Here is a 72,089-nt window from a genome sequence, read left to right as displayed (position 1 = left end):
AAATTTAAAAAATATCTCTATATTAGATGAGATTGATAATGAACTTAATCAGCTACAAAAAGATTTGACTGCTAAAATGAATGGGGAACAATTTGACAAGTTCCTCTTCAGTGTGAACCAGGATTTAGAAAAATGGGAGCAGCAAATCAGTACAGCAAAATTAAAAAAACTGCAGAGAGATTTACAGGATTATGATCAGAAAAAAGTTTATCGCTGGCAAAATAGAGTTCCCGGTAAAAATAAATATCCTGTATCTCGAAGTCCTTCGGTATCTTCTGCATCCTCTGTTTCCAGCGCAGCTACCCCAAGTTATGAGACCGAACGATTTAATCCCAAACGGATGAAAACTAGGTTTGGGGCAAGAGACAGAAGTACCTCTTGGCAGAATTCAAAGAGGAGGAATGATCACCCTAAGGTAATCAATCTGTCTTCTCGTATATTATCGCATGAACAGGTTGATTTGCTGGATAAAGGTTTATCCTTTTCCCCTCCGCAACCTTTAGATACATTCACGGCCATAAAGGACGTTCCTCTCTTTGCAAGAAAGGTAATCTTGAAGAGATTCCATGAAAAAAAGAATTTGGGGTTACCGCTGGAAACGGAGGAGGAGAAGGAGGCCACTGCAATTCTTGAATCATTGGCTGAGGAAAACCATGAATCTAAAGTGGTGAGTTCATTCCCTTCTTATTTGTTTAATAAATCAAAAAAATTTCCCAGCATTAACACCTGTCCATCCGTTGATGTCTTTGTGAAATTGGTCACAAGAGATATTGAAAAAATAAAAAATGACTTTTACCCTAGTCCTAGCTGTAAAAAAGAAAGAGATATTATCAAAGAAATGCAAAGTTGGGACGATGTGATATTTAAAAGGGCCGATAAAGGGGGCAATTTAGTTATTTGGCCTTGTGATATGTATGTTCGACAGGCCCATAAATTGCTTATGGATTCTAATTGTTATCAGAAACTAACGCATATTCCATTAGTGCAATATCAAAGGGAGCTAGTTGATATCATGATGGAAGCTTGGGAAGAAGGATTAATCCCAAAAAAATTGCTAGAAACCATTGAAAATTTAAAACCCAAGCTACCTGCATTTTATCTCATCCCCAAAGTCCATAAAAATGTATCAGATCCCCCTGGCCGCCCCATAGTCTCGGGTAATGAGGGCTTGAGTGAATTAGTTTGTCAAATTATTGACCACTATTTAAAACCAATTGTTAATTCACTACCCTCTCATATCCTTGACACTACTGCGGCCTTAAGGCGATTGGATCAATTAAACCTTGGTGATGATATGATCCTTGTTACGGCGGATGTTGAGGCTTTATACACCTCCATCCGCCATACACAGGGTCTAAAAGCCATTGCATGGTTTCTTGACAATAGCAATTTGGATTCTTCAATGTCAGGGCTCATTTTGAATCTTCTAGAATTCATCCTAACACATAACTGTTTTGTTTTTGATCATCAGGTGTACCTCCAACTACAGGGTACGGCAATGGGGGCGGCTTGTGCTCCTTCCTACGCCAATTTATTTTTGGGCTTTTGGGAGAGAGAAATTTTTCAGAGCTCCCCCATTGCCGGTATAGAAAAAATCCATGATTGGATAAGGTACATCGATGATGTTATGTTTGTTTGGGATGGTTCGATTGATGAACTCCATGAGTTAATGACGACATTAAACAAAAATGATTTAAATATCCATTTAACATATACATTTGGAAGAAAAGTCAATTTTTTGGATATAGACATCACAGTACAGGATGATGGATCTATCCTCACTGATATCTATCGCAAATCAACAGCGACTAATTCGATTCTTCATGCTGAATCGTCTCATGTAAAATCGACTATTCGGTCGATTCCGGTAAGTCAGTATCTTAGGGCAAAGAGAATATGCTCCACGGAACAAGCCTTTCAAAAACAGTCCAAGGATTTATATTCTAGGTTCCGAGAAAGGGCCTATGGTCATAGGCAAATAAGATATGCTTACAAGAGAGCACAAAATATGTCACGCAATCAACTTCTGTACAAAGAGAAAGAAGCTCGGGATGTAGACTGTAAAACAGTTAGGTTGATTACACCTTTTAATGAACAGTGGAAGCAATTCTCCAATGTTATTTACAATCATTGGGAGATCTTATTAACTGATCCAATTTTAAATAAGACTTTATCAAACAAGCCATGCATTACTGCTAAAAGGTCTAAAAATTTATCGGACCTATTAGTCCATAGTCACTTTTCATCAAAGAAAGAACACAGAGGTTTTTTGGGTGATATTCAGGGCTTTTTTCCATGCAGGAAATGCAAAGCTTGTACTAATACCATAAAAGGAAAAGAATTTCAAAATGTGGATCAAACTAAAACATTTACTATTAGAAAGTGCTTGACTTGCTCCTCGAGGGGACTTATTTACTTGGCAAAATGCCCTTGCAATAAGATATATATTGGGATGACAACGAGAGAGCTGCGAATACGAATACGAGAACATATTCGAGATATCGAGAAGTCCAAAGAATCTGAGGAGGGAGAACAATTAAAAACCTTACCCCGACATTTTAAAAAATGTCATAATTCGGACACGAGTGGCCTTCGGATAATGGCCATCGATCAGGTATCTTTGGGAATGAGGGGAGGAAATTTGTTTAAAAAATTGTCGCAAATTGAAAGTATGTGGATCTATCGACTTAATTCGATGGTCCCTGGAGGTTTGAACGAGAGCCATGGGTTCGGGTCCTTTCTTTAAAGTACTTGGGTAATTTTAGTCTAGGTGTTTTTATTTTCTTTTTTATTTTTTAAATTGCTAATTTCCATTTCTATATTTTTATTACAGTAATTTTTCTAATGCCTATTTCCGGTGTTTGCGACCTTACAGATGAATCCCCATTATTTGGAGAGAGAGAAGAATGAATTTCTTACCTGGATTTCTTCCAAAGGGGAAATTGTTTCGGACTAATTGTCATGTCACTTTTTGCACTTTTTTATTGGTGTAAAATATTGCCCACGCAAATAATAACTAAACTTGATATATATTTTTTCATATTTTTTTGTGTTTCAAATATTATGTATGTATGTACAACATCAGTATATTATTTCACTACATTATTATGTTTATATTTTGTAATATGACGTTATGAGGTATAATTTTTTATATCTCTATAGTCTCCTTTTTCATTGTTTATGATTAGCTTGTAAATCAGCTGTTCGTGGCCGATATAGTAGCGACTCACTATTATGATTTATTTTGTTTCACTCACATATTCACACAGTCCGTTTATTTTTAGACTATTGGCATCTGTAATGTGTAGCTATTTAAGGCGGTCTGGTGCGCATGCCCAGAGTTGGCTCTGTCAGGGATCTCTCGGTGCGCCCGACGGGAATTGTGGGCGACTTAGGTTGCTAAGCGGCACCTGGTTGCTTGCGTTCCATGAGCGCTGAGAGAGTGTCCCAGGTTTATGACGGCTCCGAATCTGCGCATGCGCCGCTACACGACCTGGCCTTGATTGCCAATTAGCATTTATGACATCATTTCCTATAAATATTAACACCGAGGCCGCTATTGGCCACGCCTCCTGAGGAAGAAGCGGTGAAACGCGCGTTGGGGCGGCAGGTCTGGGGAATCCTCCATTACATGTTACTTGTAAGTACAGTGCACCCGCATATTCATATGCATTTTCATTTGGGCCACAGTCTTAGTACTGGTAGTATTACATCGCTGTGTATTTATAAATGGGCAAGTTTAGACTGTTTTACCCAGTTTGTATGGGATATTTTTGTACCAGCACTGGAGGACGGTTTGAGATGTCATTATTAATATATTAATTAGCTCCTTATTTTGCATGAGCATTTCAGGCACTTTTAATAAAGCCCTATTATGTATTAAATTAACGTATAGTGGAGAATCTGTACTTTATATATATTAATATTGAAAATATTTAAGGATGCTTGTAGTTGATATTATTATTTTCAGCCAGCTCTTTATTGTTCATAGTGTCTATTTCAGGATTAACCCCTTGGTACCCTGCATAGTGGGAAACTCTGTCTAATATGTATTTTTAATGTATTCTAATAAAATTCTTTCTATATTTTTCCTAAATACTCGTTGTTTTTCTCGGCTACTAATTAGCTAGAAGAATCTTGCATCTTAGCTTGAATAAATTGTAGTTATCTGGATTCTTTTCTGAGTCATGTAACGACCGACTGGAGTACACTATGACGCGGTCTTTCCCGTCCTGCTGTAACAGGGCAGTAGAGGGAAACAGGAGATGTGGAACCTGGGCCCCTGAACTGCCCCTCAGGCTAAGGAGGGCCCTGACTTTCCTTAACTTGAGGGTACACTTAATGGTAGTGAGGCCCAAGTACCCGACCCGTCCCTATCTCCTGTTTAGCCCTGAGCTAAACCCCAACCCCCTCTTCAGGAGGTGAGACAGAGAATAAAGTGAACAGCATCGCAAACAAAAGGAAAGATAAAGCAGACACCACTTTGTTAAAGCAACTAAAAAACAAAACTTAGCTATGTCTGCTGCCAATGCTCCAAGCAGCAGAGAAAGGCTCCTGAACTCAACTTTCAGCAGTAACACCACTGCTCCCGATCGCTCCTCTCTTCAGCAGCAACATGACTGCTCCAGATAAGCTGAACCCCCTCTGCACTAAGTATTTCCAGTCTTTACCAAGGCTGGTGAGCAAATGGCTAGTATTACCAACAGTGATCAGGAGCACTTGATGACCTTTTATAGGAAGAAGGTGGGGTGGTCACCACCTGCTGGCTAATTAAACATGTAGTAACACCAGCGGCCACTGGAGGGGACTCAGCAGCCGACGAACTACAGTAGTAGTAACACCAGCGGCCACTGGGGGCAAAAACCCTTCAGCAGACTAACTAAAGTTGTAGTAACACCAGCGGCCACCGGGGCAAAAACTGACATTAAAGCCCGATGGCCTGAAAGGGAAAAAAAGTTATATATGAGGATCCAGATCTGACATCGATCCAAAAATGGATCGTGACACCTGCATCTGCGAAAGCACTGTTTCGAGCCCATGTAGACTCCCATCGGTATGCAAGATGATCGACTATGTGTAGTCAGCATAGGCCAGCACAGGGGCCTCCGTCAAAACTTTCTTCAGAGCTAGGAATGCTTCTTCCTGATGCTCTCCCGACTGTATCTTCCTGTTTTCTGCACAAGAGGGTACTCCACTCATCAACTCCAGAAGTGGATTTGCGATGCGGGTAAAGTCTTTTACGAAGCGCTGGAAGTATCCCGTGAGTCCCAGGAATGCATGCACATCGTTCACGGTCATTGGGGTCGGCCACTCTTGTACTGCGGCGATATTCTCCTGAGAGGGCCTCACTCCTTCAGTGGAGACAACGCGCCCCAAGTATTCAATCTGGGTACAAAAAAGGTGACACTTTTGGGGTTTCACTTTCAACCCGTACTTCTGTAGCCGACGCAGAACCTGCTCCAGTCTCTGCAGATGTTCATCAAAGGTGTGGGCAAAGACGATGATATTGTCCAGGTAAATCAAACTGGCTTCAAAGTTCAGATCTCCCAGACATCTCTTCATGAGGCGTTGAAACATTCCTGGGGCATTGGCTGGACCAAAGGGCATACGGTCGAACTCATGTAATCCCATCGGAAGGATGAAAGTGGTCTTGGCTCGATCTTGTTCGGACATTGGTAGTTGCCAGTAACTGCTGGCCAGATCTAGTGTGGAAAAGTACCGGTTATTCCCTAACGCTGACAGGGACTCCACTATCTTCGGCAATGGATACGAGTCTCGCATCGTACAAGCGTTAAGCTGGCGGTAGTCCACACAGAAGAGTAAGGACCCATCCTTCTTCCGCACCAAGACTATAGGGGCAGCCCACAGGCTCTGACTCTCACGAATCACTCCATTCTTCAACATCTGTGACAGCATCCCCTTTACTTCCAGATACATCTGTGGGGGTATCTGGCGATACCGTTCCTGGATTGGTGTCGCATCCCCGGTGGCTATCTCGTGGGTGATGGCCGTGGTGCACCCAAAGTCATCTTCGTTTTTGGCAAACACTTCCTGGTATTTTACTAACAAGGCTGCCACCCGGGGAACCTGCTGAGGGGTCAGTTCTGAGAGCTCTGCCCGCATGTGTTCCAGTATCTGTTGCCCTTCCTGCAGCAATCTGGGGTCTGGGGCTGCCTCTGCCTTGACAGTCACCAGCCACGGATCTTCTGGCTTTGCAGTCAGCTGTACTGTCTCAGATGGAACCAGCTTGTCTGACGTGCCCAGGATGTGGGCAACTTCACTCCTGGGGGGTAATGTTACATCGGTCTCCTCCACATTTACACAGCGTACGAGGACAGTGCCATCCCGCACAGTAGCCAAGGTCCATGCGACCAATATTTCAGATGACAGCTGGTTGGCTTTTGCTGGGTTCAACTTGTACCTCCACCCCCTCCAGGGGAACACCAGCTCAGACAGGCAAGGGGAGCACGGTCTGTCCAGGGGGCAACACTCAATTGACAGAGGTGGGTGCGATGACTTTGCAGAGTTATTTCCCATCACTGTATTTTTCCCAGACCTGGACTGTCCGTATCAGCTGCTGAAAGACCCTTCTCTGAGGGGTTTGGTCGCTCCATTGTTGCAAGAACTGTTCTGGGGACTCGTTGAAAAGAAGGCTCCCGAGATCTTTAAGCACATTCATGCCCAAGGTCACGGTACAGTCCTTAGCTGCTTCTCCATCCACCAGCAATACTCCTCTTCTCCCCACATCTTTACTGCAGACCTCTATGTTCATCGATACCACCCCGGCGTCCGGGATGGGTAAGTGGTTGGCCGCCATAAGTTTGATCACTGGGCCCCATTCTGGCCGTAGTGCCTCTGTGAAGTGACAGCGGAAATATCCTTCAGGCATGGTGGTCACTTGTGAGCCGGTGTCTACCAGGCACCACAGTGCTCTTCCATCGATTTCGGCCCAGACCACGGGGCACGTGGAAACAAGGCTGGTGAAACTTCTGCTACTCCTCCTATTTTCACGCTCCGGGCGGCATCCCTTGGGCTCGGAGACACCTGGTTTAATGGATGGCGCAGGGATGATCAGCTCCGCGGGGGACACCACCGGGCAACGTGGCCGGGTTCTCCACAGGTATAACACGTAGGTGACCTTCTCCTCTGTGTAGCACCAGTCTCAAGTCAGGGGGCAACTTCTCTGTCACGTACCAAAGAGCCGGACTCTACTGCCAGAGTTCTTTTTGACGCCACCATTTCTTCACGGACCTGTCTAATTTCCTTCTTCAGGTCTTCCACCCATTGAGGGATAGTGACCGTGGTGGAAGTTACCTCCCCGCTCCGTACCATCCCCACTGGCACTGTCACTCCCTGCTCTTGCTCTCGCACGCGTGTCTCACTGCCGACTTCAGAGAAGGTCATATCTGGCTTTGCCCGCATGCGCTCTCGCAGGGCCTGTTTCATCAACACATCATGCAAACCCGTCACCAGCTGGTCTTGGAGCACAACGTCAATTGACCCTACTCCTACACCATCCTTCCATATGATGGTGGTATGGAGCTCTTGCAGGGCATTCATAAATTGCGTCACGGTTTCCCCCTCTCTTTGCACCTGGTGAAACAGTCACATGCGCAGTTCCCCTACATCAGTGGGATCCCTATGCATCTCCTCAAGTATATGTAGAACTTTGTCCAGGGTATCTCTCACCTGGGGGAGCCTAAGCATAACAGTCCCATGCCTCTCCCTCCATGGCCATCACCGCAATCTCTGCCTCTAGAGCTGGTGTCATGGGATGCATCCGCATCATTCCCTGGATGCGCTCCGTCCAAATCCACAACATCATATTGCTCCCAGAAAACTTTGACAAATTATTCAACATAGCTCCCAGGAAAATGCTAGACCTGGGGCCCTCCCCCAACTGCCTGGTCTGCCCCTTCCGCACTACTGTGTGACATCCTGCCGACTATGCCAAATGTAATAACGTGGAGGTGCTGAGTATGTCACCACGGAACAGAGACAGACCAAATGTTAAAGGGTTTATTTACAGGGGTCAGAATCTCTTCGCAGGGAGAAAACAGTGGGGTTAAACTGGCAAGGTAATAGTGATTTAACGGTATATGAAAACTAGTCTAAGTTATCAAATAGACTAACAGAACAACGGTAATTAACGGGTATTCTTGCAACTTATCAGTCTGATGAAATCTTGATTTAAGGGTCGTCTTCTGCAACGTAGCCACCATCAGCAGTGGCACATGTAGTCTCTCTAGTCTCTGTAATCTCTGTTAGCTGGTAACCGGGGCCTCAGGGGTTAAAGCAGAAGGCAGGGGGGACACTAGGCAAATGGGGTCTCACCTGCTCTGAGTCTCTGCTTTCAAACTAACAGTCTCTCTGCAGGAAAGATGTTCAGTCCCTTGTTAAGTCTCTCAGCTTTAATCAGGACTCTGTACTGTCACCGCAGGCAGCGAGGCTGTGTGTGCGGGTCACCGTCTCTGCATGGTCAGGAGGATGTACTCCTCTAGTCAATGGGGACTCCACGTCCACGTACTCACAGACAGCAGTATCTATGTCACGTCCTCCTATCTTAGCCCTCTGACCAGGAGTCCTCTCTCTTCTGTTGTGCACGGCTGCGACCTGCTCTCTCTGCTGCACACGTTTATCTGACCCCCGTGCACTCTGCTTTCGTGCCCTCAGCCTGCACTGCTTCCTGTCTAGCGCCCCTTCACATGCCCCACTGTTTCTGACAGACACCTGATGCATGCAAAACACAAGCCGCGGAGACACCATCACATGTTTCTCAACGCAAGCAATGAATAGCCAGGTCTTTCCCCGGGAAGGAACAACCACGGGAAGGGCAGTTTCCAATGAAGGAAACCACCTATGCCAAAACATGGCATCCATCCACACACAGCTGTTTCGGGGTATTGCCCCTCATCAGTGTGGAGTAGGAAACTGGCCTGTAGGAGCAATGCCTAGTAGAAGACTGTGAAAAATGAGGATGAATGAACTCATGGCTATCAATATCCAACACTGCGGAGACACCATCACATGTTTCTCATCGCAATGATTCTAGAACAATGCCCCCATCCTTTATGGGAAATATGTAAAAACATGCAAAACACAAGCCGCGGAGACACCATCACATGTTTCACAATGCAAGCAATGACTAGCCAGGTCTTTCCCCGGGAAGGATCAACCATGGGAAGGGCAGTCTCCAATGAAGGAAACCACCTATGCCAAAACATGGTATCCATCCACAAACGGCTGTTTCGGGGTATTGCCCCTCATCAGTGTGGAGTAGGAAACTGGCCAGTAGGAGCAATGCCTAGTGGAAGACTGTCAAAAATAATGATGAATGAACTCATGGTGATCAACATCCAACACTGCGGAGTCACCATCACATGTTTCTCAATGCAGTGATTCTAGAGCAATGCCCCCATCCCTCATGGGAAATATGTAAAGTCTTCTACCCCATCCTTAGGAAGAGATACTGCTGAAGGGAGAGTGTAGGAGAGGATAGGATTAATTGCACTTCCTTTCTGCTGCAGCCTTCAACTTATATCAAAAACCCTTCTCAGAGACAATAATATTCTTTTTGCTCTTAATCCTAGAAATTGTTCTAAGCAGGGAGATATTATACACCATTTATACTGAGCCAGTTGTGCGTCAGACGCATACAGCTAGACTTGGTTGGGTGCAATCGCATCGCTATTTTGCTCCTGCAGTGTAACAAGTCCCTTTTAGGTGGGTAAATCTTCCTGCTATAGTAATCCTGCAATAAGGATATATCATACTGTATGTAATTTAAAATGGGCAATAGAGATGAGCGACTTTGCCTTTTTACGGGTCAAGTCAGGTTTCATGAAACCCGACTTTCTCAAAAGTCGCGTCGAACGAAATCGGCCGATTTTTGTGAAAAGTCAAAGGCCGACTGAAACACGAAAACCAATGTAAGTCAATGGGGAAGAAAAGTCGGCAGTGAGTGGAGGACAGGAAACACACCTACAGTGCCCATTTTAATGCCAAAAACATCAATTCTTATTCCTTAAGCTTGTCAACCTAAATTTACTTAATAATAATAGTTAGGCATTGAAAACTGGGGGTAATTTGGCTAAAGTTGTGCGGGGGGTAGGGCTGGCTCCATGTTTTCGTGTGCCCTGGGCCAAAGAGTGTCAGTGCACCCCTTTAACACATACCACAACTCAAGATGCTCCGATACGGCACAGAAATATAGGTATAGTACAATGACAAATACTTCAATTCTTTCATCACATGACTGATATCCATTTTAAATTCTCCAATAGCTCCAAAAACAGACAGCATATTCCTCCATACAGTATTATGGCCACTGCATAGTGCACCATACAGAGTAATGAGGCCCATATATTTCTCCATACAGAATCATTGGTCCCATATAATGTTCGATACAGTATATGATGAGCTCCACATAATGCTACAGTATATGTTGGTCCCCATGGATGAAGCTCCACTGTCTTATGGGCCCAAATAATGCTCCATATATAATACTAGCTGAAGAGCCCGGCGCTGCATAAGGGCATAGTAACTAACTGTGGTTAGTTATAACAAATTATAATTATCCTCCATCCCATAGTCCCGTGCCCATATACCCATCATACATATCCTCCATCCCATAGTCGAGTGCCCATATACCCATCACACATCCTCCATCCCATAATCCCATATACCCATCATACATATTCGCCATCCCATAGTCGAGTGCCCATATACCCATCACACATCCTTCATCTCATAGTCCCATGCCCATATACCCATCATACATATCCTCCATCCCATAGTCCCATGCCCATATACCCATCATACATATCCTCCATCCCATAGTCCAGTGCCCATATACATATCTGCCATCCCATAGTCCCGTGCCCATATACCCGTCATACATATCCTCCATCCCATAGTCCAGTGCCCATATACCCATCACACATCCTCCATCCCATAGTCCCGTGCCCATATACATATCTGCCATCCCATAGTCCCGTGCCCATATACCCGTCATACATATCTTCCATCCCATAGTCCAGTGCCCATATACCCATCACACATCCTCCATCCCATAGTCCCGTGCCCATATACATATCTGCCATCCCATAGTCCCGTGCCCATATACCCATCATACATATCCTCCATCCCATAGTTCAGTGCCCATATACCCATCACACATCCTCCATCCCATAGTCAACCATTATGACATCATAATGAGCGGCGGGGCTTGCAACCTATGATGAATCAGTGTTGCCATGGCAACCATTATGACATCATAATGAGGGGCGGGGCTTGATACGCACACACTGTTTCCCCATTATGTAGATAGGGGCATTATGACATCATAATGAGGGGCGGGGCTTGACACGCACACACTTTTTCCCCATTATGTAGATAGGGGCAAAATTGTTTGGTGAATTGGAACACGCAGGGTTAAAATTTCACCTCACAACATAGCCTAGGACGCTCTCGGGGTCCAGACGTGTGACTGTGCCAAATTTTGTGGCTGTAGCTGCGACGGTGCGGATGCCAATCCCGGACATACACACACAAATACATACATACATACATACACACTTTGAGCTTTATATATTAGATATAATGGGCCCCATTTCTAATGCTCCAGTGCATAATGGGACCTGTAAATACTGCTCCAGTGTCTGATGTCCACCTTTGGAATGCTCCTGTGTACGGTGGGCCTCATATATCATTCTCCAGAGTATAGTGCTCCCCAAAAATAGCTGTCCCAACATTGAAAACAAATAAGTCTCGTCGCTAGGGAATCCCTGAACTCCTCGTCGTCCTCATCTTCCATCTCACTGCACTTGGACTGTTTAGGCAGAGGACATACAGACGTGATGTCATCGCGCTCTCTGACCAGAATGTCACTGTCAGGAAACGCGAAAGACGTCACGGCGGTGGAGCAGGGAGAGGCAAATATTTCAACTTTGCAAGTGCTGTGATCCTAAGCAAGCAGGGGGGGCCCACTCATTATTGACGGCACTGGCACAGGGCCCCTCATAGTACGCCAGTGTGTCTGATGGCGGGTGTGCACCCCCACCATCAGAGACACTTGATTGCACTATGAGGGACCCTGTGCCAGTGCAGGCGCTCAAGAGTCAGGCCACCCACCTGTCCAGGGCAACGGCACTCGCACGGTTGCGTGCGCTAGGTGGTGACCCCAGCCATGGGGGGAGGAGGCAGCCAAGTTAGGCAGGTTTACAAAATGGCATATGTCGATGTTGGACATTCAGCTCCTGCAAAAGGCGAAATTGGGCAAGTCCGAGGAAGAGGAGGACCAAAGCAAGCTATTTTTCTGGCAACCTATGTGTCATTAGGGGAAGGTGGGACAAAATCCTTGGAAACCCATGCATGGTTCATTTTAATGAAGGTTAGATCATCAACATTTTGGGTCGACAGACGGGTCCTTTTTTCTGTCAGGATTGATCCAGCAGCACTGAAGACTCTTTCCGATAGCACACTAGCAGCTGGGCAAGCGAGCTCCTGTAAGGCATATTGTGCCAATTCAGGCCAGGTGTCCAGTTTAGTGGCCCAATAGTCAAAGGGGAATGACCTGTGAGGGAGAACATCGATATGGAACGAGAAGTAGTTTGTAACCATAGTTGAAAACTGCTGTCTCCTGTCACTTTCAATCGATGCAGTATTATCAGTCGTGTGAGCGGGACTTGAAAAATCAGTCCACAACGTGGTCATGAAACCCCTGTCTCCAATGCCACTTCTGATGTGTGCACCACGAACACCTCTTCCAAGTTATCCCCGGTCCCAACGGCTCGTGTGAGAACCATCACCGCTGCTGTGTGCTGGGAATGCCTCAACCACCCAGTTTACCAGAGTTGCTAGTTTGTTAGCCAATATTAGGTCAAGGTTCTCCTGTGGCATGATGTTTTGGAATTTGCCTTTATAGCGGGGATCAAGGATGCTGGCCAACCAGTAGTCGTCATCGTTCAACATTTTGGCAATGCGGGGGTCCCTTTTTAGGATCTGCAAGGCATAATCTGACATGTGGGCCAATGTTCCCGGGGTCAATGATGCACTGCGAGTGCTGGGTGGAGGAGCACTTTCAGGCAAATCCACATCCCTCCAGTCACGCACAAACCCTGTACCAGACCTTGCTACGCCAACATTTTCTCTTGCCCCATGAGAAGCATCCTCCTCCCCTAAATAATCATCCCCATCATCATCATCCTCCTCCTCTTCCTCTTCTTCCTCCACCTCGTCCAGGAAAGGTCCCGGAGCAGACAGTGGCTGACTGTCATCAAGGCTTCCCTCCTCCTCTTCCTCATCATCCTCGGCTGCAGACACCTGGTCCTTAATGTGCGTCAAAGTTTGCATGAGCAGACGCATAAGTGGGATGCTCATGCTTATGATGGCGTCGTCTTCGCTTACTATGCGTGTGCATTCCTCAAAACACTGAAGGACTTTACAGAGGTCTTTCAGCTTCGACCACTGCACACCTGACAACTCCATGTCTGCCCTCAAAGTGCCTGCCAGTGTATCCTCCCACAAATGCATTACAGCCTGCCTCTGTTCGCACAGCCTCTCAAGCATGTGCAGGGTGGAGTTCCACATTGTTGCAACATCGATAATTAGGCGGTGCTTTGGAAGGTGGAGCAATCGCTGCAGCTTCTGCATACGACTGGAGTGTACGGGCGATCGGCGGATGTGCAAGCACAGTCTTCGAACCTTATGGAGCAGGCCTGTTAACTCCGGATAATTATTGAGAAAGCACTGCACCACCAGGTTCAAGGTGTGAGCCAAGCAAGGTATGTGTCTGAGTTTTGAAAGGGCTATGGCTGCCACAAAATTCCGGCCGTTATCACTAACTACCTTGCCTGCCTCAAGATGTAGACTGCCCAGCCATGACTCAGTTTGACGCTGAAAGTAGTCGGCCAGTACCTCCGCAGTGTGTCTTTTGTCGCCCCAAAACATCATCTTTAAAACAGCCTGCTGCCGCTTACCACTAGCTGTTCGATAGTGGGACACCTTGGGTGCAACAATGCCAGCTGCGGATGAAGTGCTTGTGCAACAGCGCTCTGTGGATGAGATTTCGCTTCTGGAGGAAGAGAAGGAGGAGGGTCGAGCGCCTATAGCCAACTGTTTCCTATACTGTGGGCTAGGCAGCTCATGCGACTGCGCTCTGTGGACAAGCTTTCGCTTCTGGAGGAGGAGGAGGGTCGAACGCCTACAGCTGTTTCCTATACCATGGGCTAGGCAGCACTGTCCAACCACCGCTGTTCCCTGTGGCACCCGCATCCACCACATTAACCCAGTGCACAGTGATGGACACGTAACGGCCCTGGCCATGCCTACTGGATCATGCATCTGTTGTGAGGTGCACCTTTCCACTCACTGATTGCTTGAGTGCATGGACAATGCGGTCTTTCACATGAAGGTGGAGGGCTGGGATGGCTTTGCAAGAAAAGAAGTGCCGACTGGGTAGGTCATAGCGTGGTACTGCGCAGGCCATGAGTTCGCGGAAAGCTGCGCTTTCAACCAACCGGTAGGGCATCATCTCTATCGAGATTAGTTTGGCAATGTGGGCGTTCAAACCCAGTGTACTCAGATGAGAGGATGAGTACTTTCTTGTCCTACTCATAGTATCTGGTAGGGTGAGCTGGACTTGAGAGCTGCATATGGTGGAACTAGCAGTGGACATGGTGGACTGAGAGAGGGTTGATGATGGTGATGGAGTTGGTGTTCTTTCTGATGGCCTAGATTCAGTCTTTCGTAGCAATAACATTGTGATTCCCTGACTGCTTTGGCCTTGCGATGACACCTCAACATTTGCTGCTGGTGGTGTGCTAACCGGTGGTCTTACAGTGGGGGAAACAATGTAGCGTTGATGACTGCCTTCATTGGGAGCAGTTGCACATATGGTATGTGAGGTTTGGTAGTCCTTCCACGCTTGCAAGTGCATGGTGGTTAAATGTCTAAGCTTGCAACTTGTATTCAAATTTCTTAGATTTTTCCCTCGGCTAAAGGTCTTTGCACACGTCTTACAGATAACCTTTGCCTGATCATTAGCATTTTTTTCAAAAAAGTGCCACACTGCACTCTTCCTACTGTGGAAGACATTTTGATACCTTGCACGCTGTGCTAATTTAACTGTCTGGCCAAGCTGTCCTGCAACTCTTTCGGTTTTTGTAACCCGTTTTTGGACTGCTCCGAGCCTGCCAGATAACAGCTGTTGCGATGTCGATGCCTGCTGCGGATGCTCCTCCTCCTCTTCTGAGCTATTGGCAGCGGCACCCTCTTCCCCCAATGGATGCCAATCTGGGTCAACAACTGGGTCATCCATCACCTCCTCTTCAATGTCATGTGCACCTTCCTCTGTGTCACCGTGTATGGTGGTATAGTATTCGGGAAGGGGCAACTGAGTTTCATCAGGGTCAGAATCTGGATCAGTACACTGCGAGGACAATGTAGTGCTCTGAGTGAATGTACCAGCACATAAATCTAGCAGTGGCTGTGCATCAGTGCACTCCATGTCAGATTCATCTTGGCCTGGGTAATTCACAATTTGACTTGATAACCTAGGCATGGCATGTGAAAACAGCTCCATGGAGTAATCTGTAGTGTGGCCTGCCGCATCCTTCAATTTTGGTAGGTGTGAAGGACCCAAGGGAAGGTGTGGTTCATGACCATGAGCCTCCAATGATGACTCAGTGCTTTTATTTTTTAAAACTTCAGAAGAGGAGGCGATAGAGCTGGAGCCTGAGTCAGCAATGTAAGCCAAAACTTGTTCCTGAAGCTCCGGCTTTCAAAGCAGTTTACCTACTCCCAGAAAAGGGATCCTTCGAGGCCTTGTGGAGCTAGACGGTGATGCAGGCTCAACACCTCCTGCATTAGGTGCTACTGTGCTTTTGCCATAACCAGCAGATCCACCACCACCACCAACACCATCATTACCAGCTGGCAACCCCCGCCCACTTCCACGGCCTCTTCCACCACACTTCCTCATTTTTGGGAAAATGTACCCAAAATACCACCAGCTATATGGTACTGTTAAACAAGGTACAAGGTGTATATAGGATTGGGGAGAATTTGAATCTCCCTACAGACTTGAGGACACTGAACTAATATCTCAGGCCCAGTGTAGATTACACCTCAATATAACAGGTTGAAATTGGATGGTGTATAAAATGTCTATATAGGACTGGGGAGAATTTGATTCTCCCTAGAGATTTTAGCAAGCTGACAATGATGCTCTCAGTCCCAAGTATGGCAGCAGGCAGCCTAATAAGCAGGACTGCTGCACACAAAAGTGTGGAAAAATGAACGCTTGGTATCTAGGCAAAAAAGAGGATGAAAAGTATTTTTGCTTTTAAAAAAGCAGTTTGCACAGCAGTGTGCAAACAGCAATGCAGCTATCAGGGAGCCTTATAAGGCAGCCTAATAACCAACAGAGCTGATGCACCAAAATATAGCCTCCCCTTGCACTGCACACTAACTGGTGTGTTGTACAGGCAAAATCGCTAATAGCAGAAGCAGTTTTTTTTATCTTCTTCCCTGCCTAACGCTCTCCCTACAGAATCAGCAGCAGCAGCAGCTCTCCCTATTCTGAGATTAGCATAAGTAAGATGGCGGTCGGCGTGCACGCCCTTTTATACCCCCTGTGATGCCACACAAAGCAAGCCAATCACTTGCATGCCCTTCTCAAAGATGGTGGTGACCCCTGCCTATGTCATCGCGTTGCCAACAGTGTCCGTTCTTCATGATTGGCTGAAAAAGGGCGCTGAAGCATCTTTTGAAACACGACTTTGGCGCCATGGTCACTTTGGCGAAAGTCGGCGACTTTTGAATTTGACCGACCCGTTTCGCTCAACTCTAATGGGCAAAGCATGTGGTAAGGGATGACGAAGTGGATGTGATGCTGATGGTGAGATTAGATGTCGAGCCAGAGAGCAAGGTAAAACTATGCCTGATTCGGGAGTTTTCGCAGACCATCCCAGCGCCCAGGCCCTGATTAGCTGGGTACTCTAACAAGGAGGGAAAAGATTTGGAAGATGCTGAAGGAGTAGCTTTCCAACTGTACCGGTGTCCTCCGCGATTCCTCTGTGTCTTACAAGTATTGGGAATCCAAGTTAGACACATGGCATGAATTGTCTCTCGAAGCCTTGCAAATCCTGGTCTGCCCTACCGCTAGCATTTTGTCAGACGGGGTTTTTAATGCTGCCGTATTATATCTGGTAGGAGGATCTACCTGTCAACTGAAAATGCTGACAGGCTGACTCTACTTGATTACAGCAGTGGAACATATACTCAGTGGGTTTTTTTCTGGTCTATTCCTTCCCACCCAAATATGCGTAAATGCTTCAGGATTTCGTCTATTTATGTCATCCTTCTTCACCACCATATCAACAAGGTGATCATGTTACCCTTACTATAAATATTTTAAGGGTGTTTATGATGCCTGCATTAAGATAAGTATACCCCCGAGGGGTAAATGTTTTTCAACCCATGCACTTAGTGCATGTGCATTACCTGTCTAGGATACCCACGCCTTAATAAGGTGAAAAATATGTTTTCTGAGGTCCTCCACTGTGTCTCTTCAAAGGGGTATTGGAGTGCCTCCATCTAATTTTTGGCATCTCTTGCACTTAGTGCATACACTTTACCAGTATATGAGACCCAATCCTTGGTAATGAGAAAAAATGCATTTCTGAGGCTCCATCTTCTAGTTGAGGGAACAGTTTTGGAAACCAAAAGAGCTGGTGGGTTCTATTAGTCTAAGATCCAGTGCCTTGTTGTGGGCTATCAGGTGGTTGCCACATGGATTTCACAGCCAGGACAGTAGACTTTGTACAATAATTACAGAAAATCCTGGTCTCTTCCATATCAGGCAGAGCAGGTGCAAAATGCTCCACTATATTCTGCCAGGAGAGCTGATGAAATAACAGTCCTTGATGCTGCTACATTAAATTAATAGCTTTTTTCATTTAATTTTTAATTAAAATAGATTATATTTGCTATTAATGTCGCTCTTATCTGCAATTTGTGTAGGGTGAGCGGTCGCAGTAGGGATAGTATATTACAAGCATCTAGTCAGGGATTATTGCCTTATAATAATTGCTGCCGCAACCAAAAAAAAATCAAGGTAACATCTATTTCCCATAATACCACTGTTAGCTGTGTTTAGCATAGGTGTAAGGGGAGGCCAGGACAATAGTCGTGGCCAGAGACACTAAAGAATCAGTGTCCTGGCCTTCCCTCACAGAAAATTGTTTTTCACTCTTCAGCGTACCTGCCTCTCCAGGTTCGGGTCCCCCTGGGCACTTCGAAAACGGCATTGGCTCTTCTCCCAGTAATTGAGACATAGTCCAGAGTAACTTGAACGTTACCTTTACTTAGAACTTCACACATTATATCCACAGTTGGCGCATCATGGAATACACAATCAACTACACTTGCTTCCTCAGCTCTCCCTACTTTGATGACACTTCTATACGGCACACATGTGGTGCCCCTGAGGGTTTAGTTGCCACAGAGGTACTGCAGCTCCTCCTGAGGTGTGGTACCCCACCATCCAGGAAGTTGGAGGCTCCTGACCACATTCCAACACCTGCACCCATCATCACAAAGTAGTGTAGCAAAGCCACATTGCGGCTCCCTGCTTGGAGTGTAGCAGAGCACCTTTGGAGGCTCCCTGCTTGGAACACAAAACATGCAGGGAGGCGGGTGGAGTTTGAATACATAAAAGAGTGGGAAGGTTTAGGAGTTCAGTTCAGTTGAGTTCAAGTCAGTTTTGTTGAGAGTTGAGTTCAGTTCGGAGTGGAGGAGAGGAGATCCCTGGGAGAGGGATGGAAGAAGGAAGTGCTGCAGCAGATCACAGTGACCTGGGTCTGCTGGCACGGGAAGGGAAAGAAAGAGACAGACATTGAAGAGAACCCTGATTTTAAATAGGAAGGAAAGGACAAGTACAGAACGTAGGAGTAAAAGGGAACAGAGGACGTGGTTTAGAAGAGAACTCTGCCTCGAAGTTCTAAGCGCAAGGCAGACACCGGTGGAGTAGTGAGCTGTAAATGCACTACTCCCATCTAAGACTTGAGGGCACAACAGCAACTTGGATAGTGAGCCTGGTCTTAGGAGTAAGGAGTCCCCGAAGCAGGCTAAAGCTGTCTGCTGTACAAGTATAGTTCTTGGGAACATCTGACAGGAGGAACTCCAGTGTAACTCAGTACTAGGAGTACTTCACTCAAAGGCGCTATAGAGGAGACGATCAGAAAGGCACATGTTGGCGGAGTGTTGGAAGGGAGCATTCCATCTTGCTTGGAGGCTGACTGAACCCCTGACCCGGAGGACACAGCATGGAGGCAGGCACTTGTTTGTGCAACAGACTGTGAGTAAAGCTTTGGAACTACAAGCCCTTGTGTCCTCTACTCATTCCGGCACCAACACCCTCAACACTGCTACATTGCTGCACCATTCACGTCTCCCAACTATCATCTACTTTACACTGCCTTGGGACTACAGCTCTACAGCTCCACCTGTGGGGAGCTTCAACATCTTTGCTGCACCACACCACCAGTCCCAGAGGATCTGCATGCAGCGTCGGCTTAACATCTCAATTGCCGAACACCACAGGTGGCGTCACGAACTATTCATTTAATCCACTACATTCCACCATTCAATCTCCCCTATTAATTGGGCACCCAGGGCCACGGACCGGGTCACTGCTGCCGTGACACATCCCGCTGAGGTTGATCAGGTTCGACTGCTGACTAAGCAGTTTTCAGCTGCAAGGTGGGTATGCTGGTGTCAGGCCCCACCGATTTCATATTGACAAACTATCCAGCAGAGCAGTCATCAAAGATTAGTCCCTGAAAAAAAACGCTGTAAATGCATTCTGCCATCTAAAGAGCCGGCCATTTGGCTATCCAAGCTTGGATTTTAGTGGATAATTTTTGAGCTATGTCACATTTCTAGAATGACTAGGAAAATTAATCTTCGGTTGACAGAGAACAGATCTGAGTAAGGACTTGATTTTTGCACTATAAGTTGCTTTATTTGGTTCTATTTGGGGGTACGACACATTTTTTAAATTCTTCTTCTGTTCCAATTTTTGAGAAGCAGAATGAACAAAAACAGTAATTCGGGAATTATCTTTAATTTTTTTAATGCAATTTCACTTTGTTCACCGTGCGATAAATGTGATAAGACGACTTACTTCTTCTGATCACAGCGATGCCCAAGTTATATATTATTTTTAGAATTTGCTGTTTTTTTCATGCTAAAAATACTGATTTATAAAAATGTATTAATTACATCACCATATTCTGAGCTATTACTTTTCTAATTTTACATTGAAAGAGATGTGTAGGGGCTCGTTTTCTTTGGGATGAGCTGAAGTTTATAGTCATACCATTTTGGACTACATAACAATTTTTTATCTTTTTTTTTTATACATTTTTGGTTGGCTGTCTGAACAACAACCGTAAATTCATAAATTGTTCTTATTTAATTCTCTACCAAAAATGAGACAAACTGTGATGAAAAAGATCGATATGAAATAGATGGATAGATATGAAATATAAAGATAGATCTATAGATATTTGATGGATTATATGAAACATAAATATATTTGATATAGCTAGAAAGGAACAAGGTAAAAGACATGTGAAATAGATAAACAGATATCTGCGATATAACCGGAGATGTGTCCTTCTGCCCGAAGCCGCCAGTGCATGCGCAGGACCTGGATGAAGCAGCAGCAGCTTCACCAGCGGGAGAGGGAGAGAGAAATGGGAGAAGGGAGGGGAAAAGAGAGGGAGGGGAATTGAGAGAGGGGTGGAACGAGAGGGGAGAAACATAGAGAAAGGAAGGAAGAAAGAGGGGTGGAGAAAAAGAGGAGGGAAAGAGAGAGATGGGAGGGGAAAGACTGGTGATAGAAAGAGAGGAGAGAGAGAGAAAGAGACTCGCCACCCATGCATAGAACGGGTTCAATAGCTAGTGATATATATATATATATATAGATATGTACAAAGGCAAATAGATCACAAAAGAGAAAAATTCCTTATGTAAGAACTTTATATTTTTTTCCACAAAAACGCCTTTAGATCCTTTTTTTTAAAAAAAAACAGTAAGAAAGTTTAATTAAAAAACTTATAATAACAGTCTCTTGGAAAATATCAAAAATTATTAAAAAAAAAAGTAGAAAAGCTGTCCCTCCCCTCTCAATATGATACTTTAAAGCATGGATGGGGAACCTCAGGCCCCCGGGCAATCTACGGCCCTCGATGACCTTTTATCATGCCCTCAGGCAGATTCTTAGGAACCACATTCTTGGGCAGGGAGCTGTATTTTGATTGCCGCTAGCTCATTAATTTCTTTTTGCTCTGTTAGCACACACACGCAGTGTTCACTACTGAACACTGAGGGTATGTCTCCACAGTCAGTAAACGCTGCAGACTGGACATTGCGTGCAGCCGCAGCGTCCAAACCGCAGCGGCCAGATGTTACTGCATAGTGGAGGGGATTTTATGAAATCCCGTCTCCACTATGCGTACAAGGATGCCTCCGGCTTCCCTGTGTAACTGAACATGCGACATGTCTTTCAAGACTGCATCATATCCATTTATCTTATGGAAACGCGAGTCTCCGTAAGATAAATATCACCATCCAATGTATAGGATGCGGTGATTCCGTATGGTTGAACACATGCAGAATCACCGCACGTCCAAAAGCCAGCAGCGCTTTGGATGGAGCAGACATGTGCTGCATCCAAAGCGCTGCCAATACTGACCATGGAGACCTACCCTGAAGGGCATGCAATGAAAGATTACATCCTGACACCAGTGTCAGAATGTATTTTGTGGGCAGAGTTTGTATGGCCCCTAAGGGATGGTATAAATATTCAAATGGCCCTTGGCAGAAAAAAGATTCCCCACCCCTGCTTTAAAGTATCCAACAACTATCTACATGGCAGATAACTGTGTGCTGTCATTTACAGTAAATGCATTAAGAAAGTTCTATACATTTTCTATGATGATCAACGGCGGCCAGCATGACGCATCTTCTTGATCTACACTTCGCTGTGTTCTGTGGAGTGGATGAGGCTGTTGACACTGAAATTATTTAAAAAATGGCTGTTAAATTGACTATTTGGATTGGAGCCGGTGAAAGAACTGAAATAGGGACCTCTGAGATGTAAGGTGTGCTGCAAATCTGCAGATTGTTCCTCCACGGAGCCTGCGGTGAAACTGCTCAATGCAGGGATGTTACTCTGGGAGAGTTCATTCACCAAGCCCAGAGACATCGGCCTGTTGACTGAGCAGGAGTCCAAAGAGGAGGTCATACTGCTGAAAATGTTGTTCAGACAAGTGGTGGAGGTGATTTCTGGGGGAGATGCACTCTTCTGATCTTCTGATGAAGCTTCCACCTCTGGAGACTTTGGGACCATCATAGATGGTGTATCATCACCACCCTTCATCCCTAAAACCACCCGACCGTCTTTATCTTTAGCCGTGACAGCGTTAGTGTTGTTCAGTTCTGACCTCTTCTTTCTTTTCCTGCGAAAGTTCCCGTTGTCGAACATCTTCCCGCAGTTAGGATCTATGGTCCAGTATAATTTAATATAAACAATATATACAGTACATTTAAAAATGTCAGCTGTAAAACACCAAATATTAGGAGTAATGTACATTTTTTTAAAGAAATCTATAAAAATTCAATAATTTTTAGTAATACACTAGGTAAGGCTACTTTCACACTTGCGTTTTTTTGCTGCGCGCTTTTTGCGCACACAAACGCATGAAAAAAACGCATCATGCGCTTGTGTGCGCTTTTTGCGGGTTTTGGTGCGATTATTAAAAAAACGCATGTGTTTTTTGCGCATACGTGCGCATTATAATGCGCACGTATGCGCACCCATAGACTATAACGGGTGTTTTGCTGTAAAAAAAAATGCATTGCGTACGCATGCGTTTTTTGGGGGCAAGTCAGACGCACGAAAAATGCAACAGGATTTATGTTTGGCAGCTGTCGCACACTAAAAGACGCTTTTTATTGTAAAAATAGTTTTTGCATCACCACATATTGAGAGCTATAATTTTTCCGTATTTTGACCCACCGAGTCATGTGGGGTCTTATTCTTTGCGGGACGAGTTGACGTTTTTATTGATATCATTTTCGGGCACGTGACATTTTTTGATCGCCATTTATTCCAATTTTTGGGACGCAGAATGAACAAAAACCAGAGTTTCATGAATTTCTTTTGGGGGGTGCGTTTACACCGTTCTGCGTGCGGTAAAATTGATAAGACGGTTTTATTCTTCGGGTCAGTACGGTTACAGCGATACCTCAATTAGGTCTTTTTTTATGTTTTGTCGGTTTTTTGCAATGAAAACAATTTTATATAAAAAATAATTATTTTTGCATCGCTTTATTCTGCGAACTATAACTTTTATATTTTTTTGCAGATGATGCTGTATCACGGCTCATTTTTTGCGGGACAAGATGACGTTTTCAGCGGTACCATGGATATTTATATGCGTCTTTTTGATCGCGCGTTATTGCACTTTGTGTTCGGTGGTATGATAATAAATCATTATTTTTTGCTTCGTTTTTTATTTTTATTTTTTAAGGGGTTCACTATAGGGGTTAACTAATGGGACAGTTTTATAGGGCGGGTCGCTACGGACGCGGTGATACCAAATATGTGTACTTTTATTGTTTTTTTTATTTTCAAAAAATGAATTTATTGCGGAATATTTTTTTTTTTTTACTAATTTATTTAGCGATTTTTTTAAAATTATTTTTACACTTTTTTTTTTTACTTTATTATATAGTCCCAGGTGGGACATCACTGTCCTGTGACAGATCGCTGATCTGTCACATCACAGATCACTGTGACAGATCAGCAATCTGTCACAGGCAGTTCTGCAGACTTCCTCATGCCTGCGCTTTGCAGGCACTGAGGAAGTCAGCTCCCTACAGGCCCCCGAAGGTCCCCGTCGCTATTTTGGTTCCGGGGACCTGTAGGGAAAGAGACCCCCGCAGCAGCGCTGTACATTGCGCTGCCGTGGGGGGCTCAGGGAAGCACGGAGGGAGCCCCCTCCCTGCCGAGGCTTCCCTTTAAACCCCGGTACACCGCGATCGTGTTTCATCGCGGTGTACAAGGGGTTAACGTGTCGGGGGCGGTCCGTGACCACCCCTGACACATTGTGCCGGGTGTCAGCTGTGATAATCAGCTGACACCCGGCCGCGATCAGCGGCGCTCACCACGTGGGCGCCGCTGATCGCATTATACGTACTATCCCGTCCTTGGGCATTAAGTCCCAGGGCACATGGACGGGATAGTATGTCTAATGTCAGAAAGGGGTTAAAAACCAACAAGACTGTTAGGGGGACATTTATTGTCTCTTCCACAGCATCTCCTCACCTCGACAACTATCTTTCGGTGTTCCCCAAGGCTCAGTTCTAGGACCCCTACTCTTCTCCATCTACACCTTCAGCCTGGGACAGCTGATGTAATGGCATGGTTTGCAATCTCATCACTACGCCGATGACACGCACATCTACCTATCTGTACCTGACATTACTTCCTTACTAACCAAAATCATATGTCTTCCCGCCTAATCATCCTGTAGGCGGCACCTGGTTATTGCTTTTTCTTCCTTACTAGGCTTTCTTTGTGCCTGCATGGTGGCTCTCTGTACCTTGGTCCACTACCTTGTACTCTGGCGTGCTTCCCAGCACACGCTCTGCTCTGTCTTGAACCCAGGCGTGCTTACCAGTACGCGTCCTGCACCATCCTGTACCCTGAAAGCCCCCATGTACACGCTCTATGCACTTCCGTACCTAGCGTACTCCGAGTACACATTTTACATATTCCTGTACCCTGAATGCCCCCGTATTCACCCTTCTAAACACAGTCTCTCGTGCCTTCTTCGAGCTGGCTACCTGGTTCAATCAGTCCTGGTACTTTATTCTCCTGGGCCTGCCCCTGACGCTCCCTGTATAGGGGGTGATCCTCACTAGGTCAGCTCGCCCAGAGGGTCGACTCCAGGAGTCATCACACGAACAAGGATGAGTGGTTGTGCTGGATGGAAAATACTTATGGAAAAGGTTGAGGTGTACCCCACAGGGGAACAAGTTTGACAGCCAACACACTTACTGTATGGGCATGATATATTTAGTGAGAGTAAGTCTGCGTCTTTGCCTCCTCATAGAAGTTATGACTGTGCAATTGAGTTGATGCCTGGGTGTAAATTTCCCAACGGACGGCTTTTCAACTTATCTGTACCCGAACATGATGCTATGCGATCCTATATTAAGGAGTCGTTGGAGAAGGGTCATATTAGACCTTCCACTGGGTTTTTTTTGTGGCCAAGAAAGATGGTTCATTAAGACTGTGTATTGATTATCGTTCCCTTAACAAGATGACGGTTAAATATCAATACCAGTTACCTCTGATGTCTGATTTATTCTCCAGAGTTAAGAGTGCCTGCTGGTTTACTAAGCTTGACCTCAGGGGGGCGTATAATCTTATTCGCATCAAGCACGGGGATGAATGGAAGACGGAGTTTAATACTCCGGAGGGACATTTTGAGTACCTGGTGAAGCATTTTGGGCTCTCTAATGCCCCTTCTGTCTTCCAGTCCTATATGAGTGATATTTTTCGAGACTTTGTAGATAAGTTTTTGATCGTCTATCTGGATGATATTTTGATCTTTTCTAGTGATTGGGATTCCCTTGTGGAACATGTCCGGACTGTGTCCCGGATTTTGAGGGAGAATTCCCTGTTTGTTAGGGGATCGAAATGCCTCTTTGGTGTACAGAGGATTTCATTTTTGGGATTTATCTTGTCTCTATCGACTATTGAAATGGACCCGGCCAAGGTACAGGCCATTTATGATTGGGTTCAGCCTACTTCTTTGAAGGCTCTCCAGAAGTTTTTGGGTTTTGCTAATTTCTATCGTAAATTTATAGGTAATTTTTTTGGTATTGTTAAACCACTGACTGATCTGACCAAGAAGGGAGCTGATGTGCTGAATCGGTCTCCTGAGGCTGTCTCAGCATTTCAGGAGCTTAAGCGGAGATTTACTTCAGCTCCAGTTCTACGGCAACCTGATGTCTCACTTCCATTTCAAGTGGAGGTAGACGCTTCTGAGATTGGTGCAGGAGCTGTTTTGTCCCAAAAAGATCCTGTGACTTCTAAGATGAATCCCTGTGCCTTCTTTTCTCGAAAGTTCTCCCCATCTGAACGCAACTATGACGTGGGGAATCGGGAATTTTTTTGGCCATGAAATGGGCATTTGAGGAGTGGAGACATTGGTTGAAGGGAGCTAGACATCAATTTGTGGTCCTCACCGATCACAAGAATCTGATTTACCTGTAGTCAGCTAAACACTTGAATCCTAGACAGGCTAGATGGGCCTTGTTTTACACGCGTTTTAATTTTGTGGTCTCTTTTCTTCCGGGCACTAAGAATGTTAAGGCAGACGCCCTTTCTAGGAGTTTCTTTGCTGATTCTCTTAATCCGACTGAGCATACTACTATCCTAGGTGAGGGGGTAGTTTTTTCTGCCATTTCGCCCGATTTGAGATGCGCCCTGGAGGAATTTCAGGAGGATAAACCTGAGCGTTGCCCTATGGGAAGATTGTATGCGCCTGACCAGTGGAGAAAGAGAGTGATGTCTGAAATCCATTGCTCCGCATTGGCTGGTCATCCAGGTATTTTTGGTACCAGAGATTTGGCGAGTCAATCGTTTTGGTGGCCTGCCTTATCTCGTGATGTCAGGAATTTTGTACAGTCCTGTGGGACTTGTTCTCGGTCTAAACCCTGTTCTCGTTCTAGTGGGTTGCTGATGCCCCTCCCGGTGCCCAAGAGGCCATGGACCCATATCTCAATGGATTTTATTTCTGATCTTCCTGTCTCTCAGAGAATGACTGTTATCTGGGTGATTTGTGATAGATTTTCGAAGATGGTCCATCTTGTACCATGCCCAAAGTTGCCATCTTCCGTTGAGTTGGTACCCTTGTTTTTGCAACAGGTGGTTCGGTTGCACGGGATTCCTGAGAACATTGTGTCCGATAGAGGGGTCCAGTTTGTTTCCAGATATTGGAAAGCCTTTTGTTCCAATCTGGGAATTCAGTTATCCTTCTCCTCCGTGTTTCATCCCCAGACCAATGGGCAGACTGAGAGAACAAACCAGACTCTGGAGTCTTATTTATGATGTTTTATATCTGCTGATCAAGATGATTGAGTCTCATTTTTGCCCTTGGCCGAATTTGCGCTGAACAATAGAGCTAGTTCTGCCACTTTGATGTCACCCTTTTTTTGTAATTTTGTGTTTCATCCTCGATTCTCTTCAGGACAAGTGGAATCTTCGTCCTGCCCAGGTGTGGACACTGTGGTTGTGAGAATGCAGCAGATATGGGACCAAGTGGTGGATAAGTTGTCACTCTCTGAGGAAAAGGCCCAGCGTTTTTCCAACCGGCATAGGACCATTGGTCCCCGGTTTAAAGTGAGTGATATGGTTTGGTTATCGTCTAAGAATATTCCTATGAAAGTTGCATCTCCAAAATTTAAGCCAAGATTTATTGGACCTTATAAGATTTTGGAGATTCTTAATCCTGTTGCTTTTCGATTGGCTCTTCCAATTACGTTCAAAATCCACAACATATTTCATAAATCACTGTTGAAGAGGTTTGTTGAGCCAGTAGTTCCTGTGGTGGCACCTCCTAACCCTGTTTTGGTTAAAGGCAATGTGGAATATGAGGTAGAGAAAATATTGGATTCTCGTTTGGTCAGATGGAGACTCCAGTATTTGGTCAAAAGGAAGGGTTATGGCCAGGAGGATAATTCTTGGGTCTCTGCCTTGGATATTCATGCCAATAAATTGGTTCGTGCTTTTCACTGGGCCCATCCTGATCGGCCTGGTGGCGTGGATGAGGGTTCGGTGACCCCTCCTCAAGGGGGGTACTGTTATGAGCTTATTTTCTGCTCCACCACCTGGGAGTTCTCCTTCCGTTCTACCTCTGGTGGTGACAGGAGGTAGTGAGTTTACTTTAATTGGTAATAGTCTGCCACCTGACGAGGAGGATAATGATTGGATCTCTGGAGTATCAGACTGGATATAAGACTGCCGACGCCCTATCGTGTTGCTGATGATTCAGTCTGCTTCTCAGGTCTGGGACTTCAGTTTGTTTTTTGCTAATGTTCACACTTGCTCTTGTTTGCCAACTCAGGTTTTGTGTGTCAGCCAGCCCGGCTGGGCTGTGCTGAATTTCCACTTTTATTAATCTGTATTTGCCAATTTGCCTTTTGTCCTTTATTAGATTGGCCTCTTTTTGCTCTGTCTCAGAATATTCCAGAGTGCTGATATAGTGGGAGAAGTCTAGTGACTTCAGGGTTAATTTTGTTATCAGAAGCGTTGGACATTATTTTTGGTAGGGTTTTTTGGCAGATTGCAGACAGTATCTTTCCTTTCCTGTCCTTTCAAGTTAGTTTGGCCCCATCGTTTGCTTTGTTTGTGTTTTCATCTTGCTTCACTGTCAATACATGTGGGGAGCTGTCTTTCCTTTGGGGTCTGCTCTGGGGAGTTAGTTTTCCTCTTTTCTTACTTTAGGCTTATTTAGTTCTCTGGTTGTGACGAGGCGTCCAGGACCATCGTAGGCACGCTCCACCACTGCTTCTAGTTGTGTGTTAAGAACATACAAACTCCTTGCAGATGTTGTCCTTGGTGGGATTCGAACCCAGGACCCCAGCGCTGCAAGGCTGCAGCGCTAACCACTGAGCCACCGTGCTGCCCATAGCAGCTTAGCGTGTGTTGCTTTTTTTCTCCTCGGTGACCCATTCGTAACACAAAGGTTATCTGTAAGAAGTGCGGAAGGACCTTCAGCCGAGGTAAAAGTCTCCGAAATTTAAACACCAGTTGCATGCTTAGACATTTAGCCACCATGCACTTGCAAGCATGGACGGACTACAAAACCTCAGGTAGCACATGTGCACCTGCTCCGACTGAAGGTAGCCTGCAAACTACATTGCTTCCCCCACTGAAAGGCCACCGATAAGCACACCATCAGCAAGAAATGTTGAGTTGTCGTCGCATGGCCAAAGCAGTCAGGGAATCTCAATATTTTTGCCAAAAAATTATGAATCTAGGCCATCACCAACACCACCATCACCAACACCAACCCCCTCTCAGTCCTTAATGTCCACCACTAGTTCGCCCCTATGCAGCTCTCAAGTCCAGCTCTCCCTACCAGACACTCTGAGTAGGACAAGAAAGTACTCATCATCTCATACGTGTACACTGGCTTTGAACGGCTACATTGCCAAACTGATCTCATTAGAGATGATGCCCTTCCGTTTAGTTGAAAGCGAAGCTTTCTGAGAGCTCATGGCCTACACTGTTCCACGCTATGACCTACCCAGTCGGCACTTCTTTTCTTGAAAAGCCATCCCTGCCCTGCACCTGCATTTGAAAGACCGCATTGTCCATGCAATCAAACAATCAGTGAGAGGAAAGTTGCACCTCACAACAGATGCATGGGCCAGTAGGCATGGCCAGGGCCGTTACGTGTCCATCGCTGCGCACTGGGTTAATGTGGTGGATGCAGGGTCCACAGGGGACAGCAGCGGTGGAGCAGTGCTGCCTAGCCCACAGTATAGGAAACAGTTGGCTATAGGCGCTCGACCCTCCTCCTTCTCCTTCTCTTCCTCCAGAAGCAAAATCTCATCCACAGAGCGCTGTTGCACAAGCACTTCATCCGCAGCTGGCATTGTTGCACCCAAGGTGTCCCACTATCGAACAGCTAGTGGTAAGCGGCAGCAGGCTGTTTTAAAGATGATGTTTTGGGGCGACAAAAGACACACTGCGGAGGTACTGGACGACTACTTGCATCGACAAACTGAGTCATGGCTGGGCAGTCTACATCTTGAGACAGGTAAGGTAGTCAGTGACAACGGCCGGAATTTTGTGGCAGCCATAGCCCTGGCAAAACTCACACACATACCTTGCCTGGCTCACACCTTGAACCTGGTGGTGCAGTGCATCCTAAATAATTATCCGGACTTAACAGCCCTGCTCCATTAGGTGCAAAGACTGTGCTCGCACATCCATTGCTTGCCCGTACACTCCGGTCTTATGCAGAAGCTGCAGCGATCGCTCCAACTCCCCAAGTACCGCCTAATCATAGACGCTGCAACTAGGTGGAACTCCACCCTGCACATGGTTGAGAGGCTGTGTGAACAGAGGCAGACTGTAATGCATTTGTGGGAGGATACACGGGCAGGCAGTTTGCGGGAAGACATGGAATTGTCGGGTGTGCAGTGGTCAAAGCTGAAAGACCTCTGTAAAGTCCTTCAGTGTTTTGAGGAATGCACACAGCTGGTCAGCGCAGGTGACGCCATCATAAGCATGAGCATCCCACTTATGCATCTGCTCATGCAAACTTTGATGCACATAAAGGATCAAGCGTCTGCTGCAGAGGAGGTGGAACAGGAGGAGGGAAGCCTTGATGACAGTCAGCTATTGTCAGCGAGGGCAACTGAGCTGGACGAGGTGGAGGAAGAAGAGGAATAGGTGGAGGAGGATGAGGGTGATGATTATTTTGGAGAGGAGGATGCTTCTCAGGGGGCAAGAGATAATGTTGGCGTGTCAAGGTCAGGTCCACGGTTTGTGCGTGACTGGAGGTATGTGGATTTCCAAGAAAGTGCTCCTCCACCCACCACTGGCAGTGCATCATTGATACCTGGAACATTGGCCCACATGTGTGATTATGCCTTGCAGATCCTAAAAAGGGACCCCCGCATTGCCAAAATGATGAAGGATGATGACTACTGGTTGGCCAGCATCCTGGATCCACGCTATAAACGCAAATGACAGAATATCATGCCACAGGAGAACCTAGAAATAATATTGGTGAACAAACAAGCAACTCTGGTAAACCGCTTGTTGGTGGCATTCCCAGCACACAGCAGCGGTGCTGGTTCTTCCATGAGCCGTAGAGGTCAAAATGGAAGAGGTGTTTGTGGTGCACACAGCCGAAGTGGCGTTGGAGACAGGGGTTTCATGACCATGTGGTGGACTGATTTTTCAAGTACCGCTCACACAACTGCCAATACTGAATCGATTGCAGGTGACAGGAGACAGGAGTTGTCAACTATGGTTACAAACTACTTCTCCTCCCATATCGATGTTCTCCCTCACAGGTCATTCCCCTTTGACTATTGGGCCTGTAAACTGGACACATTAGCGTACTATGAGGGTCCCCGTGCCAGTACCGCTGCCCACGAGTGTGCCCCCCCCTGCTTGCTCAGGGTCCAAGCACTTGCAAAACTTACCTCTCCCTGCTCCACCGCTGTGTAGTCTGGCCAGTTAAATCCTTCACAGGGACGGGCACTACAACTTTGCTGAACTGATCGATGATGGTTAAAACGTAGCTATGGCCAGTCCTGCTGGGCTCTACCTTCAGATGATCAATGGCTACCATTTGTAATGGACGTCGACTCACAATCGGATGCAGGGGTGCTTTATGATCAGCTTTCACAATTTTCCTAGTCACAGACGTATGACATTCCTGCCACCATTTTTCAATGTCTCCTTTCATGCCAATCCAATAGAATCACCTACGGTCTGTGGCTTCTGTCTTTTGCACTCCAAAATGACCAGACACATCATGATAGGCAGTGAGGACCATGTCTTCATCTCTCCCTGTGATCACAATTTGATGGAGACGAGTAACGGTGATGTGATCCACACTACTGCGATAAAGCAATCCTTTCTTCAGCAAAGAACCGTTTTCACTGTCTCCACAGACACAGTAATTGAGGGTCTGCATCGCCTCTGCAACATCTACCAGGAGGCTTACTGAGATTGAAATATATACGAAGATTTAAAAGTACCACAACACCGTTTACTGTTGTACGCTTCGACTACCTTTCCCTTTTTCTACTTGTTAAATTCTGGTGTAATACATACTGAGCCTGTGAGTGTCTGTGTCTGACTCCGGAAGTATAGACGGAAATTTACAATTACCTCTAGACTGGATACATCTGGTATGTGCTGATACAGTACCTTTGTTCAAAATTTTGTATTACGGTATCATCCATAGTGAGTGAGTGTGTGTGGTTTACACCTTCTATATATACGGTGAATTGGAGATACCAATTTTTACCCTATACTCGAAACAGCTTGTATCTTGTTGTACAGTGCCTTTGTTCGACATTTAGTATTACGGTGACATCCATACTGAGTAAGCGTCTGAGACTGACTACGGGACTATGTATACGGAGATTTCAATTGTACCCTATAATATATATACTTGCTATCTTGTTATCCAGTACCTTTTTTACAACATTTTTTATTTTGGTCAAACCCAGACTGAGTGAGCGTCTGAAGGTGACTCCGGAAATATATGCCGAGATTTCAAACTTGGCCAACACTGTCTACAGCTGTACGCTTGTGTTGCATTACCCATTTACAGCTTTTCATATTCTTGTGTAATCCATGCTGGGCCTGAGAGCATTTGTGTCTGCCTCCTGAAATGTATACGGAGATTCAGAATGTTTACACTATACTATATATACCTTGTATCTGGTGATACTGTACCTTTTTCACCTTTTTATTTTATTGGGTAATCCAAACTGAGCCTGTGAGCATCTGTGTATGAATCATGAAATGTATATGGAGATTTACTGTTATCCCTAGACTGTATAGAGCTGTACGCTTCTGATACAGTACCATATATCTGCTAGTATTTTGGGTCAATTTTCTAAAACATGAGGAAGTATGGTGGAAGAGGACACAGATGTGGGCGTGGGGGGCCGGCTGGTACTGATAGTGGTGGTGGTGCATCTGCTGGTAGTGCCAAAAGCACAATAGCAGCTAAGGCAGGAAGTGTTGAGCCTGCATCATGATGTTGCTCTGGAAGGCCTGTAAGGCTCCGTTTTCTGTGAGTAGGTAGACAGCTTTTAAAGTCGGAGCATCAGGAACTGTTTTTGGCTTACATTGCTGAAACAGCTGTAGGGAAGGTGACCTGACGGACGGACATGTTAGAATAGAGAAAGATAGGTTTGCACAGTTTAGACAGGTGTCAGTTACTACATCGGGGAAACAGCTGAGAAAGTGTAGTGGACGTGCAGTACCTTGGGTTGACCATTAGAGGGCAGGGAGGAGTGTGAGCAAAGGACTTGACATCAGCATAGGGCTTAGGAAACCGTTGGTCATGGGGCGGAGTTACAGGGAACTGGGAGTGGTATAAATACTGAGGGAGGGTTCCATAAGGTTCCAGTCCCCAGGGGGAGCCCAAGTGACAGGAGGACTACGACAGTCTGTGCACTCTGAGGAAAACCAAACCAGGGGGACTGAGGAGAGAGAACGTTAAGGGGGTGGTCCTGACAAGAAAGTACCGCAGAATAGATGAGGCAACGAGGTAAAGCATACCATACTGAGAGAGACAACTGTTCAGTGAGAGTACTGTTGGTTACAGGCCTAAGGCAGCCACAGTGATGGATCTGACAGGAGTGTCAACGAGTGAAGAGGGGACGGTGTATGCATACATGTCCCCAGTGTAAAGTACGGTGTGTGGGAAGCGGCTCTGGAAACGGAGGGTCGACAAGTAAAGCGAAGTAAAGTGAATTGCTTTGAAGTGCGGTGTACTGCGGAGGCCGTCAAGTGGGCGGCCAGAAAATAAAGCTTGGACCTGTTGTACCCGACATTTGCCTCCATCGTGTTTCTGTTACATCTCTGCTTGCTAAGAAAGGGACCACCCCCCAGCTCGGCCTACCACCTCAACACTGCCTCCAGCTCTATTGCCTCCTCTTCTGGAGTTTAAAAAAATGAAAGCACTGAGTCGTCAGTGCAGGCTTCTGGTCAGGAGCAACCACTTTCCTTGTGTCCTTTACCCACACCAAAAGTGAAGGATGCAGCAGCACACACTTCAGATTACTCCATGGAGCTCTTTTCACATACTATGCCTGGGTTAATTAAAAATGGGGCCCATCATATACTGGAATATTCAAAATGGGGGACATCATAAACTGGAGCATCATCCATGAGGACCATCATATACTGGAGCATTCTAAATGGGGCAGATCAGACACTGGAGCAGCATCTATGGGGCGCATGATACACTGGAGCATTAGAAATGGGGGCCATTATATATGGATCATTAATAAGGCCCATAAGACACTGGAGCATCATCCATGAGGCCCATCATACACTGGAGCATCATCCATGAGGCCCATCATATACTGGAGCATTCCAAATGGGGCAGATCACACACTGGAGCAGCATCTATGGGGCACATGATACACTGGAGCATTAGAAATGGGGCCCATTATATATGGTGCATTATTGGGGCCCATAAGACACTGGAGCATCATCCATGAGGCCCATCATATACTGGAGCATTCCAGATGGGGGACATCAGACACTGGAGCAGCATTTACGGGGCCAATTAGACACTGGAGCATTAGAAATGGAGCCCATTATATATGGAACATTATTAGGGCCCATCATACGCTGGAGCATCATCCATGAGGCCCATCATATACTGTAGCATTCCAGATGGGGGACATCAGACACTGGAGCAGCATTAACGGGGCCCATTATACACTGGAGCATTAGAAATAGAGCCCATTATATGTGGATCATTATTTTGGCCCATAACACACTGGAGCATCGTCCATGGGGACCAACATATACTGTAGCATTATGTGAAGCTCATCATATACTGTATGGAACATTATATGTAGCCAGTTATTCTGTATGGAGAAATATATGGGGCTCATTATTCTGTATGGCGCACAATGTGGTGGACATAATACTGTATGGAGTAATATACTGTCCTTTTTGAGCTATTGTACCATTTAAAATAGATCAGTCATGTCATGTAAGCAGTGAAGTATTTGTCATTGTACTATACCTATATTTCTGTGGCGTATCGGAGCATCATGAGTTATGATATGTATTAAAGGGGCGCACTGACACTCTTTGGCCCAGGGCACGCACACGAAAACCAGGAGCCAGCCCTACCCCCCACAACTTTAGCCAAATAACCCCATTTTCAATGCGTAACTATTATTATGAAGTAAATTAAGGTTGACAAGCTTCAGTAATAAGAATTGATGTTTTTGGCATTGAAATGGGTACTGTAGGTGTGTTTACTGTCCTCCACTCCCTGCCAGCTTTGCTTCCCCATTGACTTGCATTGGGTTTCATTTTTCAGTAGGCCTCCGACTTTTCCTTATAGTCGGCCGATTTCATTCGACCCGACTTTTGAGAAAGTCGGGTTTCATGAAACCCGACTTGACCCTAAAAAAGGCAAAGTCGCTCATCTCTAGGCAGTGAGGACCATGTGTACATCCCTCCCTGTGATCACAATTTGATGGAAACGAGTAACGGTGATGGGATCCACACTACTGCTATACAGCAACCCTTTATTCACATAGAACCATTTTCGCAGTCTCCACAGACAAATTAATTGAGGGTCAGCATTGCCTGTGCGAATCCACCCGGGAGGTTTTCCCGTGATAAGTAATTTCAAAAATGTCTGCAATCACTTGACTTTCTGTCTGGACTTGTATCCATCTAGTTTCCTGTAGCGGAGAGTCTGGACTGGCTTACTGACACTAAAATATATACGAATATTTAAAAGTACCCCAACACTGTATACTGTTGTACGCTTCGAATACATTTCCCTTTTTCTAATGTTTATATTCTGGTGTAATCCGTACTGAGCCTGTGAGAGTTTGTGTATGATGCTTGCAATATATTACCCTTTATAGACTTTTTATATTCTTGTCTAATCCATACTGAGCCTGTGAGTGTATTTTTCTGATTACGGATATATAGACGGATATTTCCAATTACCCCTGGACTGGATACACCTTGTATCTGCTGATACAGTACCTTTTTTCAAAATGTTTGAGTACGGTTACATCCATACTGACTGAGTGAGCAGGTGTGGTTGACTCATGAAATCTGGTGGTTTGAAAAAATAATGGAAACACATGGAAACATCTACAAAACTTAGGTTGATATGGTGTAGGTCCACCATTAGCGGCGATTACAGCCTCGATTATCCGAGGTATGGATTCATACAACGTTTGAATTGTTTCCAAAGGAATTGTAGCCCATTCTTCAGTTCAAACACCCTCCAGTTCTTTGAGCGACAATGGTGGCGGAAATCGACGTCTAACTTGAATCTATAAAATCTGCCATAAATGATCAGTAATGTGGAGGTCTGGGGATTGTGGGGGACAGATGAGATGCTCAACTTCATTACAGTGTTACACGTGCCATGCTTTAACGATTAGAGCTGTATGAATTGGTGCATTATCATCCTGAAAGATGGCGTTCACCTCCGGGAACAGTGCTTGATCCATAGGATGCACTTGGTTGCCCAAAATGCCTACATAATCGCGGCTGTTACTTCTTCAATGAAGGGATATCAGTGGCCCGGCGTATCTCCACGAAATAGCACCCCAGATCATCACAGAACATCCACCATGTTTTACGGATGGGAGAAGGCAGTCTGGATGGAATGCTTCTTTCGGCTGTCTCCAAACATACACTCGGCCGGAGGTAGGAAATAGGGTAAATGATGATTCGTCTGAGAATATAAAATGTTTTCACAGCTCGAGAGACCTATTCTGTAGGTTCCTACACCACTCTAAATGCATGGAAACATTTGTAATTGAGAGAAGCGTTTTTACAATTGCAGGTCTTCCGTGCAGCTCGCGACAAACTTTTTTTCGTGGAAACTGAGTTCTGTAGGTGTTCATTGAGCTCTGCATTGATTTTCCGAGCAGTTGTCTTGCGATCCTCTCTCCCAATTTGCGTTACAGTCTGACAGTAACTCTCTCAGTCAACTTCGACTTTCGGCCGGACCCGTGATTTCCTGCGGACGTTTTTCCTTCTCTTTCAAACGCGGTCATTACTTTGGAGACAGTACCGCTTGACACACCAAGCATACGGTCACTTTCTGTTACACTAGTGCCTGCCATACCAGCATCAACAATTTGGGCTCTTTGGAAATCACAGAGGTCTGCCATTGGTATCAGGTTTTCCTCAATGTTCTTAGAATTATGCAAAACAATACAGTTAATTTACATACACATCACATGACACAAATAATCAACTACAAAACATTAACATATGTCACGATTTGCATGTTTAGAACATGTTTGAAGATAATGATGACAACACGTTAAGTGTTTGGTTGCATTATTTTGTCTAACCCCTGTATGTACGGAGTGTGTGTAAAAGCCCTCCCCGCCGACCGCCATTTTTCTTCTGCCGATCTTTAAAGTAGGGAGATGTTGCTGACGACGTTTATGATTTGGGAGACACTTAGGCCTGTAAACAGAAGTTGCTATGTGCCTGCGCTGAACGCAATTGTTGTGTTCTGTTAGTGTGCAGTGACAGGGGAGGATTTTCTTGTGTACTTTTATTCTGTTTTCCTGCAGTGAACGAACGTTCGTTATTTCACACACCATATAGAGCTGTACGCTCCTCACACACAACTGTGTACCGGATGGTATCACGGAGAAATACATGCTGGCTGTCTGTATGAGACTACAGAAATATATAGGGAGATTAACATTTTCGATTACACTATATACACCTGGTATTTGATGAAACAGTACCTTAGTTCTAAATTTTTTCTTACGGTATAATCCATACTCAGTGAGCGTGTGTGGTTTACTCATTCAATATATACGGAGAAAAACATTTTACCCTATACTCTATACACCTCCTATCTTGTGATACAGTACCTTTGTTAGACATGTTGTCTTACGGTCAAATCCATACTGGGTGACTGTCTGAGGGGGACTACGGAAATATATATGGAGATTTAAATTGTACCCTACAATACATATACTTGCTATCTTGTTATCCAGTACCTTTTTTAAACATTTTGTATTATGGTCAAATCCAGACTGTGTGAGCATCTAAGGGTGACTCTGGAAATATATACATTTAGTCCAACACTGTATCCAGCTGTATGATTTTGATACAGTACCCTTTTTTGCTATTTACATTCTGTTGTAATCCATATACAGCCTGTGATTGTCTGTCTATTACTCCGTAAATATATTTGGAGCTTTCCGATTAACACAACACTGTATACAGCTGTAAGCTTGGGATACATTACCCATTTACTGCTGATTTTATTCCGGTCTAATGCATATAGAGCCAGTGAGAGTCTATTTATGACTATGGAAATATATATGCAGATTTACAATGACCCCTACAGTGTAAACAGCTGTACGCTTCTGATCCATTACCCTTTTACTGCTTTTTACATTGTGGTGTAATCCTTAATGAGCCTAAGAGCGTCTGTGTCTGCCTCCTGAAATATATACGTACATTTACAATGTTGAAACTATACCATATATATACCTGGTATCTGGTGTTACTGTACCCTTTCTCAACTATATATATTACTGTCTAATCAATAATGAGGCTGTGAAATATATATGTATATTTACAATTATCACTAGACTGTATACAGTTGTACGCTTATGATACAGTACCATATATGTGGTGGTCTTTTGGGTTTTTTTTTTCAAAAATTAGGAACTATGGTTGAAGAGGCCGCGGACGTGGGGGGCCAGCTGTTACTGATGGTGGTGGTGGTGCATCTGCTGGTACGGCCAAAAGCACAATAGCAGCTAAGGCAGGAGGTGATGAGACTGCCCCATGGTCTGGCTCAGAAAAGCCAGGAAGGCTACCCTTTCTGGGAATAGGTAAACCGCTTTTATTTCCAATAATTTGTATTACATTTAAAAATTTAAGAGGAAAGGAAGAGTTAGGATTAGGAATGAAAACCCCCTGTGAAGACAGGGAGCCCCCCAGATGATGGATAGACAGGTAGTCAGACAAAGGAATGACATAATTACATAAACAATAATGTTTAACTTTTTAACTTCAGTACATAAAGTTCCCTATGCATGTTTTTTGTCCACTGCTTAGTACCATCTTCTATAAATAAACAAGCTGTGTCATGAGCGTGTTTGACATCCGAATACAAAGATCCCTAAGCATAAAATTTCCACTGCTTAATACCATCAGCTATAAATAAACAAACTGTCATTGAAGCTGTATATTGTGTATAGGATCATAGAAAGCATTGTAATATAAAAAATTCTTACATAGCGCAAGTACTGATACCTATCCCTAAACTGAAATACAAAATAAATATTCACTATAAATGTATGATTACCCGTCCGTGAACACCGTAGGTGGTTCTATGACTCATGTGGAGCCAAAAGAAGAAATGGTGAATTCAAACACTACAAAACCGAAATAATCTTCTTTAATTCAACATAAATATAATACTAATCAAGTGAATTATATAGTTTAGACACAAATAGTTTACTCCTGAAGAAAGAAAAAGAAATAAAGCCGCCATTAATGTCCGAATCATTACAATCTTCAAGTGCTTTCAATTAGGGTGAAGATCCGATTTAGATAGTCTACAGAGTCCAGGAGAAGCCATAGAAGATAATATTACTGTGTTTTGCAAGAACTCAGCATCCTCCTCTGGTGAGGATATAACAGTCATTTTTGATGCAAATTGGACCAGCAGAATAGAGTGAGTCCAATTGTAGGGAATGCCTGCACGACAGAGTTCTTTTCTTGTCGTTTGAAGTTATTTCCTTTTTATCCAAGTGTCTTGTGAAAGGTGTTTGTAAAAGGATAAGTGGCTATATGGATATGAAAGAAATGTTGGCTCCTTGGAGATTTTTAGAAGCATGTTCCTGACCCAGCTGGGGTATAATGAGACGCTAGCGTCCCTGGCTACATCAGGTGGAAGACAAGGGTGTCTACGAATTCTATAAGCTTTCTCGATGAAATTTCTCTCTTCAATGTTTGGAATAGTGGGGGGAATCATTGAAGAAATGGAGCTTTTCAAGTGGAGGGACGGGACTTTTTTGTGGACCATCCATAATCTTCATATTGATTCTCCTTTTAAACTCTTCATATGCGGACAAAATTTTTTAAAGGAATCTATGTACTTTTGAATTTTCCCAACGGATTCTCTAACTGTAGCTAAAATCTTATTTACCCCAGCACATAGAGAAGCATAATCTGAATAAGGAGATTTAACCCTATTGTCGTCATGAGAAGGACTGTCTGAAATTTCGATAGCATTAAAATGTCAATCTTCTTCAAATAGTAATAGTGTCTTGTGGAATAGCTTTTTTATTAAAGCTTCGGAGGCCTTACCTTGCTTACATCCTGTGGTTTTTGCTTTTAAATCAATCAGTGTTTCTGAAACATTATCTAAAATGGTTTTTTTGCAGAAAAAAAACCATGGATTTTAAGAAAGCTTTGAGCATTGTATCCCTAAACCCCTCTGTAGGGTATTCATCTGAAGCAGGTATTTCATCAAGTAATGAGGTCTTAGAAGTATTATGCCTTCCATTGCTGTACGGCTTCTCATGATCCCAATAATCTATATCGATTTTGGTGGTCTAATTTTCTCTGGACTCAGAAACACAGTTACGCTGGTCATTTTTGACAATATCGTCTGAGATTGAGCCTGAGGAATTAGGCCTCTTTCACACATCAGGTTTTCGCCGTCAGGCGCGATACGGCGCTTTTGACAGAAACCGGATCCGGTTCCCCCCCATTGACTTGCATTTGCGCCGGATCGCGCCGGATGGCCATGCGTTTCATCCGGTTTTCGCCGGATCCGGCAATGTGTCGCGATCCGGCGTCTGGAAAAAACGGAGACTGTAACGTTTTTTGTCTCCGGCGAAAAAGCCGGACACGCCGGATCCGGCGCGTCCGGCTTTTTCACACAATGAAAGCCTATGAGCGCCGCAATGCGCCAGATCCGGCAAAAGCGGTGGCCGGATCCGGTTTTTTGGGTCTGAGCATGCTCAGTAGCTCTGCCCACAAGACATATATAAAAGCAAGACAGTGGGACCCACAGCCACACCCAACATGCCACCCAAGAAAGCAACCAAGCACAGCAGGAGAAGGCAGGAGACCACTGCAGCACCATCACCACCCCAAATGGAGCAGCAAATGGAACATGCTGAGGAGGGGAGGCCAGCAGCAGATGAGAGACGGTAATTATCAAATCCCCCATTCCTCCAAACTAGGGCTATTGAATATCAAGATATTCATTGGCCCTTTGTTTCTCTTTATTCAACAGCCGCCCAATAGATGCAGCAGCAGCAATGGCAGCAGGTGGAACACCACCCACAGGCATGGAGTGTGGCCACCAGGAAGACAGCACATCATCTTCTGGGAGCCCTCGCTCGCATCGTCAGCGTTTGACGGTAAGTTTTTATTTCCAAAATCCATCATCTCTGTAATATATGTCTATTCATTGCCTTTTATTTCAAAACAGGATTCACAAGATGAAGAGGAGCTCCCAGAAGAAGAAGGAAGGGGTGGACAGACACTTGGAGTGGGCTCACAATTGGTAAGTTTTTTGCATCAAACGCAGAAACACAACATCACACTACACACAACACATAGAAAACAATGTTCTGCAGACCACACACAGCAAACAAATGCCTACATCCAAAGACATAACATTTTTTGTTTTCTTCTCTAGTCTTCCCAATCTGGTGCTCGGCCAAGAGGTCCTCGCAGTGCCTCCCAGGGTCGTCGGCGACAGCAACGCGGCGGTCACCAGCGTGTAAGTATAAATATTTTTGCTTTGATTTTTTGCACCTTTTATTTCATTTCTTTTGTGGAGGCTAATTATGTTATTTTTGTCTTTTTCTTTAACAGCCTTCACAGCGTGCTCCCGACTCTGACGGTGAGGATGGAGGACTCGATGTGGACCACCTCATCGATCTCGTCAGAGAAAGGGAGCCGCTCTGGAATATGGCTGACCGCCGCCACGCTTACCTTATCGTTACCCGACGACTCTGGGAGGAAATCTGTTCGCTCCTTGTGGGCCGCTGGGAGGACCTCGATGTTCGGGCCCAGATTAAAGAGCGTAAGTATATACAGTACCGGTTGCTTGATGTAGACCAGTGTTTCCCGAACTCCAGTCCTCGTGGTCCCCACGGATCATGTGTTCAGGATTTCTATTTACTATGGAAATCCTGAAAACATGACCCCTGGGGACCATGAGGACTGGAGTTTGGGAAACACTGATGTTTTATACTAACCACTTTGTCCTTTCTCGTTTCAGGGAACAGAATTGTGAATCGGTGGCGGTCTGTGAGGGATCGTTTCAAGAAGGAGTTCAATAAAGAGATGCGGGCCCCGAGTGGATCTGGAGGACGCAGGAGCAAGTACAAGTACGCACAAGCCCTGTCGTTCCTCCGGGAAACAATGGTCACTAGAAGGTAAATATTACACACCACATGTGAAAAAAAATGTTAGATGTAACTTTTTTTTTTCAGCCAGGGCCATACCATGTCAGTATTTTAATTGTTTTTTTTTCTCTTTATTCCACAGCACGGTGAGCAGCACTCGGGAGCCTGCACGATTGGACCCTTCTGAGGCGATCCCTGAGGAGACCGGCACCGAGGGACACTTCGACCGCCCCGGTACATCTGCACCTTCCCAGCCTTCCCACACATTCGACCCATCTGTCCCATCCACCAGCACAGGAGCATCGTGGCCGCCTACATTACATGAAGCTGCTGGTGAGGAGATCGCTTTCCCTTTACCCCACCCTTCTGCCCCTGCCACCTCTAGTACACCTGCGGGTACTGGGCGGCAGCGGCAGAGGGGTCAGGAAAAGAGTTATGCGCCACAGTTCTTGCATCTGAATGCATCTTTCCAGAACTGTCTAAAAGTCTTGTCAGAGCAAACCTCCGCAGGCTTTCAGCAGATCAACTCCAGCATTCTGGAGGTGAAGACACTTCTGCAAACCATGCATTCAGAAGCAAGATCTTCGCCAAACCACACCTTTTTCAGGTCTGTTGTGGAGCGCATGGCAACACTATCTCCTACCCAGCAGATGCATGTAATGCATTCGTGCCACGGTGCTCTACAGCAGGTTACCTCCCAACCTCCACCTCCCACCACTGTAGTTCCTCCACCTGCACCCCCTCCAGCCACTTTCCATCCTCCCCCTCCTATTACATCTGCCCCCCTCCAGCCACTTTCCATCCTCCCCCTCCTATTACATCTGCACCCCCTCCAGCCACTTTCCATCCTCCCCCTCCTATTACATACCAGCAACCTCACCAGTACCAGCAACCTTCCCAGTACCAGCAACCTCCCCAGTACCAGACATCTCCCCACTTCCAGCAACCTGCCCTGTACCAAACTCCTTCCCCGTACCAAACTCCTTCCCCATACAACTTTCCATCAACATCATCTGCTCCTACAGTCGATGCCCAACCCTCCACTCCACTGCCCACCACCTCTTCTGCCTCCCACATGTCCACCCATTCTGTAGCTTTTTCCACACCATCACCTCTAACTGTTCCTTCCCCACCACGATCCCAGTCCTCTCTCCACACTCCCATTGTCGAAGTGTCCCGCAGCCCCTCCAGCAGTATTTCCACCCCACACTACACCGAGTTATAATGTTTTTTTGTAATAAAAATGCCCATTTGGTTGGTTTCAAACCTTTATTAAAAAAGTTTTTTTAACTTTAAAAACAGTTTACACAAAAAAAAATATTTTAAATAAAAGTTAAATTATTGTTTACACTGGTTGTCTGTCATTTCTTTCTGCGGCGAAATATGTTTAAAAAAAAGGTTAAATAAAGGGTATTTAAAAGGTAAAAAGGTATTCAAAACCAGGTATATAACTGTGGGTAAATTTTAGCTTTTTGCCACAGTTGTGTTCCTGGTTGTGTTTGAAGCAAAGTATTTCCCCTAAAAAGTTGTGTTTATTGTTGGTGATTTCATAACAATGTACACAACTTTTGTTAAAAGGTGAAATACTTTGCATAAAACACAACCAGGTACACACCTGTGGCCTAAAGCTAAAAATAGAGACCATGACAAGATAGCCAACTTTGGTTGGCAAAGGTATATACTGTTGGTACAGAAGGTACACAAGTTTGGTTAGGGCACAAATCTTTCACACTCTGTCATCCTGCCAGTGTACTCTGCCTTGAGGTGACATAAAGTATAGTGCAAAATTGTCCCTCATTACTGAAACCGTCACAGAACTTCTAGTGGTAATATTTCCAATGACAACATCCATCTTCGCCAGTAACTTGCTCTTCTCTCCAACCTGCACTTTCTCCTCTACAACCTGTCAAAGAAGGGCTGTAGGAACATGCTATATATTGTTTTCCAGTAGCCAATCCCGTTCGGAAGGCCACAAGGGTCAATTTTAAAAACCAGATCTGGCGTAATCCGTCGAAAAACGGATAGAAAAACGGATGAACCGGATGAGACGGATCCGGTTTTGTCTGTCAAGAACAAGACGGATCCGGCAGAAAACCGGATCCGGCACATCAGGTTTTACAAAACATTTGCCGGATCCGGCATTCCGGCACGACACCGGATCGCGCCTGACGCCGAAAACCTGATGTGTGAAAGTAGCCTTAGATTCCTCATAATCCATGTCAGCAGATATGTCACTTCCCCCAGATTCAGGTGACACCATACCCTCCATAAATTCCTCCGAATGTACACTATGCAAATCTTCAAGTGAATTGTAGGACTTACAGAATATGATTTATATGGAGTGGTCTGATAAATTATCTGTATTATTACGCCCTTTTAGAAGTTCAGGATTACAGCCTTCTTCTTTCTCCCCTTCTCATATCCTATTATCATTCTCCCCATTCCTCCACGGGACAAACACCGGTGCATTGTACATGAGCCTGCCATCAGCAATCAATTTGGGTGAAAGGGATCTGCCAGGGTTTTGCCTTACAGTAATAGCGCTACGATCATAATGATTTTCCTCTTTAAGCACTGCCAAGTCCAATATGTGAGAATTCTCCCCTAAGCCACCATTCTTGCCCAGTATGGAGGATGCAGTTTCTCCCTCCTCTGATCCACAGCGTATCCGCCACCTTGTCTCCTCTGCTGCTGTTAGGGCTGGCGGAACGCACCAAGTTATAAATAATAGTAGGTGCGTTCGCAGCCCGGGGTCCACCATGCAGAGGTGGTACACTGCTGCTAGGTAATAGCAGAAGAATAGAGCGGCGTGAAAACAGTCACACGTGGGTTACGTCACCCAGTTTGAACAGGAGCGAACTCTGTTGACTCACAGAGCCGCACAGCCGCTGAACACAAATACCGGAGCCTGTTTAGCTCACAGAACCCGGCCAAAAAGCGCACAGAAAGCGGCCACAGAACTCTACCCCAAGGACACGGGGTTAGGCTACTTTCACACATCAGGTTTTCGGCGTCAGGCGCGATCCGGCGTCGTGCCGGAATGCCGGATCCGGCAAATGTTTTGTAAAACCTGATGTGCCGGATCCGGTTTTCTGCCGGATCCGTCTTGTTCTTGACAGACAAAACCGGATCCGTCTCATCCGGTTCATCCGTTTTCTATCCGTTTTTCGACGGATTACGCCAGATCTGGTTTTTAAAATTGACCCTTGTGGCCTTCCAAACGGGATTGGCTACTGGAAAACTATATATAGCATGTTCCTACAGCCCTTCTTTGACAGGTTGTAGAGGAGAAAGTGCAGGTTGGAGAGAAGAGCAAGTTACTGGCGAAGATGGATGTTGTCATTGGAAATATTACCACTAGAAGTTCTGTGACGGTTTCAGTAATGAGGGACAATTTTGCACTATACTTTATGTCACCTCAAGGCAGAGTACACTGGCAGGATGACAGAGTGTGAAAGATTTGTGCCCTAAAACTTGTGTACCTTCTGGACCAACAGTATATACCTTTGCCAACCAAAGTTGGCTATCTTGTCATGGTCTTACTATTTTTAGCTTTAGGCCACAGGTGTGTACCTGGTTGTGTTTTATGCAAAGTATTTCACCTTTTAACAAAAGTTGTGTACATTGTTAGGAAATCACCAACAACAAACACAACTTTTCAGGTGAAATACTTTGCTTCAAACACAACCAGGAACACAACTGTGGCAAAAAGCTAAAATTTACCCACAGTTATATACCTGGTTTTGAATACCTTTTTACCTTTTAAATACCCTGTATTTAACCTTTTTTTAAACATATTTCGCCGCAGAAAGAAATGACAGACAACCAGTGTAAACAATAATTTAACTTTTATTTAAAATATTTTTTTTGTGTAAACTGTTTTTAAAGTTAAAAAAACTTTTTTAATAAATGTTTGAAACCAACCAAATGGGCATTTTTATTACAAAAAAAAACATTATAACTCGGTGTAGTGTGGGGTGGAAATACTGCTGGAGGGGCTGCGGGACACTTCGACAATGGGAGTGTGGAGAGAGGACTGGGATCGTGGTGGGGAAGGAACAGTTAGAGGTGATGGTGTGGAAAAAGCTACAGAATGGGTGGACATGTGGGAGGCAGAAGAGGTGGTGGGCGGTGGAGTGGAGGGTTGGGCAGGGACTGTAGGAGCAGATGATGTTGATGGAAAGTTGTATGGGGAAGGAGTTTGGTACGGGGAAGGAGTTTGGTACGGGGAAGGAGTTTGGTACGGGGCAGGTTGCTGGAAGTGGGGAGATGTCTGGTACTGGGGAGGTTGCTGGTACTGGGAAGGTTGCTGGTACTGGTGAGGTTGCTGGTATGTAATAGGAGGGGGAGGATGGAAAGTGGCTGGAGGGGGTGCAGATGTAATAGGAGGGGGAGGATGGAAAGTGGCTGGAGGGGGTGCAGATGTGATAGGAGGGGGAGGATGGAAAGTGGCTGGAGGGGGTGCAGGTGGAGGAACTACAGTGGTGGGAGGTGGAGGTTGGGAGGTAACCTGCTGTAGAGCACCGTGGCACGAATGCATTACATGCATCTGCTGGGTAGGAAATAGTGTTGCCATGCGCTCCACAACAGACCTGAAAAAGGTGTGGTTTGGCGAAGATCTTGCTTCTGAATGCATGGTTTGCAGAAGTGTCTTCACCTCCAGAATGCTGGAGTTGATCTGCTGAAAGCCTGCGGAGATTTGCTCTGACAAGACTTTTAGACAGTTCTGGAAAGATGCATTCAGATGCAAGAACTCTGGCGCATAACTCTTTTCCTGACCCCTCTGCCGCTGCCGCCCAGTACCCGCAGGTGTACTAGAGGTGGCAGGGGCAGAAGGGTGGGGTAAAGTGAAAGCGATCTCCTCACCAGCAGCTTCATGTAATGTAGGCGGCCACGATGCTCCTGTGCTGGTGGATGGAACAGATGGGTCGAATGTGTGGGAAGGTGCAGATGTACCGGGGCGGTCGAAGTGTCCCTCGGTGCCGGTCTCCTCAGGGATCGCCTCAGAAGGGTCCAATCGTGCAGGCTCCCGAGTGCTGCTCACCGTGCTGTGGAATAAAGAGAAAAAAAAACAATTAAAATACTGACATGGTATGGCCCTGGCTGAAAAAAAAAAGTTACATCTAACATTTTTTTTCACATGTGGTGTGTAATATTTACCTTCTAGTGACCATTGTTTCCCGGAGGAACGACAGGGCTTGTGCGTACTTGTACTTGCTCCTGCGTCCTCCAGATCCACTCGGGGCCCGCATCTCTTTATTGAACTCCTTCTTGAAACGATCCCTCACAGACCGCCACTGATTCACAATTCTGTTCCCTGAAACGAGAAAGGAGTGGTTAGTATACAACATCAGTGTTTCACAAACTCCAGTCCTCATGGTCCCCAGGGGTCATGTTTTCAGGATTTCCATAGTAAATAGAAATCCTGAACACATGATCCGTGGGGACCACGAGGACTGGAGTTCGGGAAACACTGGTTTACATCAAGCAACCGGTACTGTATATACTTACGCTCTTTAACCCCTTCACCCCCAAGGGTGGTTTGCACGTTCATGACCGGGCCAATTTTTACAATTCTGACCACTGTACCTTTATGAGGTCATAACTCTGGAACACTTCCATTGATCCCAGTGATTCTGACATTGTTTTCTCGTGACATATTGTACTTCATGTTAGTGGTAAAATTTCATTCAAATAACTTGCGTTTATTTGTGAAAAAAATGAAAATTTGGCAAAAATTTTGAAAATTTCGCAATTTTCCAACTTTGAATTTTTATGCCCTTAAATCACAGAGATACGGCACACAAAAAACTTGATAAGTAACATTTCCCACATGTTTACTTTACATCAGCACAATTTTGGAACCAAAATTTTTTTTTGTTAGGAAGTTATAAGGGTTAAAAGTTGACCAGCGATTTCTCATTTTTACAACACCATTTTATTTTTAGGACCACATCACATTTGAAGCCACTTTGAGGGGTCTATATGATAGAAAATACCCAAAAGTGACACCATTCTAAAAACTGAACCCCTTAAGGTGCTCAAAACCACATTCAAGAAGTTTATTAACCCATTAGGTGCGTCACAGGAATTTTTTTGAATATTTAAAAAGAAATGAACATCTAACTTTTTTTCACAAAAAAAATACTTCAGGTTCAATTTTTTTTATTTTACCAAGGGTAACAGGAGAAATTAGACTGCAAAAGTTATTGTGCAATTTGTCCTGAGTACGCTGATATCTGATTTGTGGGGGGGAACGACTGTTTCGGCGCATGGCAGAGCTCAGAATGGAAGGAGCGCCGTTTGACTTTTTCAATGCAAAATTGGCTGGAATTCAGATCGGACGCCATGTCACGTTTGGAGAGTCCCTGATGTACCTAAACAGTGGAAACCCCCTACAAGTGACCCCATTTTGGAAACTAGACCCCCCAAGGAACTTATCTAGATATGTGGTGAGAACTTTGAACCCACAAGGGCTTTACAGAAGTTTATAACGTACAGCGGTACAATTAAAAAATCATATTTTTTCCACAAAAATGATCTTTTCACCCCAATTTTTATTTTCCCAAGGGTAACAGGACCCTAAAAGTTATTGTGCAATTTGTCCTGAGTACGCTGATACCCCACATGTGGGGGTAAACCACTATTTGGGTGCATGGCAGAGCTCGGAAGGGAAGCAATGCCATTTGACGTTTTTGGCTGGAATTGAGATCGGACACCATGTCGCGTTTGGAAAACCCCTGATGTACCAAAACAGTGGAAACCCCCCACAAATGACACCATTTTGGAAACTAGACCCCCTAAGGAACTTATCTAGATGTGTGGTGAGAACTTTGAACCCCCATGGGCTTCACAGAAGTTTATAACATACAGCCATACAATTAAAAAATCATATTTTTTCCACAAAAATGATCTTTTCACCCTCAATTCTTATTTTTCCAAGGGTAACAGGACCCTAAAAGTTATTGTGCAATTTGTCCTGAGTACGCTGATACCCCACATGTGGGGGTAAACCACTATTTGGGCGCATGGCAGAGCTCGGAAGGGAAGCAATGCCATTTGACGTTTTTGGCTGGAATTGAGATCGGACACCATGTCGCGTTTGGAAAACCCCTGATGTACCAAAACAGTGGAAATCCCCCACAAATGACACCATTTTGGAAACTAGACCCCCTAAGGAACTTATCTAGATGTGTGGTGAGAACTTTGAACCCCCATGGGCTTCACAGAAGTTTATAACATACAGCCATACAATTAAAAAATCATATTTTTTCCACAAAAATGATCTTTTCACCCTCAATTCTTATTTTTCCAAGGGTAACAGGACCCTAAAAGTTATTGTGCAATTTGTCCTGAGTACGCTGATACCCCACATGTGGGGGTAAACCACTATTTGGGCGCATGGCAGAGCTCGGAAGGGAAGCAATGCCATTTGACGTTTTTGGCTGGAATTGAGATCGGACACCATGTCGCGTTTGGAAAACCCCTGATGTACCAAAACAGTGGAAATCCCCCACAAATGACACCATTTTGGAAACTAGACCCCCTAAGGAACTTATCTAGATGTGTGGTGAGCACTTTGACCCCCCCAGTGCTTCACAGAAGTTTATAATGCCCGGGCGTGAAAATAAATAATTCGTATTTTTTCCACAAACATGATCTTTTAGTCACCATTTTTTTATTTTCCCAAGGGTACCAGGAGAAATTGGACCCCAAAAGCTGTTGTGCAATTTGTCCTGAGTATGCTGATACCCCATATGTGGGAGAAAACTACTGTATGGGCACACGTCGGGGCTCGGAAGGGAAGTAGTGACGTTTTGGAATGCAGACTTTGATGGAATGGTCTGCGGGTGTCATGTTGCCTTTGGAGAGCCCCTAATGTACCTAAACAGTGGAAACCCCCCACAAATGACACCATTTTGTAAACTAGACCCCCCAAGGAACTTATCTAGATGTGTGGTGAGCACTTTGAACCCCCAAGGTCTTCACAGAAGTTTATAATGCCAGGGCATGAAAATAAAAAAATCGTATTTTTTCCAGAAACATGATCAATTAGTCCGCAATTTTTTCATTTTCCCAAGGGTAACAGGAGAAATTGGACCCCAAAAGTTGTTGTCCAATTTGGCCTGAGTACGCTGACACCCCATATGTGGGAGAAAACTACTGTATGGACACACGTCGGGGCTCGGAAGGGAAGCAGTGACGTTTTGGAATGCAGACTTTGATGGAATGGTCTGCGGGTGTCATGTGCGTTTGGAGAGCCCCTGATGTACCTAAACTATTGAAACTCCCCACAAGTGACCCCATTTTGGACACTAGACCCCCCACGGAACTTATCTAGATGTGTGGTGAGCACTTTGAACCCCCAAGTGCTTCACAGAAGTTTATAACACTCGGACGTGAAAATAAAAAAATAATTTTTTTCCACAAAAATGATATTTTTGCCCCCAATTTTTTATTTTCCTAAGGGTAACAGGAGAAATTGGACCCCAAAAATTGTTTTGCAATTTGTCCTGAGTAGGCTGATACCCTACATGTGGGGGTAAAACACTGTTTGGGCGCATGGCAGAGCTTGGAAGGGAAGGAGCACCATTTGACTTTTTCAACTCAGAATTGGCTGGAATTGAGATCAGACGCCATGTTGCATTTGGAGAGCCCCTGATGTGCCCAAACAGTGGAAACCCCCAATTATAACTCCAACCCTAACCCCAACACACCCCTAACCCTAATCTGAGCCCTAACCCTAGCCCTAGCCCTAACCCTAACCCTAGCCCTAACCCTAACCCTAGCCCTAACCCTAAGGCTGTGTGCACACGCTGCGGATTTTGCTGCGGTTCCGCAGCGGTTTTGGCTGCTGCGGACCCCAGTACCATGATTCCCTATGGGAATCAAAAACCGCAGTGCAGACGGTGCGGAATTTTCCGCGCGGATTATCTGCGGTTTTCAATCTGCAGAAAGAATTGACATGTCAATTCTTTCTGCGGATTCTCCTGCGGTTTGCCATCTCCTCTATTGAGGAGATGAAAAACCGCAGGACAAAACCGCAGAGCAATCTGCAGGTAAAACCGCAGGTCTTTTGACCTGCGGTTTCACCTGCGGATTTTACAAAATCCGCGCGGATGAATCCGCACCTAATCCGCAGCGTGTGCACACAGCCTTACCCTAACGGGAAAATGGAGATAAATACTTTTTTTTAGTTTTATTATTTTTCCCTAACTAAGGGGGTGATAACGGGGGGTTTGATTTACTATTTATGGCGGTTTTTATTTTTGGCGGCTGTCACACGCTAAAAGACGCTTTTTATTGTAAAAATAGTTTTTGCATCACCACATTTTGAGAGCTATAATTTTTCCGTATTTTGACCCACTGAGTCATGTGAGGTCTTATTTTTTGCGGGACGAGTTGACGTTTTTATTGGTACCATTTTCGGGCACGTGACATTTTTTGATCGCTTTTTATTCCTATTTTTGGGACGCAGAATGAACAAAAACCAGCGTTTCATGAATTTCTTTTGGGGGGGTGCGTTTACACCGTTCCGCGTGCGGTAAAATTGATAAGGCGGTTTTATTCTTCGGGTCAGTACGGTTACAGCGATACCTCATTTAGGTCGTTTTTTTATGTTTTTGTCGGTTTTATGCAATGAAAACTATTTTATATAAAAAATAATTATTTTTGCATCGCTTTATTCTGTGAGCTATAACTTTTTTATTTTTTCGCTGATGATGCTGTGTGGTAGCTCGTTTTTTGCGGGACAAGATGACGTTTTCAGCGGTACCATGGATATTTATATGCGTCTTTTTGATCGCGCGTTATTACACTTTTTTTTTTTTTTACTAATTTATTTGGCGATTTTTTTAAATTTATTTTTACATTTTTTTTTTATTTTTTTTTTACTTTATTACATAGTCCCAGGTGGGACATCACTGTCCTGTGACAGATCGCTGATCTGTCACATCACAGATCACTGTGACAGATCAGCAATCTGTCACAGGCATAGAAGCAGACTTCCTCTTGCCTGCGCTTTGCAGGCACTGAGGAAGCCAGCTTCCTCAGGTCCCCGAAGGCCCCCGTCGCCATCTTGGATTCGGGGGCCTGGAGGATAGGAGCCCCCCGCAGCAGTGCTGCACATTGTGCTGCCGTGGGGGGCTCAGGGAAGCATGGAGGGAGCCCCCTCCCTGCCGATGCTTCCCTTTAACTCCCGGTACACCGCGATCATGTTTGATCGCGGTGTGCAAGGGGTTAACGTGTCGGGGGCGGTCCGTGACCGCCCCTGACACATAGTGCCGGGTGTCAGCTGTGATAATCAGCTGACACCCGGCCGCGATCAGCGGCGCTCACCACGTGGGCGCCGCTGATCGCGGTAGACGTACTATCCCGTCCACGGTCATACGGGCCCGGGTACCGTGGACGGGATAGTACGTCGGATGTCAGGAAGGGGTTAATCTGGGCCCGAACATCGAGGTCCTCCCAGCGGCCCACAAGGAGCGAACAGATTTCCTCCCAGAGTCGTCGGGTAACGATAAGGTCAGCGTGGCGGCGGTCAGCCATATTCCAGAGCGGCTCCCTTTCTCTGACGAGATCGATGAGGTGGTCCACATCGAGTCCTCCATCCTCACCGTCAGAGTCGGGAGCACGCTGTGAAGGCTGTTAAAGAAAAAGACAAAAATAACATAATTAGCCTCCACAAAAGAAATGAAATAAAAAGTGCAAAAAAACAAAGCAAAAATATTTATACTTACACGCTGGTGACCGCCGCGTTGCTGTCGCCGACGACCCTGGGAGGCACTGCGAGGACCTCTTGGCCGAGCACCAGATTGGGAAGACTAGAGAAGAAAACAAAAAATGTTATGTCTTTGGATGTAGGCATTTGTTTGATGTGTGTGGTCTGCAGAACATTGTTTTCTATGTGTTGTGTGTAGTGTGATGTTGTGTTTCTGCGTTTGATGCAAAAAACTTACCAATTGTGAGCCCACTCCAAGTGTCTGTCCACCCCTTCCTTCTTCTTCTGGGAGCTCCTCTTCATCTTGTGAATCCTGTTTTGAAATAAAAGGCAATGAATAGACATATATTACAGAGATGATGGATTTTGGAAATAAAAACTTACCGTCAAACGCTGACGATGCGAGGGAGGGCTCCCAGAAGATGATGTGCTGTCTTCCTGGTGGCCACACTCCATGCCTGTGGGTGGTGTTCCAGCTGCTGCCATTGCTGCTGCTGCTGCTGCTGCATCTCTTGGGCGGCTGTTGAATAAAGAGAAACAAAGGGCCAATGAATATCTTGATATTCAATAGCCCTAGTTTGGAGGAATGGGGGATTTGATAATTACCGTCTCTCATCTGCTGCTGGCCTCCCCTCCTCAGCATGTTCCATTTGCTGCTCCATTTGGGGTGGTGGTGGTGCTGATGGTGCTGCAGTGGTCTCCTGCCTTCTCCTGCTGCGCTTGGTTGCTTTCTTGGGTGGCATGTTGGGTTTGGCTGTGGGTCCCACTGTCTTGCTTTTATATATGTCTTGTGGGCAGAGCTACTGAGCATGCTCAGACCAAAAAAACCGGATCCGGCCACCGGATCCGGCTTTCGCCGGATCAGGCACACTGCGGCGCTCATAGGCTTTCATTGTGTGAAAAAGCCGGACGCGCCGGATCCGGCGTGTCCGGCTTTTTCGCCGGAGACAAAAAACGTTACAGTAGCCGTTTTTTCCAGACGCCGGATCGCGACACATTGCTGGATCCGGCGAAAACCGGATGAAACGCATGGCCATCCGGCGCGATCCGGCGCAAATGCAAGTCAATGGGGGGGAAACCGGATCCGGCATTGCATTTCGCCGGATCCGGTTTCTGTCAGAAGCGCCGGATCGCGCCTGACGGCGAAAACCTGATGTGTGAATGAGGCCTTAGAGTTCCTCTAGGCCCTCTGAGCGCACGGCGTCGCTGCTGCGAACGCCGCTATAGACGCTGGCTATGGAGTGTGAAGCACGTGCACTGAGGCATGCCGAGTCACTGATGGGGCTAATGCATGACTCCAACTCTGCCCTACCTACACCTAAGCCTGGGCGCTAGCAGGCTAGGCTGCACAACACATGTCTACCAAGGGTAGGGGTTTCATAATGAGTCAGTCACCAGAGACATTCATACGTGCATACATCACTCACTCCTCAGTCTGAAAATACTATGTATCCTAGCACATGGCCGAGCGGCCATGCGAACCTTTTCTAGCAGTGAGCGTCCGGGACCTTCCTGGCTTCTCGGATAGGCCAATCCGAACAGGAGCAGGACCTGAGCACGTGACCTTCGATCTCCAATGGGAGATCACTCAACGGGCATGCTCAGTGGCCCGACATGAGGACTTAGTCCCTGGAGAATCTCACTGCTGAGGAGCCTGCATTGCAATAGCTGTGCCAGAGGTGGCAGCAGCTTTAACCCACGGAGGTGGAGGTGTTAAATGCCGTCTTCCATTCGTCCCCATCACGGATGCAAATCAGGTTATAGGCTCCCCACAGATCAAGCTTAGTAAACACTCTCGCTCCCCGTAGCCTATCAAACAGTTCTGATATCAGGGGCAGAGGATGTTTGTTCTTAACGGTTAAGGCGTTAAGACCCCTTTAATCGATGCACGGATGTAATTCTCCATTCTTCTTTAGGACAAAGAAGAATCCCGCTCCCGCCGGGGACACCGACTTCCTAATGAATCCTCTTGCCAGATTCTCCCTGATATACTGAGACATGGCTTCTGTATCTGGGAGAGATAGGGGGTAGACTCGACCCCGAGGAGGCTCAGCACTGGGCAAGATGTCAATAGGACAGTCGTAAGGGCGGTGCGGCGGAAGGGTCTCTGCCGCCTTCTTGGAGAAAACGTCTGCATACTGCTGATATAGCTTGGGAAGTGAGGAGAGATCTGTGGGAACCTCAGAGGTAGCGACCTGTACACAGTCCTTCAGACACCTACCCTCGCAGGACTTGCTCCAACCGAGGATTTTTCCCGAGGACCACTCTATGTGAGGAGAGTGAAATCGTAGCCAGAGAACCCCTAGGAGGACCTGGGCGATACCTTTGGGCATAACAAGAAGAGACAGCATCTCCTGATGAGGAGACAGCGAGAGTCTCAGTGGAGCCGTCTGGTGGGTGATTTGGGACAGGAGTGTCGCACTATTCACCACTCTGATAGTGACTGGTTGAGGTAGCAGGACCAGGGGGATTGTGTGTTGTTGGGCGAAGGCAGATGACATGAAATTGCCCTCCGCCCCAGAGTCCATGCAAACCTCCACAATCAGAGTGGAAGAATTGAACTCTAACGCCCCTTTAAACAGGAGCTTGGAGGAGAAAGTCGCTGTGTCTAGTAGGCCCCCTCCGATAACCACTAGACATGAGCATCTCCCGACCGCTGTGGGCACTGGTTAGCAACTTGCCCGGTCTGCCGATAACGTAAACAGACTGGAGATACCCGTGCAGGCTGGGACTTGGACCCTGTGCGGGACACCTCCTTGGCCTCTGGAGGCTCAGGCGGCTGACTGGGAGATTCCAGCAGTCTAGCAAAGTTTGGAGCCAACCTATATTGTTGGCAGGAAGCGAATGTTAATTCGGGCGGAGACCGTAATGAGCTCCTCCAAAGTGATGGGCACTTCCCTGATAGCCAGGGCGTCTTTGACATGATCAGCCAGGCCTCTCCAGAATATAGGTATGAGAACCTTATCTGGCCACTCCAGCTCAGAGGCCAGAGTTCTGAAGAGGATGTCATACTGGCTGACCAGAGACGGACCTTGGGTAAGGGCCAGCAACTGAAGTGTGGTGTCGTGCATGACCCGAGGTCCCAGGAATACCTGCTTCAGAGTGAGCAGAAAATGGGTGGCACTCTGTACCAGGGGATCCCCACGCTCCCACAGCAGGGTGGCCCACTCCAAGGCCCTGCCCAACAGGAGGGATATGATAAATCCCACCTTGGCCCGCTTAGAGGGAAATCGTGTAGCCAGCAACTCCAGGTGAATGGAGCACTGACTCAAGAAACCCCTGCATGATGCACTATCACCCGAGAATTTCTTGGGCAGCGGGAGGCGAGACAAGGTCGGGGCAGGGCTGACTGTGGAGATACAGGCGACAGCCTCTGTAGCTGCTTGAACAGCGACCGAGGTAACATCCGAAGCTGAGGTGGAACACTCTAGCACTGCCAACCTACCCTCCAGCTGCTGGATGTACCTGTGCAGTCGTTGTTTGTCCGCCATTACTAGCCAGACCCTGGCGCTAGGATAATGTTAGGGCTGGCGGAACGCACCAAATTATAAATAGTAGGTGCGTTCGCAGCCCGGGGTCCACCATGCAGAGGTGGTACACTGCTGCTAGGTAATGGCGGAAGAATAGAGCGGCGTGAAAACAGTCACACGTGGGTTACGTCACCCAGTGTGAACAGGAGCGAATTCTGTTGACTCACAGAGCCGCTGAACGCAAATACCGGAGCCTGTTTTGCTCACAGAACCCGGCCAAAAAGCGCACAGAAAACGGCCACAGAACTCTACCCCAAGGACACGGGGTTAGAGTTCCTCTAGGCCCTCTGATCGCGCGACGTCACTGCCGCAAACGCCGCTAGAGACGCTGGCTACGGAGTGTGGAGCACGTACACTGAGGCGTGCCGACTCACTGATGGGGGCTAATGCCTGACTCCGACTCTGCCCTACCTACACCTAAGCCTGGGCGCTAGCAGGCTAGGCTGCACAACACATGTCTACCAAGGGTAGCGGTTTCATAATGAGTCAGTCACCAGAGACATTCATACGTGCATACATCACTCACTCCTCATAGTCTGAAAATACAGTGTATCCTAGCGCATGGCCGAGCGGCCATGCGAACCTTTTATTTATAGCCGTGAGCGTCCGGGACCTTCCTGGCTTCTCGGATGGGCCAATCCGAGAACAGGAGCAGGACCTGAGCACCTGACCTTCGATCTCCAATGGGAGATCACTCCACGGGCATGCTCAGTGGCCCGACATGAGGACTTAGTCCCTGGAGAATCTTGCTGCTGAGCAGCCTGCATTGCCATAGCTGTGCCAGAGGTGGCAGCAGCAAGCAAACCCACAGAGGTGGTCAGGGCAGAGCGTCGGGACCGACTTGTTTGCTGAGCATCCTCCTCTGCAGCTGGGGAGGAATGGGAGACCGCCGGGAGCAGGGCTTGGGATTCCCGCTGTGCAGCAACAGGAACCCGATGCCTAACAGCTGCTAAGCGCTGCCTTCACTCCATATCTCTACCATAAGCCTCTCCCTGCAGCTGTCAACGATTATTCATGCACCCCTGAAGAATTTAACGCTGCTTCTCCTTGATTTGCTTCTACTGATGAGTCCACTGCAGCCTCCCCTGGGCTCCTGCATCCTCTGAAGAGTTCACCGCTGTGTCTCCTGTGTTCCTGCCTGCACCCGCTGTCACTGGCTTTGGCTTTGAAGTGGATGCCTCGCGCCTGCTTCCTTCCCCACCGCTGCAGATAACACTGATCCTCCTGACCTCTGGCTCCCTGTGTCCTGCCCAGCAGCTGGCTTACTGCCGCTCAGGACCAGTGACTACAACGATGATGTTACCGTTTTATCCGGGGGTCTTCCTGAGTCAAGCCTTCCCACTGTCTCCCGACGCTGCTGCCAGCATGTGGCCTTCAGACTCCTCTTCACGCCCGCAGCCCGGGGATTTCCCAGAGCCTCCTGAGCCGTCAGCTTCCATCTCGCTTGTTCAGATGCTGCAGCTGTAGATGGCTGGTTAAGTTGTTTTGCTCTGGGGGAGAGGAGGCCTACCTCGGATCTTCTCAGTGAGCTTCTTTGGCCATCAATATAGTTTTTCTTCATCGGATCCTGAATTTCTTCCTTCTTTCTTACTCCAGGCATGTTCCAACCAGATTTTAAGTCCAAAATTCCGCTTTTAGTACGCTTTTGCAGGCTTAAATAGGGGAATACCAGGAGCTCCTGATAAACAGGTCTACTCCCTTCCCCTGCAAACCATGCCCTGTAAAACGCTTTTAAAGCCGGAACAACAGGAACTGGTTTTGGCTTACATTGCCGAAACAGCCTCCAGCTCTATCGCCTCCTCTTCTGAAGTTGCAAAAAACGCAAGCACTGAGTCATCAGTGCAGGCTTCTGGTCAAGAACAACCCCTTTCCTTGTGTCCTTCACCCCCACCAAAAGTGAAGGATGCGGCAGCCCACACTTCAGATTACTCCAAGGAGCTCTTTTCACATACCATGCCTGGGTTATTAAGTGAAATCTGAATTCCTCAGTCCAACATGAATCAGAGATGGAGTGCACTGATGCACAGCCACTGCTAGATGATTCTGCTGGTACATTCACCCACAGTTCTACATTCCCCTCGCACTCTACAGAGCTAGAATCTGACTCTGACGAAACTCAGGTGCCCCTTCCCGCATACTATATAGCACCTTACACAGTGACACAGAGGAAGATCCAGATGAAAGTGCCGGTTCCCTGAGCAGGTGGGGGGGCATACTCATGGGCGACGGCACTGGCACAGGGCCCCTCATAGCACACAAAAGTTTCTCTGCTGGTGGGAGGGCCCACTTGCTGTCAGACACACCGGTGTACTATGAGGGGCCCTGTGCCAGTGCCGTCGCTCTCGAGTGGGCCCCCCTACTTGCTCAGGGCCACAGCACTTGCAATACTTAACTCTTCCTACTCCACCGCCGTGACGTCTTCTGCATTTCCTGACAGTGACATTCAGGTCAGAGAGCGTGATTACATCACGTCTGTATGCCCTCTGCCTAAACAGTCCAAGTGCAGAGAGCTGGAAGATGTTGATGCTGAGGAGTCCAGAGAAGAGCAGTGCCCAGCGAGGAGAGGTATTTAATTTTTTGTAAAGGTTGGGATCAATTTTTGGGGAGCACTATACACTGGAGAATGAGAATGCACTGAAGCATCATCCATGGGGTCCATCATATACTGGAGCATTCTAAATGGGGTAGATTATATATGGAGCATTATTTGGGCCCATCATACACTGGAGCATCATCCATTTGGCCCATCATATACTGGAGCATTCCAAATAGCGAACATCAGACACTGGAGCAGCATTTACGGGGCCCAATATACACTGGAGCATTAGAAATGGGGCCCATTATATACTGAGCATTATTTGGGCTCATAAGACACTGGAGCTTCATCCATGGGAACCAACATATACTGTAGCATTATGTGGAGCTCATCATATACTGTATGGAACATAATATGGGACCAATTATTCTGTATGGAAAAATATATGGAGCTCATTATTCTGTATGGCGCACTATGTGGTGGCCATAATACTGTATGAAGTAATATACTGTCCGTTTTTGGAGCTATTGGAGAATTTAAAATGGATATCAGTCATGTGATGTAAGTAGTGATGTTTTTTTCTTGTACTATGCCTATATTTCTCTGCCTTATCAGAGCATCATGAATTGTGCTATGTTTTAAAGGGGCCCACTGACACTCTTTGGCCCGGGGCACATGAAAACCTGGAGCCAGCCCTACCCCCCCCCCCCCACAACTTTAGCCAAATAACCACCAGTTTTCAATGTGTAACTATTATTATAAAGTAAATTAAGGTTGCCAAGCTTAAGTAATAATTGATGTTGTTGGCATTGAAATGGGCACTGTAGGTGTGTTTACTGTCCTCCCACTCCATGAAGACTTTGCCTCCCCATTGACTTGCATTGGGTTTCGTGTTTCAGTCGGACCCTGACTTTTCCCTATAGTCGGTCGATTTCGTTCGAGTCGACTTTTGAGAAAGTCTGGTTTTATGAAACCCAACTCGACGCTAAAAAAGGCAATGTTGCTCATCTCTATTGTGAACCCTCATCATATATTTTTCTGTAGCATATTCTGCTTGCATATATTCTGGCACATAGATTCTAGCCTCTATACCATACTTTCATGTTTTATGCAGATGGCTTAGTATTACGGCACTACAACTTTTTTTTTCGTGTGTCCAATGAGAATTCAATATAATGATAAACATCTATTGTTTACTCCATAAGCCTATGACCTTGTTATACTAGTGGTTTTCTATTTATTTTCCTTATCATTACATTTCAATAGGATTGATAACTTGAAGTGACCCTACAGAGTGCTTTGTGATTATATGGCAATTTTAACTATAAATAAGTTATATTATAGGAGTTTTTTTTCCCTTTGGTCATAATCTCTATTATACTCTGATTGTTTACATTACAGAGGGCAACCACCTCCATGATGCATACCTCCGATCAACTATGTGTCCTGCCTCTACTATATAATACATACATATATATATATATATATATATATATATACACATATATATATATATATATATATATATATATATACACACACACACATATATATATATATATATATATATACACATATACACATATATATACACATATATACACACATATATATATATGAGAAATACAAAAGGTTAGATATGAAATGGACAGATTAAAGACAGAGTTGCATAGCTACAAGATAAAGAGCCTGCAAACATAAAAATCCCTTTAACAGGAGCCCCTTTTCTTTTTTAAAAAAAAAACATTTTTCATTTTTTCATTTCCAATTATCCCAAAAGTTAAATTCAAAATTAAATTTTAATTTTTTTTTTTACACAATTTGTTGAAAAACTCAAAATCTATTGGTTAAGGCCGGTTTCACATTAGCGCATTTTATGCGCGCGCACGGCCGGGGGTAGCTCCGCCCCCGATCCGGCTCTCTGCCCGGCGTGCCCGCCCCTTCCTTGTAGCGCCGCCTCCTAGCGGACAGCGGCGCCTGCGATCGGCGCACCCTATCTTTAGCATAGGGTGCGCCGATCGTGCGCAGGCCGTGCGCTAGTTGCGCTTTGACCTGCGCTGCACACTTATGACGGTGCGCCGTGCGCGCCAAAATCCGAAAAGTTCGATTTTGGCGCGCACGGCGCACCGTCAAAAGTGCGCAGCGCAGGTCAAAGCGCAACTAGCGCACGACCTGCGCACGATCGGCGCACCCTATGCTAAAGATAGGGTGCGCCGATCGCAGGCGCCGCTGTCCGCTAGGAGGCGGCGCTACAAGGAAGGGGCGGGCACGCCGGGCAGAGAGCCGGCTCGGGGGCGGAGCTACCCCCGGCCGTGCGCGCGCATAAAATGCGCTAATGTGAAACCAGCCTAATACATATAAAGATGTAAAACTCACAAAGAGAGTAAAAACGCCTGTCTTCTCAAATATATACATTGTGCAAGGTATCAAACCACTATGTACATGGCTGACAGATAACTGTACACTGCCATTTACAGTTAACGCTTAAAAGAAAGTTGGGAACTGTTGAAAGAATTGTGATAGGGGCCTCTGTTGAGGGGAAATGTCCCGTAAATCTGCCAAGGGGCCCAAGGTGAAACTACTCAATGCAGTGATGTTCCTATGGGAGAGTTCATTGACCAAGCCCAGAGACATCTGCCTGCTCCCTGAGCTGGAGTCCAAGGAGGAGGTCATACTGCTAAAAAAGTTGTTCAAACAGGGGGTAGAGGTGATTTCTGAGGAAGGTGTGCTCTTCAGGTCTTCAGAGAATGCTTCCACCATTGTGGATGATGGGGTCATCATAGATGAGCTATCAACACCTTTACTCCCTCGAAGTTGGTGACCTTCACCCTTAGCCACAACAGTGTCCGTCTTGTTGGACTGTGATGTGTGCTTTTTAGGCCGCTGAAATTTCCCATTGTCAAACTGCTTCTCACAGTTAGGATCCAGAGTCCAGTAATTGCCTTTGCCTAAATATTGTAAAAAAAAAAAAAAGATTGGTATAACAAAATAAAAAATAAATATAAATAAAAATATAGCAGCACTAAAGTACAAATTATTAAAACAAAAACCTTATGAAAATGAAATGTTTTTACAGATATAGTAAATGAAAAAACAATTGCAAAAATGTATAGGAAAATTTTAGTCATTCAAGCAGTTGTTCAAAACTTTCTGAAGTTTTTTTTTAATAAAAAATTTTCCTGTTTGAGTTTGGAAGTAAAACTCATTACATCTATGAAAAAATACATTTATAACAAAAAAATACTTATTTTTAATTGTCTGCCAAACTGTTTATTTGTTTTGTAAAACACAGAACCAAGAGTGAATTGATGGAAAATACTAATACTATTGCGACTAAAAAAAATAGATAATTAGAATAACTGAATTCTTCTTCTTACCTGGGTCTCTCTCATCTCTTGGCACTTTCTTAAAACAGTTGTTTAGAGAGAGGTTGTGTCGAATTGAATTTTGCCATCCTGCTTTTCGCTTGTTATGATAAGTACAATAGTTCTCCACATAGTGATAGATCTGGCTCAGGGTTACTTTCTTTTGAGGAGAATTTTCTATGGCCATAGCAATAAGAGCCGAGTAAGAATATTGAGGCTTCACGAGCTTCAGAAGATCCTCCCGAGAAGCTGTGGAAAACCATCCAGGAGCTGGATTACTAAAACCAGACAAATTTGACAGGATTTGACTCCGAGATCCATAAGAATTTGGCATGTACAAGTTTGGGTTATTTCCAGGAAGACATCCTGGTGTATTATTGACTCCTGGCCCATTAAGCCATAAGTTAGAATTGGTTGAAGGTGCATAGTCCGCAGTTCCACAGTTGGCGGTCCATGGCGCTGAATATAAGTTCTGCTGGTGGTATGTGCTGACGTTTTCACCGTATGCCGCCATCTCTGCAGCCTCCTGGGTACTTTTTGGATTAATCTGATGAAGGTTTGTAGATCTCTGATGACCTGGAAGATGAATTGGGTTCATTCTCTTCTTTGGCACTTCCACACAATGAAGTCCTTCTGACAACAGGTGCCTAATAGATTTGGAGTGCTGCCTTTATACTTCTCTGGAGTAGTGATCCTCCCTGCCAGAGGCCAGTGATTGGTCTGCTTTTACATGTCCTTTTTTTTTTTTTTTCCCCAACAACCAGTTAGATATCTCAGTTGAAAGACAGGGGTGTGGAAAGGGAAGGGCTAATCACGAAAGAGAATAATCTGTGTTTTTTTTATTTTCCATTTATTGTTCTACTGATCTGACTTTAAATACTTTTCAAGACTTTTTCCCCTAACTTGAATTAAATAAAGTGAAAAAATCTTCTCATTGAAAAAGGCAAGTTCTTCACATGAACGATGAGAATCTCAAATGCTTATCAACTTTTTCATCAATTAGAACATGCAAAAAAACCTAATAAAATATTGTTCAGTTAAGCAGCTAAGCTTCAATAAATTCTTTAAAAATAACTAACTATTCTAATAAATTAATAAAATCAATAAATAATAAAATTGAAATGGCACACCTCCTTGATAACTTGTCTCTAAAATACAACTCATTATTTGGATCTTGTTTAAAAGAATGATTTATTTGAAGAAATTGTTAAATTAATTAAATGTATAATACTTGCATCGCATGTGTCATCGTGAACTCTTGTATTGTTTTCCCATGTTTCAGTGTACTTATAATTTTCTTTTTTTCACATTTGCAGCTACCAGAAAATAGTTTGCACAAAAATATAACCAGACATTTTTTAATAAAGATGATAAGTTTTTGTTTTATAATCGTGTCACACAAGACGCCAAATTGATAAATATCTACTCTATAAAATTGTCAATCTTGATTTAAACCAATAAAAGCAACTTTGTATACGTCCAGGCTCCATGGTATCTCGTTTCCGAACTTGTGTAATATAATATAGATTATTTCTTGGATGACTAATCTGTTAGTAAACAATATATCATTAATATACACTATACTACGAGAATTTTAATCTCCATCATTCAGATAACGATTGTCATTTGACTGTATCAAGGCTTGCTCCATCAAATATTATACAGATTTTTTTTCCCCATAGATGCCCTACCCTGATTCAACTAACAGATTTTGCCAGATTTCTTGTGTAAAACCATTGAAAAGTTTGGACATTTTTAGTTGGCAATCTTTTAGATTTTTACCTCTTTACCAGTAAAGCTGCGCAAATTATTTCAAAATGGCAAACCTTCGGGAGCGCTTCCTGAAAATGGGTCCTAATTTATGCCATAAAAGGGAATGAATTCAGTGCGCTCTTAAGACAAAATTTATGCCCGTCTCTGCTATAGTCATGAAAGCTTCGGTCTAAAGAAGTGGTGTAGAAAAACTTCCGTCTTCAGCAGCTAGAGATCAATTTCTCTCAAAATTGTATTATGCAGAAGGCCAAATTCACACCCTTATAGGGATAAAGAGTGACCCTAAATGTCCACCATGATACTATTGGTACTCTGACCACAGCTAAATGCAAAAGGTATTCAATTCTGTTGTGCTTAACACTTGCATCACACAGGTCTGCGATTCTTCCCTTCACTCATATGTAAACTATGACAGGGAGGGGTCTCCAACCACTCAGCAGGGGGATGGTTTGAGTAAATGGTGCCCAGCAGGGAGATGTGTGGACATTACCAGGTATAATGTATAAGCGAGACTATTGGTCGGCATATAAACTGGTGTTACGTATACTTATCCACTTCTGATCATTCACTAGCTTTCTTGTGCCGGTTGATGTTGATGGCATATTTTTCCTTGTTCAGTTTGATCTTGCCTGCCCCGAATCACCACTTTGTCATTTCCTCTTCCAGCTGTACTAGCATGTCTCCATACCTTTTTCACCTCTCTGAACAAAAGGAAAAAAAATAATCCAGCGATGCTGAGGGCAGCTAAAAGATATAATCTTTAATCCAACTTGAATAAAAGCATAGTCTGGCACAATTTGTCGGGTACACTGCAAGCAGAAATTAATCAACGCGTTTTGACCGAGGTCTTCTTCATGATCTCACCTCTCTGTGCCATTATGTATCTCCTACATTGTATCTATGTATTATTTTATCTGTTCAATAAAATGCTCTGGTTTTTAATTCTTGTTCGTGGTTTATACTTTTGGGAGTATTCCATCAGCCACTACTTTTTGCTTTCAGGCATGTACTTGGGGAGCGAGGATTGATTCTCTCTCGGCCTTGGTGTTACAAATTGCTTTTCTTGACATATGTTCTAAAAGAATTAAATATAGTAGGTTAAGAATAATTAAATGTAAAGACATTACCAATAACATTAAGAAAATAATTTATTTTGCTATAAAATATTGTTATGCACTAAAATGTTCTATTGATTTAGTTTTTTAGGTATAGTAATAAAATGATACATTCAAATATATAAATAAATTTATTAACACAAGTAGAGATGAGCGAGCATACTCATTGCTCGGGTGTCTGCCGAGTATTTTGGCGTACTCGGAGATTTAGTTTGTGTCGAGGTAGCTGCATGATTTGCGGCTGCTAGACAGCCTGAATACATGTGGGAATTCCCTAACAAACAGGCAAACCCCACATGTATTCAGGCTGTCCAGCAGTCGCAAGTCATGCAGCTGTGGTCAACACAAACTAAATCTCCGAGCACACCAAAATACTCGGAGGATGCCTGAGCATGCTCGAGAAAACCCGAGCAACTAGTATGCTCGCTCATCACTAAACACACGTCATACAAGCAGTGAAGTAATGATCATAGAAATTTAATATTAAAATTAGAAAAGTTGTTGGTAGGATTATAGTAATATTTTTTTCTCATCTACTACTACTTTTATTACTACTGTCTTTAATGACAAATTAATAATTTTTTAGAAATACTTTAGAAACGATCTGATCATAATACAAGACAGGCGCTCATGGGCTCTGTCAGCTCATGACAAGACTTGCACACCTCTGCTCCTTGGTCAGGCCTCCTCTGGAATACTGTGTCCAGTTCTGGGTACCACATTTTAAGAAAGACATTAAAAAACTAAAGCAAGTTCAGAGGAGAGCTACCAGGATGGTGAGTGGACTGCAAATTATGTCCTACAAGGAACAGATAAAGGATCTGGGAATGCTTTGCTTCCAAAAAAAAAAAAACTAAGAGGAGACTTAATAGCTGTCTACAAATATCTGAAGGGATATCAGTATAGAAGGATCATCCTTATTCTCATGTTCACATGGAAACACTAGAAGCAATGGAATAAAACTGAAAGGGGGAAGATACAGATTAGATATTAGAAAAAACTTTTTGACAGTGAGGGCGATCAATGAGTGGAACAGGCTGCCATGAGAGGTGGCGAGTTCTCCTTCAATGGAATTCTTCAAACAGAGGCTGGACAGACATCTGTCTGAGATGGTTTAGTGACTCCTGCATTGACAGGAGGTTGGACATGATGTCCCTGGAGGTACCTTCCAATGCTAACATTCTATGATCCTGGGTTCAAATCCCTCCAAGGACAGCATCTGCAAGGAGTTTGTATGTTCTCCCCATGTTTGCGTGGGTTTCCTCTGGGTTCTCTGGCTTCTCTGGCTTCCTTCCACACTCCAAAAATATACAGATAGGGAATCCAGATTGTGAGCCCCAGTGGGGACAGTGATGATAATGGCTATAAAGCGCTGCGGAATTAATGGCGCTATATAAGTGAATAAAATAAATAGAATTATGTCTTTGGGTTTGTTCTCAATACCATTGTTACTAGTGCGGATATTATATACAAAAGATTCTTTGGATGTAGCAGACATCAATAGACTCAATTTCTCTAGAGGCTCATAAGATAATGTAATCTTTGATTGAATCAGCATGTAAATATCAAAGAAAACCATCCTCCCAACCAAGGAAAAGTATGTAGTTATCAGTACCTAAACCACAAGAATCAGATGATACTCCTAGGTATGATATCCATTCCAAATGTTCTCCATAGTCACAGTTAATCTGCCCTTTAGCTGATTCACTCTTGAGATCCCAAGTTGCAGTTTACTGCTGAATTTGTATGGGGGACAGTCACTTTTTACTCTGTTTAGACTGTTTCAGCAGTGCCTGTCTGTAAGGCTAAGATCACACTTGCATTTGGGTAGAGTGCGTAGGGCTGTGTATTTCCTCCCTTAAGCTCCGCCTACTTATGTGGGTCTACCCTTAAGCTCCGCCTACTTCCGCATGCATCCTGCGTATCTATCTTTAACATTGGGTACGCAGGGACATGCGTTGTATGCGGATGCATCCGCATGCGTCGTTTTAATGTGCCCACCAACCGCACAGAAATGCAACATGTTGCATTCAGCGGGCACGTAAAAAAGACGCATGGCCACCGTGTGCCCATACAGTTGTTCCCCCACATATGGGGTATCGTTGTACTCAGGACAAATTGCACAACAACTTTGGGGGTCTGATTTCTCCTGGTACCCTTGCGAAAATAAAAATTTTGGGGTGTAAGATTATTTTTGTGGAAAAAATATTTTTTATTTACACAGCTCTACGTTATAAACATCTGTGAAGCTCTTGGGGGTTCAAAGTGCTCACCGCACATCTACATAAGTTCCTTGAGTGGTCTAATTTCCAAAATGGTGTCACTTGTGGGGGTGGGTTTCCACTGTTTAGGTACACCAGGGGCTCTCAAAATGCAACATGGCGTCCAATCTCAATTCCAGCCAATTCCGCATTGAAAAAGTGAAACGGCGCTCCTTCCCTTCTGAGCTCTGCTGTGCGCCCAAAGAGTGGTTTACCCGCACATATGTTGTATTGGCGTATTCAGGAGAAATTGCACAAAAAAACTTTGTGGTTCAATTTATTTTTACACTTGTGAAAATAAAAAAAATTGGTTCTTTAGTAAAATGTGAAAAAAAGGTAAATGTTTATTTTTTTCCTTCCACATTCCATTCATTCATGTGAAGCACCTGAAGGGTTAATAAACTTCTTGAATGTGGTTTTGAGTACCTTGAGGAGTGCAGTTTTTAGAATGGTGTCACTTTTGGGTATTTTCTGTCATATTGACCCCCAAACTCCAAATGTGAGGTGGTGCCTAAAAGAAATGGTTTTGTAAATTTCATTGTAAAAATGAAAATCGCTGGTCAACTTTTAACCATTATAACTTCCTATGAAAATTTTTTTTTTTGTTTCCAAAATTGTGCAGATGTAAAGTAGACATCCGGAAAATGTTATACATTAACTATTTTGTGCGATATGACTCTGATTTACAGGAATTAAAACTAAAAGCTTGAAAACTGCAAAATTTTCCAAGTTTTTGCCAAATTTCCATTTTTTTAACAAATAAACGCAAGTCATATTAAAGAAATATTACCACTATCATAAAGTACAATCTGTCTTAAGAAAACAGTCTCAGAATCTCCGGGATCCCTTGAAGCGTTCTAGAGTTATGACCTCCTAAAGCGACACTGATCAGAATTGAAAAAAATTGGCCTGGTCATGGAGACAAAAACAGACTCTGGTGCAAAAGGGTTAACACGACTTTAGCTGTAATGCTTTTGTTCCTGCTAAAAAGGAAGAAGCCAGGGACTGAAAAGTGCTGGGAACAATCTACAGAGATTTATTGTTACGCACATTGACTCACAATAAAGAACAATCTACATTTCTCCACCTCACGGACTGGGAACAAAATGAAGTGTGTGGCGGTCTAATGGTAACACAAACAGTGTAAATGGTGGAGTGTGTAGTGATAGACTGCTGAGCATGCAGAAACTCATTACTGGACTGCAAAATTATTGGAAGGCTACTTTTCACATTGAAAAATAAGTGAACCCTTGATTCCATTAATCCAAGACTTGATACTATTTTCAACAGATGCTATAATTGATCATAGCCAAATGGTGGAGCAGAGATTATAATGAGCACCGGGCAATTTTAATTTTCCTCTTCGGTGGCACTGTCGGGAGATTTGAGTTTGCTAAAAAATTACAGGTGATTAGAGTTGAGCGATACCGTCCGATACTTCAAAGTATCGTATCGGATGGTATCGGCCGATCTTTAAAAAAAGTATCGGTATCGCCGATTCCGATACCGGAAGTCCCATTCAAGTCTATGGGACTTCCGGTATCGGAATAAGAAAAACCCTTTCCTGCCCTTGTACAGCCTCTCTGGGGTCTGTACGGGCCTTTCGGGGGGCTGTGCCGGCCTGCCAGGGGGTCTGTGCAGGCTCCGGTGGTCTGTGCCGGCCTGCCGGTGGTCTGTGCAGGCTCCGGGGGGCTGTGCCGGCCTGCCGGGGGGCTGTGCCGGCCTGCCGGGGGGCTGTGCCGGCTCCGGGGGGCTGTGCCGGCCTGCCGGGGGGCTGTGCAGGCTCCGGGGGTCTGTGCAGGCATCGTCCGATGGGACTACAAGTCCCATCGGGCGATGCCTGCTACCATGACAGTGATTGACACATTAGCCAATGATGGGACAGTAGTAGTCCCATCATCCGGCTAATGTGTTAAATGTAAAAAAAAAAAAAAAAAAATTACATGCTACATACATACAACATGCATACTACATACATGCTACATTCATACTACATACTACATACATGCTACATACATACTACATATATACTACATGCATGCTACATACATACTGCATGCTACATACATACCACATACATACTACATACATACTACATATATACTACATGCATGCTACATACATACTACATGCTACATACATACCACATACATGCTACATACATACTACATGCTACATACATACCACATATATACTACATACATACTACATATATACTGCATGCTACATACATACTACATATATACTACATGCATGCTACATACATACTACATGCTACATACATACCACATACATACTACATACATACTACATGCTACATACATACTACATATATACTACATGCATGCTACATACATACTACATACATACTACATGCTACATACATACCACATATATACTACATACATACAATACATTCATACAATACATACATAGACATACAGTACATATAACATAGAGTAACATACTTACCAATACTTGTCACATTGTTCCCCGAAGCCATTGTCGTCTACGGAATAAATATTAACATAACAAACCACAAAAATACTCACCCACGATCCGAAGCAGTCCACGAGTGTGTCCCACGACGATCTTGGGTAGAGAACTGCAGCATCAGATGATGCTGCCGTTCTCTACGGGCTGCAGGAATCCAATGACGGAAGGTAGGTATCCTTCCGCACTGTATTCCTCCGCCACTTAAAAAAAAAAAGTCCCTAGTCTCACTTTATGCCATTGCTGCGTGGGAATTTCCCACACAGCAATGGCATAAAGTGAGACTAGGGACTTTTTTTTTTTAAGTGGCGGAGGAATACAGTGCGGAAGGATACCTACCTTCCGTCATTGGATTCCTGCAGCCCGTAGAGAACGGCAGCATCATCTGATGCTGCAGTTCTCTACCCAAGATCGTCGTGGGACACACTCGTGGACTGCTTCGGATCGTGGGTGAGTATTTTTGTGGTTTGTTATGTTAATATTTATTCCGTAGACGACAATGGCTTCGGGGAACAATGTGACAAGTATTGGTAAGTATGTTACTCTATGTTATATGTACTGTATGTCTATGTATGTATTGTATGAATGTATTGTATGTATGTAGTATATATGTGGTATGTATGTAGCATGTAGTATGTATGTAGTATGTATGTAGCATGCATGTAGCATGTAGTATGTATGTAGCATGCATGTAGTATATATGTAGTATGTATGTAGCATGCATGTAGTATATATGTAGTATGTATGTAGCATGTAGTATGCATGTAGCATGTAGTATGTATGTGGTATGTATGTAGTATATATGTGTTATGTATGTAGCATGTAGTATGTATGTAGCATGCATGTAGTATATATGTAGTATGTATGTAGCATGCATGTAGTATATATGTAGTATGTATGTAGCATGCAGTATATATGTAGTATGTATGTAGTATATATGTGGTATGTATGTAGCATGTAGTATGTATGTAGCATGCATGTAGTATATATGTAGTATGTATGTGGTATGTATGTAGCATGTAGTATGTATGTAGCATGCATGTAGTATATATGTAGTATGTATGTAGTATGTATGTAGTATGTATGTAGCATGCAGTATGTATGTAGTATATATGTAGTATGTATGTAGCATGCATGTAGTATGTATGTAGCATGTATGTAGTATGCATGTAGTATATATGTAGTATGTATGTAGCATGTAGTATGTATGTAGCATGCATGTAGTATGTATGTAGTATTTTTTTTTTTTTTTTTTTTTTAACATTTAACACATTAGCCGGATGATGGGACTACTACTGTCCCATCATTGGCTAATGTGTCAATCACTGTCATGGTAGCAGGCATCGCCCGATGGGACTTGTAGTCCCATCGGACGATGCTTGCACAGACCCCCGGACATCAGCACAGCCCCCCGGCAGGCCGGCACAGCCCCCCGGCAGGCCGGCACAGCCCCCCGGCAGGCCGGTACAGACCCCCACAGGGTGCACAGACCACCGGCAGGCCGGCACAGCCCCCCGGCAGGCCGGTACAGACCCCGGGCAGTCCACACAGCCCCCCGGCAGGCCGGCACAGCCCCCCGGCAGGCCGGCAGAGACCCCCGGAAGGCCCGAAATGACGGCGCATCATGATGCGCACACACCGCGCATCATGATGACGTCAGGCCGTCAATCAACTGAACTTCCGATTCCGATGCCGAATTCCGATATTGAAAAAATATCGGAAGTCGGTATCGGAATTCCGATACAGCAAGTATCCGCCGATACCCGATACTTGCGGTATCGGAATGCTCAACACTACAGGTGATCAATGGACGCTCTAGTAAAAATACCCCTTTATTATTACACAGGAAGCTTTCTAATTTAAAGGCTTTGTTTCAAGGTTTTTGTAAAGTTTTTTTTTCTCGATATCAATTAACTCTTGTAAATGTATTTAATTCCCCCCAACTAAATTGTTTGAAGCAAGGAGAAAAAAAATAGGAGTAATGGATTCAGATAGCATATAAAAAAATTACAATTTTTATTATCAAATG

The 72,089-nt window shown here is 44.9% G+C and overlaps 1 protein-coding gene across 1 annotated transcript; it reads right to left on the bottom strand.

The window, feature by feature from the left end:
* Positions 1-22,042: 22,042 nt before the first annotated feature.
* Positions 22,043-63,016, bottom strand: LOC141074841 (forkhead box protein I1c-like). The gene is made up of 3 exons (XM_073562101.1): positions 62,431-63,016; positions 61,965-62,001; positions 22,043-22,559 (listed from the first exon to the last, which is right to left on the bottom strand). The coding sequence occupies exons 1-3, from the start codon at positions 63,014-63,016 to the stop codon at positions 22,043-22,045; spliced, it is 1,140 nt and encodes a 379-aa protein (XP_073418202.1).
* Positions 63,017-72,089: the final 9,073 nt, after the last annotated feature.

This window comes from Dendrobates tinctorius, unplaced genomic scaffold (genome assembly GCF_039654945.1).
Source record: "Dendrobates tinctorius isolate UK_male_01 unplaced genomic scaffold, ASM3965494v1 ptg000334l, whole genome shotgun sequence".
Lineage (NCBI taxonomy): Eukaryota > Metazoa > Chordata > Amphibia > Anura > Dendrobatidae > Dendrobates > Dendrobates tinctorius.
The sequence above is the reverse complement of the archived record's forward strand: the minus strand, read 5'-3'. Positions and strand labels throughout refer to the sequence as shown.

Coding starts and splice junctions, on each gene's coding strand:
- LOC141074841 (XM_073562101.1), bottom strand. CDS start 63,016: ATGAACCCAATTCATCTTCCAGGTCATCAGAGATCTACAAACCTTCAT. Junction 62,002..62,430: donor AAGAGATGAGAGAGACCCAG/GTAAGAAGAAGA, acceptor TACAATATTTAG/GCAAAGGCAATTACTGGACT. Junction 22,560..61,964: donor ACTCTGGATCCTAACTGTGA/GAAGCAGTTTGA, acceptor TCCTAACTGCGG/GAAGATGTTCGACAACGGGA.